Here is a 72,089-nt window from a genome sequence, read left to right as displayed (position 1 = left end):
GGCGCTGAGGCTTAAAACCACAGCGCCACCTGCGTCCCTCAAATTCCATTACAGCCAGTTAAATTTGGAGACCCTGTTTGTTTTTTTCCTTTCTTTTTTTAAAGGGGCACATGAATCAATAGCTGAGCTTCACCAGACTCCAGTGGGTGGAAATTTAAAGAGCAAGATTTAGGTCAGCTGTATAGGATGGGTTTTAATGGGTAGGGGAGGATATCTTAATTCCCTTTTATGCCTCCAGGCATCCACATGTATGAGTTAAGAAGAGTTTTAAAATCCCCTTCTTGACAGCCAACTGAAAGCATAGGAATTAGGCTGTAAAGCCTCCTTTTGAGCAAGTCCAGCTAACAAAGTAAACTGGTTTCCCCTTTTCTTACCCTGTTTAACAAAGAAATAGGTTGTTCTCATATGCCTTCAGCTTGACAGTGTGTACATCCATTCAAGGACAGATGGGAGTCTGTTCAACCGGGCATGTCTCAGTGCCAAGAAAAATGTGTGGCAGGTCCTTATCTGAGACACATTGTCTGTAGATGACACAGCCTTGACCACACACTCCGAGGAAGCTCTGCATAGACTCATTGGCCATTTTGCCCAAGCCAGCAGGGGGTTTTGCTTTATCATCCGCCTGACAAAGACCAGCATCCTAGGTCAGGGCATCGCCAGCACTCCACACATCAGCATTGGGGACCACACACTTGTGGTGGTAGACAATTTTGTCTACCTGGGTTTCACCATAACCAGTAATCTCTCCATTGACACTGAGCTGGACAAACGTGTTGGCAAGACAGCTAAGGCAATGGCTCACCTCTCCAAAAAGGTATGAGAGAATGTGATGCTAATGTCCAATACCAAGATGAAGGTATACCAGCCTTGCGTGCCAAGCATGCTGCTTTATATAGCAGTGTGTCGTGGGCAATTTACAACCATCAGGAGCGATGCCTCAATGCCTGCTGCATCAGGAAGATTTTGGGCATTACATGGCAGGACAGAGTCTCAAACAAAGATGTGCTGTCCTAAGCCCACATACCCAGCATGTTCACACTCCTGTCTCAGCTACATCTACACTTGACTGGTCATGTCCACAGAATAAAAGATGGTCGTATCCCCAAGGACGTGCTCTATGGAGAGCTGGCTTCAGGCCCCAGGCCCATTGGCAGACTAACTCTGCATTACAAAGACATCTGCAAATGTGATATGAAGGCTGAAAACATCAACCCCTCCATGTGGGAATCCCCTGCAGACAACCACAGTGCCTGGAGACAGACAGACAGGTCATTATCCATAGAAGTGACCAGAGGAGGAATGGCCGCTGGGAGGAGTGCAGAGAGGAGAAACGCCATGGTGCATATGCAGCAGCACAACCAGATTCCTTCATCTGCCCCAGCTGCAACAAAACATGTCTCTCCTGTATCAATCTCTACTCCACAGCAGGTGTTGTAACTCTCCAACAGTTTGACTCAAAGGCGCACTTCATCATTGTTTCCTGAGATAGACGAATGCCAACCAGGACTGCAGTTCTATCCCACTACCCTGGAAATTAGTGGCCACAAACTCAGTGAGGTTTACTTCTTAGTAAAAATGGATAGGATTATGTTGCAGCTACGGGGGGGGGGGGTGTTTCACCCTTCACATTCCATGGCTTGACACGTCTTGACACAATGGCATAGAAAATTTATTCCCATCATCAAATGACTGGGTCTCGGAGGTTTGAGTAGAAATAAATTCTGCCAATAAGAAACAAGACAGAAACTATTTGCCATTTTGTCTGGAGGATCATGCTTTTCAAAGCACCATATGTTTTTTCAAATTAATTTATGATTAATTTATGAGACAGTCATATAAATTACCTATGAACAGGCATTAACTCAGTTAACAGGAGATCTCCACATCTTAAGCAGATGATGCAAAAGAGCGGCTAAGCTTCTCTTAATGCAAGCTTCCCACCCCCACCCCCCAAACAAATTGGAGTGATATTTCCATAAGTAGAAAAGCTGTAATCTTTAAACGTTCTTTAAATTATATTCTGTGGCTTTGACTGTGTGTGGTGATGTAACTAGCTCTAAATAGCTTATTTAAGCATTTAATGTCATTTTTTTAGTTCTCACTCTTTATATATTTTTATTTCATTGTTCATTTTATGTGAACGAAACATTTTTGTCTAACAGTGTCATAAAAATGATGTAAAGATACAATTGCACATAACATGTGGTGCTTTTGAAAAGCATCCTCCAGGTTGCTGCGTAATATTTCAGCTGTGCGTTGATGACTAAGACCTAATAGTTGAAGCAGTCCAGTGGGGATACATCTGCCAGATATAAATATTTATGAAAGGAAAACGGGGAAGAAAGAATAAGGACCATTAATCATCTCTCATCATAAACCATTAGATGCTAGCGAGGCTCATTTGGAACCAGACACTGTCACACAACCCCACAACCAACAGTGTCATCTTATGCATGTCTCCTCCAAACTAAGTCCACTGAGTTCAATGAAGCTTACTCCCAGGGAAGCAGAATTAGGACTGGTCTAAAAATAAAAAAAAAGAGTAAGAAAATATTGTCCTCCAAGGACTAAGTTACAGTGTAATCCCATCCAATGCTATTGAATATCTGCCTCAAATAAGCAGGAGGTAAATCACTTTAAAAATTCCTATTTTTCTTTGCTAGCTGAGCTCTGGGATGAAAAGGAAGCATCTATGCAATACACAGGGACACAGGTGGCGCTGTGGGTTAAAGCCTCAGCACCTAGGACTTGCCGATCGAAAGGTCGGCGGTTCGAATCCCTGCGGCGGGGTGCGCTCCCGCTGCTCGGTCCCAGCGCCTGCCAACCTAGCAGTTCGAAAGCACCTCCGGGTGCAAGTAGATAAATAGGGACCGCTTACCAGCGGGAAGGTAAACGGCGTTTCCGTGTGCGGCTCTGGCTCGCCAGAGCAGCGATGTCACGCTGGCCACGTGACCCGGAAGTGTCTCCGGACAGCGCTGGCCCCTGGCCTCTTAAGTGAGATGGGCGCACAACCCCAGAGTCTGTCAAGACTGGCCCGTACGGGCAGGGGTACCTTTACCTTTACCTTTATGCAATACACAATTTAGTAAACCCTTAACACATAATAATAAAAGCTTGGATACTATACCTCATGCTTATAACTGTTAAAAACGAATAATACCCAGAGCCATTTGAAGAAGAGAAAACTGATTAATTAAGGCTATATTCAGATGTCACAATAAACTATGATTTAGCATGATAGAAATGAGACTTGGTGAGCCTCAGGCCACACTGCCTGCCCACATCCTCCTCTGGCAGTGCCATGTGGAGGCATCTGAAATCGTTTGCATCTGTTTTTGAATAACCACAGTTTGTTGTGTCATCTGAACTGTGGCTAATCTTAACTATGGTTTCTTTGAAAGAAGCCAGCTTCAAACCATAGTTTATGAAGCTGGCTTGTTTCAAGAAACCATAGTTCAAATTAGCCATAGTTTAGGGTTCAGACAAAATGTTTAACTGTGGTTAATCAAACACAAAGAAAGGCTGTTTATGGTTGCTCTCACAGTACGTACCTAGGGGAACATTTCTCTCAGTTGCAGTGAGAGCTAAGGTCCTTCACAGCAATGCAGTATTGACAGCACGGCTCATTAAAACAAGTGTTTCTTTGGTGAAGACTGATGATCATGCGTGTGATATGTTAGGCCAAGTTGGTATTAGTCAAACGAGATACCGCCTAAAGGGTGCTCATGTGTTTGTTTGTTTTTAAAGCCATCTCCTCTCCACAAAAATCTTCAGCATGAGCTTTCCTTTCCGTGTTTGTGTCACAAAGATCTCTGTCAGCTTCTGCTGAGAATTTTTCTCCCCTCAGTTGGGGATGCTGCTGCACTGCCAGACACAACACAACATCTTCCAACATTCCCGATAATGTGAGGCCCTTCTCCTGCCCACAATTACGTGCAGTTATCCTGCAGCCCACACTCTCTCTGGCGTACAAGCTTGAGGATAAATACTATTTGTGTTGCAAACCTGGAAAGCAGGAGGCCCACTAGTTATCAGGACATCTTCACATCTTTGGGAACAGCTTGCATTGCATGTGGCACCATAGATGGGGAGACAAGAGAGCTTATGGGAATCATATTATTGTGTACAGAATGGTACAGGAGGGATAAGGATCATAGCTGGCTGGGCTGTCTCATTTTGTGTGCTTCTATTCTTCTCCTTTTAAACCTGAGATAATAATGTTATATGACCAGGCACCATAAATACTGCATAGGATAAGAATTAGCTCTACGTCTCCCAGATGTTTCTACTCATAGTTGCCCAGCAAGTGTCCACTTACAATTATCTTTTTTAAAAAGTATTTTAAAAAGCACAAAACTCCAAATTTAGGGCAACTCTTTTCTTTGGACTGAGCTTTAAAGGTAGAATATATAAAAGGAGTCTGAACCAATATGATCAAGAGGAGAACATGATGCAGAAGCTAGCTCTCTTTTGACTCTGACTGCAATTTTCATCATCTGCAGGTCTGGTGCAAGTCAAAGGATTCCAGGTGGTGAGGGAATTCCGGGAGCTGTTAATCAGAGGTCTCAGCAATGCCTTTAGAGACTGCTATATTTATGGAGGGAGATTCATTCCAGTCATCCTGTATTTTTATATTCTCCTGGTTTTTCAACTCTGACTCACTGTGAGCTGTGAATTAGGAAGTCCTTTGTTCAAACCTCTCTTTTATTATAAAGTCACTAGGTGACTTTCGGCAAGCCACTTGCTTTCCCTTTGAAGCAGTAAGCGGCACAAAAGTGAAAAAGAATAAGGGCGATGATCTCGTATCTTGCCAAACTTGTCATAAAAGCAGAGAGAGATGTAGGAGAAGCTGATTCAGTCCAAATGGTGTGCTGCTTACCTGTCACATATGGGGTTGTATCCAGGGTTAGCACAGCTTGGAGTAGACCCATTCAAATTAATGAGCATGACTTACTTAAATTCATTAATTTCAGTGGACAGGGGGAGACTTACCGGTACCCAATTTGAAACTCCATTCAGCTTGGTCATGTGACTAACTCAGCAAAGGATATAATGACAAAAAGGGTGGTACAAGTATACCCCTATTTTAAAAGCTTATTTTCCCTCTGCCAGGCTTGGGATGGCCTGCTGCTGAACTGAGTTTGGAATAGGGGTAAATTTCACTGGTTTGATTTAAGGTAAAGGGACCCCTGACCATTAGGTCCAGTTGCGGACGTCTCTGGGGTTGCGGCGTACAGCTTCCGGGTTATGTGGCCAGCATGACTAAGCCGCTTCTGGCGAACCAGAGCAGCGCACAGAAACACAGTTTACCTTCGTGCTGGAGCGGTACCTATTTATCTGTTTGCACTTTGATGTGCTTTTGAACTGCTAGGTTGGCAGGAGCAGGGACCGAGCAACGGGAGCTCACCCTGTCACAGGGATTTGAACCGCTGACCTTCTGATGGGCAAGCCCTGGGCTCTGGGGTTTAACCCACAGTGCCGCCTGCATCCCTGGTTTCGCTGGTTTGATTTAGTCTGGCATAAATTACACTGGCTTCCCATAGTTTGGATTGCTCTACCCAATAACTTAATAGATTTCTCTCTCTCTCTCTCTCTCTCTCTCTCTCTCTCTCTCTCTCTCTCTCACACACACACACACACACACACAGTGTGAGAGATTACTGTTTTATCTCTTATTCGGAATTATTGGCAATCAAGCCAGAGTTCCTAAACAAATGTATTTGTGGAATGGTTCAACCATAAAAAGTGCATCCCTGAAATTGAACCACAAGAACTGTCACAGCTGTTCCCTTTGGAGGAACCAAACAAATCATGTGAATCAGGATCTAAAATGCAAACCTAGTTCCAAATTGACATTTTGCAGAGCTTTCAGATCTGTGCAAAATTCAAAGGTACTTTCAACATGCTGTTAGTGAAAATAGTGCAGAAATGCATTGGATGTAGCTCATTTAGTGCTGAATGGACAAAGCAATCCCAGGTCAAGGTGCGGCTCTTAAAACCATCCAAATAACAAGGGAATCTCTGAATGGATGCAAGGCAGCTTCATAATAAAAAAATCCTTTCCATTTTTATACGAACCGGAAAGGGGAAAACTCTATAAGCCTCTTTTGTTGAATGCCAAGTTCTGCAGCTCTGTGATATGTGTGACGTTCCAAAGCTTAGTTTCTAACCAGAGTTCAAAGCTAAATTATTAAGTCAGATTCACGGGGAGAGGCAAGAGCTTAGATGTACTGGCGCTGCGTTTCGGTGTAACCATTTAGTCCGTTAAACAGCCTAAAACACACCCTGTTAGCTCTTTATGTAGTTTTCTGCAGCTTGCTTTGCACTTTCATTTTCAAAACTCTGGGGTCTGAGAAAACCTCACTGGAGCAGTGGACACCAGCACCAACGCTTCCCAGAGCACAACTGGTTGTTTCATTAAATATGCCCTTATGGAGTATGGATTCAAAAACGGCTTGTGTCAGCAAGAATCTTGCCATTAACTCAGGGATGGCACATCCTGTTTCACTGTGTGAGGCAAAATGGGAATATGCTGCCCCAGTGAGAGCCACAAAGTGCCAGCAGTGGTGCCAGCTTGCTGAAATATTGTGAGATCTCATGTGCTCTGTGAGATCTCTCCAGAAACCAGTTCCACTGCTGTTTCTCCACATGGGCGCCACTTTTTGGGCTTCAGTGCAGGATTAAAGTTGGGTTTAAAGCAGAGTAAAACAGGGCAATCTGGCCATTGTCCAACAGAGAACTTCTATACTTTGAAAGGGATTTCAAGTCCCAGAAGGCACATGAGGTTTCCAATGGAACCTGATTTGCATGACAGGGGATAGCCTGGACCAAGATAAGCAGGAGGTCCAGGATCCAATCTTTGGCTTGTAGGAACAGGTGAGAAATTCAATTCAGTTTGTATTTAAAAATGAACCTACCTAATCCACACTTTATGAAACATTATATGAACTGAAACCCAGCCATTCCTTGAAATGTATACACAGTGGTACCTCGGGTTAAGAACTTTGCTTCAGGATGAGAACAGAAATTGTGCTCCAGTGGCGTGGCAGCAGCACAAGGCCCCATTAGCTAAAGTGGTGCTTCAGGTTAAGAACAGTTTCAGGTTAAGAACGGACCTTCGAAACGAATTAAGTACTTAACCAAAGGTACCACTGTATTTGTGAAAATAAAATACAAAAAATGAATCCTATTAGGCAAAACTGCATACATATCTGCATATCAGGAGAAATTAGCACTCCAATGCTGAGGAATATGCATGAGGACTTTTTTTTTTTTTTAAGTAGAAACTTATTTGGAAAATGAGCAACTGAGCAAATCCAAAACTGACAGATCTGCCCATTTCTACCTGGCAACTCTGGACAGGGCAAATCCCCTGCTTGAAACCTTGCAGAGATGCTGCTCCCAGATAGTATATATGACAAATATATGGTTATTGGTGGGGTACAAGGCATGTATGAGATTAGAAGCACTCCATCATGTTATAACAGAGAGCTTGAGACAAGTCTTGTGGGTAATAATACCTGGACAATGTCAAAACCATTTCAATAAACACTGGGTATGTAGCAGTGGCAATTTAGATTCAGCCACATTCCCTGCATTTATTTTCAGATATAGAAACAGGGAAGAATGGTTTATTTATTTTGATTTCCCTCCCACTTTGCCTAGTGGATTCCAGGTATCCTCTGATAATTCTTTGAGGTCAGAGGCTTGGCTGAGAGATAGTGACTGGGCCACAAAACAAAACAAACAAAACCCCTCTAGCTAAATACTTTTGGTGGAAGTCAAACTCCTAACAGGGAAACAAAAGGTGGTGGTGGTGATGATGATGGGTACTTTTTCATTTTGATTCAAAATGGAGGCCCATCCAGTCTCTTGTGAGAAGTCCCTGAAGATCCACCAATATAACCCATTTCATTATTAAAACAAAGCATTTTGTTGAGGCTTGTTTTTAAAAATTAACTTTGTGGATTCATGAGATTAAAGGATTATATGAGATCAATGGAAACTACATGGTGTGTTTCTAAGTAATTGTGGATTGTTTTGGAAACTTGAACCACTAATAATATTGAAATATTGAGGTCTCAGAGCAATAATTATGGATTTTTCAAGTAGAAAGATAAAAGTAAACAAGCTCCAGTCTGCCAAGACTTTACTGACATATTTGTCATTCCCAAATGAGGCGTTTTCCTTGGTGAAGGCTATAACGTGCCCTTTTCTAATTCAATGCTGACATATTGAGAAAGTTTTGAGAAATTCACCCTGTGCTCTATTAACTCTGTTACATAGAACAACACAAATGAAAATTTGTTTAGTGAGTATTCTTTACACAAAGAAACTGCAGTTAGCCTTCTTGTTAATGATCTCTATTCTGCCATTGCATGGTTCCATGGGGGAAATATTTAAAAAATAACTTTCCATATGATAATGTGAAGTGAAGTGCTTAATGATTTTGCTTCAGATTTACTTTCATAATCCAGAAAGCCTATAATGCACTTATCTCCAAAATCCTTGATTTCTTAGATTCATTGTTCACATAAATCATACAGAAAAGCCAGTATAGAGGAGCTAATTTTAGATATATCCCGTAGCTAGAAATGAGGGCTTTATTTGATCCTCTGAATGTTTTGAAATGCAAAAATTAAGCTTCATGATAATCTTTTAGGTTTGTTTTTTTTGTACAACTCTTCAGCATCATTCCCTCTAACAGAAAATTTAGGAGGCTGAGTGTTGACAAGATTAGGGCCACAGTGGGACCACTGAGAATCTTAGAGCAAGGCAGTGCTTTTTTCTAAAAAAATGTTTAGGGGTACTCTCATTTTCCTACTCAGATTGAAATATTGCCCCTCAATGAGGCCAAACTTAGATTCACAAAATGTTTAGGGGTATGCATACCCCTGCATCCCTCCCCCCGAAAAAAAGCAGTGGAGCAAGGTACAGTGGTACCTCGGCTTAAGTACCGTATTTTTCGCTCTATAAGACGCACCAGACCACAAGACGCATCTAGTTTTTGGAGGAGGAAAACAAGAAAAAAATATTCTGGATCTCAGAAGCCAGAACAAGAGGGATCGCTGCTCAGTGAAAGCAGCGATCCCTCTTGCTGTTCTGGCTTCTGGGATAGCTGCGTGGCTTGAATTCGCTCCATAAGACGCACACACATTTCCCCTTACTTTTTAGGAGGGAAAAAGTGAGTCTTATAGAGCAAAAAATACGGTACTTAATTCGTTCTGGAGGTCCATTCTTAACCTGAAACTGTTCTTAACCTGAAGCACCACTTTAGCTAATGGGGCCTCCTGCTGCTGCCACGCCGGCAGAGCATGATTTCTGTTCTCATCCTGAAGCAAAGTTCTTAACCCCAAGTCTAGGTTAGCGGAGTCTGTAACCTGAAGCATATGTAACCTGAAGCGTATGTAACCCGAGGTACCACTGTATTTGAAAGTGACTGAGTGGCAAAATCAAAACAGATTCCATTATCCGTTCCCAATTTTGGCTGCAACTCTAGTTACCACAAGATTTTTTGGCATGCCTAAAACCAGTTGGGCTTATTGCTTATGCCTAAGGAATTGCTTATAGTACATGATGCAGTTTTAAACAGGTCTGATCCTGTACAGTGTTTGCGTGGAAGTCTGTCTGAAGCCATTTTTAAGCTGCTCTGGGCTTCTGGGAGGAAAAATTTGTCCAATTATATGTGGTTGCTAGAACATATTGGGTTACTTATGAACACACATTTTAAAACATGGCACATTAATAAATAGTTGTATTTATTAAGTTTTTATACAAAATAGTCCCTCCCTATCCATAACTCATATCAAATATAACAAAATACAGGAACTGTTTTTTGTTGTTTTTTATCATGGAGAAAAATAGGATTGCTTGAAAGATGTCTTATCAGCAGTCATACTAGTAATTTGAAGACTTCTACATCTTCTTCAAAGGCTCCATGCCTCTCCTTTCTTCTCCCACATTTTTCTAAACTCTGACAAAGAATCAGCTGGTAAAGATGGCAATGAATAATGCATCTTTCATTCCTACAGACTGAAAGTTGCTCTTTAGTGGGCAATTACAAAACCTCTGTTACATACTGAATCTTTGTTATGCTGTTGGCCAGGATGGAGAATTGGTCAAGTTGTCCCTGTCTTCTTTCTGTAACAGGAGTGCTTGTAGAGGGAATTGTCAGTGGCAGCAACCAGAAATGATTGCTCATTAGATTAAGTACACTAGTTTTTCATCTGCAGTATATTATCCTCCATGCCTCAGTATGCAAATTCTACACTTTTTGCCCCTGAACTATTTGGTTGCAGAAAGACTTCTCTTCTCAGATTTTCTCAGCTTGAGTTTTTGTGGTAGAGAGAGAAGCTAAATCTCAAACCACATATTACCAACTTCTTATTTTAAACAGTGGTATGGGGGGGGGCGTATTTTGGGAGCTTGCCTTGATAATGACAAAATTCTTCTTTCCTTCAACAATTTGAGAGTCTGATTGATCATCTATAGGGTTGGCAGTTTTTTAAAAAAATGATAACTTTTTCATCTCCTTTATCTTCTGCCAGAGATGGTCAATTTCTTCAAGTTCAAGCAAAAGCTAGTTGAACATTTTTCCCATTTTTTTCAATGGCTCAACTTAATATGAATAACAGTTTCTTATTAAAATGTTTCAATATAAATTATTACTAGGCCGTGCAATGGTAAGAGTCCTTAAAACCATGCCTGTGGTTTCAATCCCAGTGGAGTCAGCACACCGAATAGCCATTCTCATTGTCCCTAGTTTCCGGTAAAGTTCCTTCACTTTCCATACCAAACATTTCCAGTGCATCTCTGCTGCTACAGAGTGCATTACCTGAGGCTTCTGGGCCGAGAAGCAATTTCCCATACGTTCTATAATATGGAAAGTAACCACTGTCGGAAGGTGATTGCCTCAGGTTTAAAATTTCATCAAAGAGAGAGAGGTCAGAATCACAGGACTCAATGATGGAGTCAGTTAATACTTGGTTTTCAGTGAACTGAAGACTCTCAGAACATTGGCTGGTATCCTCTGATGTTTCACAGTTTTCCTGAATAACCTGAAAACATAAAGGGGTGCGTGGTCAAAATTCATGGATTATGTGAACTAAGGACCAGTCCCTAATAACTGTGGACTACTTTGGGATGCTCTTTCAGAAATCTATGGGCCTCAGATCTGTGAAGTGTGAGTGTTGGAACCTCTCTGTCATTATTATTTATGTATCCCTAATGGGCATGAAAATATTGTAACAAATAAAAAAATTGACAAAAGAAGCAATAATTCTTCCAAAATAATAAACAGATAAGAGTATAGAGTTCCCAGGGAGTGGTTAGACAACCTCACACCTCTAAATTGCCAACTTGCATATTGGCTTTTCTCTTTGTAAAAAAGACTACAGGTGTTTTAATACACATAATTATATGTAATGTTTAGTTAGGCCCTAAATCTCATAGGTGAGCAGCGACAGAAATGATGTTCTGCCATCCATAAAGATAATAATAATAATAATAATAATAATAATAATAATAATAATAATTTATCATTTATACCCTGCCCATCTGGCTGGGTTTCCCCAGCCACTCTGGGCGGCACCCAATCGAATATGAAAAACACAGTACAGCATTAAACATTAAAAACTTCCCTAAAGAGCGCTGCCTTCAGGAATCTTTTAAAAGTAAGATATAAAGGAAATTATTGTATGATATTGGGTTCAGTGTAAGATTTGGCCTTTCTTGTACTTACAGGACCTTCAGATACTTCCTCAGTTTCACAGCTAATTTCACTCTTGATTTCCTCTGCATTGTTTGCCACACTCCCTTCGCTCTCTGCTCCACTGTGTATTTCACTGGGAAGATCTGAGCTGCCAAAGTATTCCTCATATGTTCTATAATATGGAAAATATCCCGTGGTGAGACTCACATCCTTTAGAGGCTCATCTTCATACTTAGGATTAAAGACACAGCCATCGCTTTGAACTACTTCTTCTGCGTTCTCATGGCTCAATTCTATATTTACCTGCAGAGGGATTTCTACAAGGTTTGAGTATGTCCTGTAATAAGGTATGAACTCATTACAGGGCGCCACATCACTTGAGAAGAACAAATCATTAAAAATGGTCCACTCGGTATTGAAATCCTCAGCACTATTCTCAACTGACTTGGAGGTTTCTTGACAGGAGAGAGTTGGTGCTCTTTCCTTTGTTTCTTTCAAACTTTCTTGGCTTTTCTAGAAAGAAAATGACAAAGGTTAATGTACTGAAAGGTCCACAATCATAATTTCATACATCAACGATCTATTATCTAATAACAATGATCACACCACTTGTAAGCAGAGATGTAAGAATGCATTGTTTTCCATTCCTCCCAGTAACCGTCTCATGCAACAGTGTTTCCACTCTGCTGCAGTTCGTTCTATGCTGAAACCAATATTACATCTCTGAACATTGTGAGGTGGGGAGAGCGCTATTGCTCAGTGCAGAGCATCTCCTTTGCATGCTAAAGGTCCCAGGTCCAATTCCTGGCATCTCTAGGTAGGGCTGGGTGAGAAACCTGCCTTAAACCCAGTGAGGCATCTTTTGCATGCTGCTGAGCAGAGAGCCAGGCAGGCATAGAGAGGATCCCTTGGAGGTTGCTATAGAGAGGGAGGGGCCTGACATAGAGGGCTAGGGAGTGAAAGGGGAGCCACAAGCCAGTCTGGACAACAGTGTCACTAAGACAGGGGCAACCTTTAGAAGTCTCTCTGTGTTCTTTGTTCTGCTTTCCTTCATAAAGAAACTAACTGTAAGTTAGCCAAGTGTTTCACTCTTTTTCTCTCATCTGTGAATGACGTGCTCTCCTTGTCGGCTCCCTGACATTGAAGGGCTAGGTCCTGGAGGGTGCCTGCACTTTTTTCACAGAATTAGAGGAGGCCATACCTCCTTTGACTGCAACCTTTTCTTTAACTTCCCAGTGTTCTTCCAGGGTGAAATCCCATTTTTCTGTTTCCTCATGAATCGGCAGCGTGCTTTGTGCTTATAATTCCTTTCATCCTGGGTTACTTTAGCCTCTGAGTTGTCCTCTTCCTTCATCGTGTGTAGCTTTAAGATGGAAATAAACAAAAAAGTCATCACGTGTGTGCTCCATGAATTTAGACACCAAAACCAGACGCTAATATCCATAAAATCACAGTTAGGATACACCCACTGAGACACCTTTACTATGAAACTAGCTAACTGCAAGTCCATGCAATGGGTAAGAGGTTGGCAGCACAAAGCCTCTTCTTCTAACAAAGGGAAGGAGTTGTGAGCGGGAGCCGGTTCCAGCGTTGGCAGGGGGGCATATTTGCCCCCCCTGCATCAGATATTCTGGCTGCCGCACCATGCCCTTCAGCCAGCCAATAGAGCTGGCTTGTGGGCGGGGTTTAGCTGCGTTTAAGCGGCCATAGCAGCGCTGTGCCCCTCATGCCACTTCCTGAATTCGACGGATCACCCTCCCTTTAGGTCACATCTATGCTTTTGACCTTGCTATGGAGTTTGGTTGGTTGCCTTGGTTGCCCAGGGGGCCTGGTAGGAATTTTATCCATTTGGCAAATTGGTACCAGCCTCTTGGTTTTTGCCTACCTCATAGCAAATCGTCACAACTTTTCAAGTATTGGTGGTTGGGCATTGGAATATGTGCGGTATGTCAGAAGGCAGGTTGTAGCCATCACCTGCCCCTCCCCTTGTTGGGTATTCCGTTAAAGGGATCCAGCAGTCGTGGATCCTGTCCAATGCCCTGCTGGTGGCTACGGCCATTACATGACCCCCGGTGACGCCAGGGGAAGCTTCCTGTTGTACCTGCATCATCAAGCTCCTCCCACTGGTTGTTAACCCTTGAATGACTCCCTGCTGAGCGGGGTGGAATCATGTATAGATTGTTTGATGCCTAAGCCAATACCACTCACATGCTGTAACCATTAACCTAAAATACTTGGGTCCTTGTGTTTTATTTATCACTTAGCGGGTGGTGGGTCCTTGACTCACAAAAGGAAAGACTGAAGGACAGCCTGGCATGACAAGGACCTTCTCGTTCCTCTGGTTTGCAATAATAGAAGTGTTGCAGCCCTAAGGGGATTCCAGGAGGGTTTCAATACACCTTTGCCCATAAGCAATGCAGAAAAGGGTTTTTTAAAATATATATATATATATATATATATATATATATATATATATATATATTACTTTTCCAACAATTTAAACACTACAAAAAAGAACAATACAATACAAAAACACTACATAACACTAACACATTAAACTAACAAAACAAAACAAAAACAGTTTAAAACACATCAAATAATTTCAATATCTTATCTTTCATTCACTTATTTCCGCAACCTCCTCACACCTCCCGTTTTGTATTCCACTTCTATTAATTGTTTCAGCAATTCCTTTCCATCTTCCTCTGTTTTCTATCCTATAATTATCTTAGCACATTCTAACCTTATTTTTTCCTTTAATACTCTATTAATCTATTTATACTTAATTCCTTATAACATTTCTACTAAAGCCATATAACTTCATTCCAACATTTTTCTAGCATTCATTAATTTTACAGTATTTCCATAAATAATCTTTAAACTTTTTCCAGTCTTCTTCCACGACTCTTCTCCCTGGTCTCGGATTCTGCCAGTCATTTCCACCAATTCCATATAGTCCATCAACTTCATCTGCCATTCTTCCCGGGTGGGTAAATCTTGTGTCTTCCAATACTTCGCGATGAGTATTCTTGCTGCTGTTGTTGCATACATAAAAAATATTCTATCCTTCTTTGGCACCAATTGGCCGACCATGCCCAGGAGAAAGGCCTCTGGTTTCTTCAGGAAGGTATATTTGAATACCTTTTTCATTTTGTTGTAAATCATCTCCCAGAATGTCTTAATCCTTGGGCATGTCCACCAAAGGTGAAAGAATGTACCTTCAATCTCATTACATTTCCAACATTTATTATCGGGCAAATGGTAAATTTTTGCAAGCTTGACTGGTGTCATGTACCACCTATAAATCATTTTCATTAAGTTTTCTCTTAGGGCATTACATGCCGTAAATTTCATACCTGTGGTCCATAACTGTTCCCAGTCAACCATCATTATGTTATGTCCAACATCTTGTGCCCATTTAATCAGATCAGATTTCACCATTTCATCCTGAGTGTTCCATTTCAACAGCAAGTTATACATTCTTGACAAATTCTTAATTTTTGAATCTAACAATTCTGTTTCCAATTTTGATTTTTCCACCTGGAAGCCAACTTTTTTGTCCAAATTGTATGCCTCCATTATTTGATAATAATGGAGCCAATCTCACACTTTATTTTTCTATTTTTCAAAACTCTGCAATTTTATTCTGTCTCCATCTTATTCCAAAATTTCCCAATATTTCGGCCACAGTTTTTTCTGTGCCTTCGCTTCCATTGGTGACAACCATCTTGGGGTTTTCTTTTCTAACAAATCCTTATATCTTATCCAAACATTAAACAATGCTTTTCTAACAATATGATTTTTAAAAGCTTTGTGTGCTTTTACCTTATCATACCACAAATAAGCATGCCAGCCAAAAGCATTATTGAAACCTTCTAGATCCAACACGTCAGTGTTTTCAAGAAGCAGCCATTCTCTCAGCCAGCAAAAAGCAGCTGATTCATAATACAGTTTAAGGTCTGGCAGGGCAAATCCACCTCTTTCTTTAGCATCAGTTAATATCTTAAATTTTATTCGAGGCTTCTTGCCCTGCCAAACAAATCTGGAAATATCTTTCTGCCACTTCTTGAAACAATCCATCTTATCCAAAATTTGCAATGTTTGAAACAAAAACAACATCCTTGGCAGCACATTCATTTTTATCACCGCAATTCGACCTAACAATGATAACTTCAAATTTGTCCATATTTCTAAATCCTTTTTCACTTCAATCCAACATTTTTCATAATTATCCTTAAATAAATTCACATTTTTGGCAGTCATATTAACCCCTAAATATTTCACTTTCTTAACCAATGTTAGTCCTGTCTCCTCCTGAAACTTCTCTCTCTCATTCACAGTTAAATTTTTCTCTAAAACCTTAGTTTTCATCTTGTTCAATTTAAAACCTGCTACCTGTCCAAATTCTTGAATCAGTTCCAATACCCTTTTAGTACTAGATTCTGGCTCCTGTAAAGTCAATACTAAGTCGTCAGCAAATGCTTTCAGTTTGTATTGTTTAGCTCCCACTTGTATACCTTTAACCTCTTGGTCCTTTCTAATCAATTGTGTTACTTTACATTCCTCAGCAACGGCTTTCTCCCTAGCTTCCTCCGCAGTCTGCCGTATCAAAGTAGATTCCTGAATCAATTTCTGGATGGTTTCTGTATTGTTATTCACCTTTTGTCCCAAATTATTTATACTGATAGTTGCAGCATCCACTTTCGCATTTGTCGCATCTGTTTTCTTATTAAGCTATTCCAGTGAATCATTTATCTTATTTAATGCAACCGCTAAGGCCTCTTCTGTCGACATTCCTCTTGGTTTTGAGTGTACTGGTACAGAAGCAGCCACAGAAGAAGCAGGGAGGCCTGGTGTTGAGCCTCTCCTGGGTTGCTGCAAAGTCCTCCCAGACCGTAATGTTTTTTCTGCAGTTGGCTGGTCTGTTTTTTCCTTTCCATTTGCCACAGCACTTAAAAGATTCAAGGTCAATCCCAGAGTCTCACAGTTTTTTATCTTGCAGCTGGAAATTCCCCTAGCCCAGCTCTTGTAAAGCAACCAGTTTCAGAGGCTTCCACTAGGGGGAAACAGTTTCTATTTATATTAATCAATAACGTCCTCTTTTAAACACAGTTCAAAGAATCCAAAGTTAGTTTCAGTTTTCAGTTACTTTTACTCCTTTTTAAAAGCAGCCGGAGACAGTAGAAACAATGTATTTCTCTTATTAGCTAGCTGTCAATGAATGTTCTATGCACTGTCAATGAACATTCCAAATACGTCAGTCCTGCTAGCAGCCCGTTTCCAGGGTCAGAGCGGCGGTATTTTAACTCTCTTCGCTCTCTCCTGCAGGCATATTCAGTCCACAACTCCCCCCCCTTCTCCTGCCTCCAAGGGGGGGGGGGTTAATGTTCTTTACAGATGGAAATTTAGTCTTTTACAATAGGCTTTCCAAGACTTCAGCTTGCAGCCTCATTGCTTCAGTCTATTTACAAAAGGGGAAGGCAGACTTCCTGTATTGAACCTCCCCGTTACGATACCAAATTAAACGTTTAAAAATCCAATTCTCCCGCCTCAGCTCTACTCACGGGTAGTTACTTTAGAATCAAATTGTGCACAGGAAAAAGTCAGCGCTCTCTGGCAACAGCTATGCGGCTTCGCTCCATGGAAAAAGCAAACGATTCGAAGCACCGCGCCTCTCACCCCACATCGCTCCGGACCCCCGAAACTGGGTTTCCCCGTGAGTAAGGGAGGCGCAAAAGGTGCCCACCGAATCCCATGCTCACAGGCTTCTCCCGCCTGTGATTTTTTGCGGGTCTCTGCCTTCGCCGTGGTGGCCAGACCCAAATTCCCACGGGGCAAATTCCTCCCGATCAAAGGAATTCCGCCATTACCGGAGGCACCAACCCGCAAGTCTCTGGGGTTTTAGTCCCTGGTGCTTTTCCGAGGATTTTGTGATGCTGCCCTTACCAGCACAACTGGAAAATCAGGGATGACTATTTTTATGATTATTTACTAAATACATCCATTGCTTTTTCTTGTCACAGGCAGCTCAAAGCGACTTTCCAATAGTGTGGGATATCAATAACTTGGTGCAACATTGTGTAACCTCTCAGAAAACAAATCAGAATAAATTATCAATAACAGTCAACATTGTACAACTTCCTGCAAACTTTGTGTAGGCATAACAGGGCAAAAACTCCATAAAAAGGTCACCTGGAAGCGCCCTGAGTCATTGGTCCAAATGCAACTAGTCAAAATCATGGCCAAATCCCTATTCTACTGGAACCCTGAGCTCACCAACTCAAACAGCTCTTTTTGCTTTGTACATTCAACCCATCTAATGGCAAATAATGGATATGTCTGTATTCTGAACCCCATAACATTATGGGGCTTCATTGAACCTTCTCACAAAGGCTTGCAAGTAAGCTCTCTGCAATATTTTAAAAAGTTTCTCCTATTTGTATTAATCTAGTTCAGCTGATTTGTCATCGTTCATATGCTGTATAAAAAGATAAAAACATTTCACTCCTTTAATTTCCCCAGAGCTGACACTGTTTTCTCATTTGTCTTGATCAGACCCATCACCCTTCAGCCAAGTTAGTGTGTAAAACAGAAGCCTTGGTTTTGTAACCTTTGTAAACATTGAATTCATTCCACGTTCCCATTTTTGTTGTTGCTGCTCTTCCCTTTTCTTACTCTGGGAGATGCACGCATGACTCAGCTCCGTCCCAACAGGATGTAGCACATTCCATCTTCCACCCACTCTTTGCATAATATGGTCCCATTTGGCATCATTCTCCCAAACAAGTTAAAAATGCACTTGTTTGTGCATACAGGCCTTTGGGGAAAGGGGACTGGGACTGTTATTTCCCTCCTGCTGTTCTGTATAGTTATACTGCTATCCTGATAGTATTTTTGTACAGCTGTTTAAAATGTTTAAACTGGATTGCTGGGCTAGATGGTCCTTTGGGCCCCTTCCAACTCTACAATTCTGATTCTATGTGTATGCCACTCTGGGTTCCTATGGTAGGAAGATGTTAGAATTCCTGCTCCATGATTGCAGTCATGGAATTTTTGTCTATCACATGATGGTATGTGTTTTGACTCCACAGAGTGGGAAGTGATGGAGACAGGATGTTTGTGTTACTGTGCTCCAGTGGGGTAAAAATATAAGGAATAAATATAGATGCCACATTATGTCATTATAGGGAATAGAAGGCCCATGCATAGCTTTTCATAGCCTTTCCTATGTCTGCTCAGTTAAGCAAACAGGAGGACGCAGCGATCAGTGGCTATGTTCTACCTCCAGCCCTGCCCCCGCCTGCTCTCCGCCCCATGGTGCTGGAGCATGAAGCTCCACTACTGACTGCATGCCTCTGAAAGCCCAATGCATGGGGACAGTGCAACTGTGTCTTTGTTGCTGTCCTCTCACAGACATCTGGTTGGCCACTGTGAGAACAAGACCCTGGACCAGATGGGCCATTGGTCTGATTCAGAAGGGTTCATATGTTACACTACCATATTCTGGAACTGCTGGGTGTACATATCCTAAAGCCGAGAGGAAGCACATAAATGTGTATGCAGTAGGCGGGGCCGGCCCAAGACATTTTGGCACCTGAGGCAGACCACAGAAGATGCCTCCCTCCTTACTGGGGAAGAATAGGTGAATATCTACATCAGGAAGAAGGGGAGAATAAAGATCTACATCTGCCTCTCCTGTGGCTCCTGCCACCTGAGATAGTTGCCTCACCTTGCCTCTTGAGTGGACCGGCCCTGGCAGTGTAGGTATGATCAGCAGTGGTAGACATTTCCACCACACTGTGCTGCTCCTGCCCTCCCAGTAAGCAGTAGCAACACAGGCAACAGGAGGTCAGGAGCTCCCTGCAGCTCACTACTGAGTCTGTTACAGTCAATTTCCCCCCCCCCCAAAGAAAACCCCCACTCCCATTGATTTGAATGGTAGAGATTTAAGCATGTGCTCAATGGTCTCACTGAAATCAATGATGCTTAAATGTGCTTTGTTTGAATTGTTTCTTGGTTGTGTCTGTGTGAGGCTGTATGATATAGAATATAGGAAACTGCCTTATATTGAATCAGATAATTGATTGATCTAGCTCAGGATTACCTGCACTGATTAGCACTGGCATAGCCACACTCCGGCCCTCCAGATGTTTTGGAACTACAATTCCCATCATCCCTAGCTAACAGGACCAGTGGTCAGGGATGATGGGAATTGTAGTCCCAAAATCTGGAGGGCCGGAGTTTGCCTATGCCTAGATTAGCAGCTTCTCCCCTGGGTTTCCAACAAGTTTATTTCCCAGCCCTGCTTTGAGATGCTGTGGATTGAACCTGCGACCTTTGGCATGTGTTCTGGAAGGATAAAAACAAAAGACCACACTGCTTGCATTTATGCATGAGAGTGATAAAAGCACCTCCATTGTCTTCTCTTCCTTTTCTAACAATTCCTAGCAGCTACACTGGATGCGATTCCTTTCCAGATGTAACAGTAACTGAAATACACCAACGCTCACACAGAAAGTCACATTTTTGTAAGGTCTATCTTTGATCTACTAGTGTTTGAAGATTTTTCATCCACACCAACTCCCAAGTGGGTTCTTCTCTTTCAAGCCAAAGACTGTTCTCCAAGAAATGTTTCTTTGAAGGCAACTTCAGGGCATCCTATAAAGACTTCACAGAGCAAAAGCCCACACATTTCAAAATAAGCTAGAATCATTGGAGAATGGAGAGGATAAAGACATTTTCTGAACTCAGGAAATTCTGGTTATATTGCTTCCTTTTTCTTTCTTTAGACTATTCCTAATTTTGTATCTCAAACATATGTCAATGAAGTGTGGGTGTGGGTGTAAGAGGAGTGTGTGAGAGATTTTCAAGGACTCATAGATATATTCAGCTTTCCCCTTTTCATAGCTTACCTTCTGTCAAACCACAGACCTATGAATAGTAGAAGGATTCAGTCATGACATCAAGACGGCAGTTTGTTCTCTCCTTTGGTGAGGTCATAAGTAAGGTTCCAAGAGGCTTCCAACAAGACCAGCTGCATGGAGATTGAGACGAAGATCAGAAGATTCCCCATTTTCCTTTCCTCACATTGTGTCTGACCATGCCATATTCCTTGATAATACCAAAAAGTGCTGCTAAGCTTCAGATATATACATTGTTCATCTTCTTTTGGACCCGATCCTTGTTGTATTTCTTCAAGAAACATTATTATACTGGAACTTTGAAATCTCTTGTTCTGGTGTATATTTCAAAATAAGTTAGGTACAAAGGTACAATATGGTGGCACATTGTGAGACCAATAATGCTGGGTGTTTGCTGAACTACCGATATACAACCTCTCATTTATTGTGCAAGTGTGGTGGTTCAGTATCTATGCCATACTATGCCTGAATTGGTTGGACAGAGAAAACATCCCTCTTCAGCAGTTTGGGCTATTGCAGCAAGTTACCCCTACTGGATCGCACACAAGGCCAAGCTTTTTAAAAATTGAAACTGGAATGGGGGCCTGTTTGGCATGCAGTGGAGAAACTTACCTAGTGTTGCCAGTACAGTGGTACCTCGGGTTAAGTACTTAATTCGTTCTGGAGGTCCGTTCTTAACCTGAAACTGTTCTTAACCTGAAGCACCACTTTAGCTAATGGGGCCTCCTGCTGCCGTTGCAACGCCAGAGCATGATTTCTGTTCTTATCCTGAAGCAAAGTTCTTAACCTGAAGCACTATTTCTGGGTTAGCGGAGTGTGTAACCTGAAGTGTATGTAACCTGAAGCATATGTAACCCAAGGTACCACTGTATATAGATAATTAAGATGGACTCAGATGGACTGGGTTCAATTTTTAGTGAAATATGAAGCTTTTTAGATTGCCTTCAGTAAGTCACTTATCTCCCTGCCTTTTCTACCTTACAGGGTTCTTGTGATGATGAACTGGGATATTTCATGCACCTGTAAATATAAATACAAGCACATTTTCAAACACTTGATTATTATTACTTCTTAATGTTCAGTCCATTCAGTTTACTGCTCCACCAAAAGCGGTTTTATCCATTGAGATTGTGAGTTACGCAAGATGGGGAGAGGCATTGCATAACATTTGTAGGCAAGACAAAAGAAACGTATGGTGGATCCCTTCAGATGTTTAGGTTCCATGTGTTACTGGAAGGCTCACTTTTTTCGGAAAAGTTTTCATGTGCATCAGTCCATTGGAAAACACATTAATACTTTAATATTAGCCTGGTCAATAGCACAATCTTAGGTTTTTGTTGTTTTTCTTAGTATAACTTCCAGATTTCTGTTTGGAAATACATTCCAAGCTATTCCATCTGTGTTCACAGCTGGCTAAATAATTCCAACTCCTTCTTGAATAGAACAGGGTGTTAGTTTGGGCTAAAACAACACAGCCCTCTTTAAACGTACAAAAAGTATATGATGAACTTCAAAGAGAACCACCAGGTACTGAACAAACTACTGAAGATCAAAACCTGGATGGAAACAGATTATTTCTGCGCAAGGAAACAAATGCTTGATTTCTGTTAGAAATCAAGCCATTATGACCAATGGTTAGGGAGGACAGGAGTTGTATCTGAACAACATCTGGAGGGACACAGATTCCCAATCCCTTATTTAGATCTTTAAACTACAAATTGATAAAAAGCAGGGAGGGGGGAATCCATCCTTTTATAGTTAAAACAAGCAAATCATCAGTTATTTATAAAAATGCATACTTGGCAGGAAGGGGAAAAATCTGTCACGGAAGAACGGAGAACCTACTGAAATATTTCAGGTGCCCTCTTGTTCCCTTTAAAACATGGTTGCCATTAATTCTGTTCTTTTTCAGGACAGAATAATGGGTGTAATCTCTCCCACTGACCAGCTGTGACGGCGCCTCTGGTTTAGACCCCTTCTTCAAAACAAAGGCTTCTATTATTATCATCTGATTTTAAAATATGGATGTAGGTTTGTATCTGATACACACAACCCAGGTCAAGTCATAACATCTGTTTTATTTTATTGGTTCTTGTACGAATCTTTCTTTGAAAGGAGATCATTAATTTTCTTCTACATGGAATCCATAAGTCAGGCTCCTCTCAACACAGAGAAATGAGGGAAGTATTTGTTCTTGTGTCTTCTGCAAGGTACACTTGTTCCCCCCTAAAATAGGCACTGTAACTGAAACATTTTGTGTGTGTGGAACAGGCCAGATAAAATGACTAATACTGTCTTTTACTACACATTTGCACACACATATCAATTCCAGTAGGACAAGGGGCAATTTACATCTCAGTTTTTTTATGAATCAGTAAACCCCATTCATTAAGTGTGTGTTTTCATGATAGAGGTGAATGCTGAGGCATATGTTATATATGAAAGCCAGTGTGGTGTAGTGGTTGAGTATTGGACTAGAATCCGGGAGACCAGAGTTCAAATCCCTAGTCTGCCATGAAGCTGGCCTTGGGCCAAACAATGCTTCTCAGGCTAACCTACCTCACAGGGATGTTGTGCGGACTAAATGTGGAGCTCACTATCTTGACCTCCTTTGAGAAGAAGTGGGATATAAATGCAATAAAGAAAACAAAACAATAAAATATGGCATAGGTACTAGAATCAACTGAAATTCAAATTGCTATGGTTAGTGCCAGAGAAGCAGAGCAACATCCAGGATGTTTTTAGAGCAAGACAGTGCAAGCATTGTGTGTTAGAATTCATGCAAGTCTTCAAGGACTTCAAGATCAGTAGGGATGGACTAACACAAGCCACAGCTTGTTATCCACAACAATGCTCCCCACCTGTGCATCTACCCTATGGGTAGAAATTATGATATTTATTAGATCTGGAGAAGCAAGATCATGGTGACCTTTTAAAGGAAGTACAAGTAGTTTAAAGTGAAAGTGAAAAGAGAGAAACCGCTGGAAAGCAGATGAGTAATAAGGTTGAAATGGAAAGTGGAAAATACCAAATAAGAAGCAGAAAGACTGTTATAGTTTTACCATAAACAATGTGAGAAATAGTAAGAGAATTAATATGTTTGTAATATCTGCAGAAAAACCAACACAATCGTATTAAATGAGTGTACTTAAATGAACAGAGATGAGAAACACATTAATTTAAGAGCACAAGAAGAGCCCATTCGGGTCAGATCAAAGGCCCATCTCATCCAGCAACTTATTCTCCTAGTGGCTAACCAAATGCCCAAGGGAAGGCTGCAAGCCGTGTTAAGTATAATTGGTTTAATTCACATTGATATGGGAATGGCTATGTGTATCAATGAAAGATTTAACATGGGGATTTCCCACAGAGCTATACTGAAGCCAAGAATAGGACTCGGAACTCTAACTCAGTTGATAATTAACTATTGTTGTTTTCTGTTAGCTAAGATGTGATGGTTTAGCCTTAGATCACATGAGAGGTATTGAATTGCAAAATTTGCCATCTTGGAAGGGCTGGAGTCTTTTTGTTCTCAGACTCTGCAAGAGTGAGGCTATAAATGAAGCTCTCCATGGAAACAGCTCTGGGCAAATGGAGGCTGCAAAGGGAGAGAGACCTCTGCTTATAGGAATGTTAGGAGTATTTTATTTTTTGTAAAGTGCTGAGCCTATGCCTTGGACTCGTATATGTCTCATGGAACTGTTTGGATGTATCATTTTGCTATGTTATGAAGAAAGTTCTTCCAGTAAAGTTTTGAACTATCTAATGGATCTAGACAATGCTTCATTTCAAACATAGCCAGTTTTTAATGCACCCAGTCACTTTGAACTGTGCAATATTAATATCTGCAATAAGCCAGACCTGAATGTAGCAGCACTATCCCAGATTGTGAATCCCAGCAGCTAATATTCAGAGCAATACTGACTCCAACACTGGAAGTAGTACATAGCCACCATAGCCTAGGAGCCATTGATAGCCTTAAACTCCATGCATTTGTCTAATCCTCTTTAAAGCCTTCCAAATTGGTGACCATCACTGCATATTATGGTAGTGGATTTTGTAGCTGAACAGTGGTCTGGATGAAGAAATGTTTCCTGTTGGACTGTCTTGAATCTCACACGATTCTGCTTTATTGGGTGACCCTGGGCTGGCATATTATGAGAGTGGGTGAAAGACTTCACTTGAGGATCAAATGGCCTTGGACCAGTTTATTCACAACCGATAGAAATTACAGCATGTCCATTTATTGCATTGGCTAATTGGGTTCAGATGGGCTAATTGGGTTCAGATGATACTTGTGAAGACCTGCTGATTTCAGGAAGCATCAATCTTGAGAAAGAGGATGCAGAGATCTATTAGCCTTCAGGTGAGTATTTGTGGGAAAGAGGTGAGGCATGGGTCATCCAAAAGAATGCTGGAAGAGCCCTATGGGACAATAAGAGAATCTTTGGTCTTAACGCTACAGTTAAATAATTCTCTAATGAGTAATGATTCCATTCTCCCTTGCAAACACATATATAATGAATTGGTGAAAGACAATGCAAAACCATTAGAATCTTTCAAAGCTCCCCTGGCAGAAATGAAAAGCAGACAGTGCAATGAATTAAAGTAATGAAACACTGAGCTTCCATTAAAAAATATTAGCACCACTAATATTTCATGACTTCTGGCAGGAAGTAATGAAGATGGCGCCTTTAGCACATCAAAGCAGTGTTGAGATCATGGTTTCGCCACCATCACATCTTAAACACACTGACAGAAGGTCAAGAAACCAGGTTCTCTGTGCAATCCACACACCGGTTTTCATGCAAAGTGATGCTAGTAAAATAGGTATACTTGACATGCAAGCCTCAGTATTGTATATATTCTGTATATGCTGCTGCTAGTAGCCTATGCATATACAGAAAATTTCAGTGTCCCTGTTATGAAAGCCATGTAGTCCCAGCTCATCATTAGGCAATTAGATTTTAGAACTTCAACTCTTTCATATAAGTGGGAACATCACATACATACGATTCAGGTGTCTTGTACAAGGCGTATATTTTTTGTTACAGGGACTTAAGGTACAGGCAGTACATGCTAACTACTTCAAATATTTCAAGAGAGTGCAGAAACCTTTCTTCAGTTTACACCTGGTTCTCACTATTACTTGGGAGGCGTGAATTAATCCAAGAAGTAATCAGTCATTCAATGAACTATACAAGATGAATGGTGATAGGGCTTTGTACACAACGTTGAGAATCAAGAATACCATACTGGACAACCCAGCTGGCTTTTTATGGAGAACTGCAGACTGACCCAGTAAATAAAATTCCAAAGTCTAACAGTGATGTGTGTGTATTTTGGACAACCCCTCCTTCAATCTATAAATCAAGATAGTCATAGATACTATTATATATTTCAGGCATGCTTAAACACAAATCATTCAACAGTTGAACTGTGTGTGAATTGTTATTGCAAAGTCAACATTGGTCATCATAAGCATTTCATTAATCCTCTGAGTTCTAAACATTAGATGGATTCTCTTTTGAAATGTTGCTTACAAGTGCTGCTGTGGTGTTTCATGCTACAGTGAATTCCAGAAATGTTTTCATTACTAGAGTCTGGTCTTTATCAATGGTTATATTGATTTAAATACAACAGCATTAGGACAAAGAATGGAATGCTAAACCTATTATAGGCTTTTGGGGTGGTTTGCAGCCATTTCAGTTTTTTTCTTGCAAGCATGCATATGTGTGGAATTTCCATAATGAGAGCTAAGATGGTTGTTGCCACAAAATAATAATGTGTCAAACAGACATGCATTTAACTGTGTTGTAGTGGTAGTTTCTTTGAACATACATTTGCTACATTCCAATACATTTGTTTTAAGAGCAGAGCATTCATTCTCAAAAAACTTCCACTACATGTAACCAAACAAGCAAAACATAACAGTGAATACTGTACTAAGCACTCTGGGAATGTGACCCTGGTTGTTATGAATCTCTTCAGTAGCAGACTACAAAATAAACAGATTTGAAATGAGCCTCTAGTGTTTGAATGCCTGTGACATGCTCAGAAGAACCTAATATGAAATAAGAAGGTATAGCATGTGAGTGCAATGAGGGAGTCTTTGTTGTGTGATGGGGTTTGCAAAGTTATTTTAAAAACTGGCCACAATTCTGTCTTGCATTCATTTAGCATACTTCAAGAAATCTGGAAGTAACTATGGAACTGCATTAAGTTTTAATTGGAACAGCTTAGGGAAAAAATGCATGTTTCGTGAAGCATGTGTTTTAAAATGGTGTGCTTAACACTGCCACTTTAGTTTAAAAGAGAAGCAGCTGATTGTCATGTGTTACTGGTTTGGAGAGACAACCAGTTAAGAGGAGCCACTCCTTTCTTCCATTGCCTGCTGTCTAGCAAGTCTCCTGAACCTCCTGGAAGTACCTCTGCCTTGCAGTTCTACCACATCCAGGAGGAGGAGGGGAAGAGGGAGGGTGAGGGTATGCAAACAAGACAACTTAATAATATAAGAAAGGCCTGCTGGATCAGGCCAATGGCCCATCCAGTCCAGTATTCTGTTCTCACTGTGCAAAAACCTCAAGCAGGGCCCAAGCACAAGAGCACTCTCTCCTTCTGTGGTTTCCACCAACTGGTAGAGCTGGTAGAAGAGCATAAAGAAAAGGCAGGAGAGAAAGTTAATGTAGCTTGCTTTCAGTGCAACACCAAAGGTTGGTCATGAAAGAAAAAGCCACCACATCCTTTCACTTGATTTCCCCTTCTAAATCAGAGGTGAGGAACCAGAGCAGCCCAAGGCCTGCCAGTCTCCCCCATTTGATCTGTGAGGCCATTTTGGCCAAGACAGACCTACTTGCCGTTGCAAGTACCATGTTGGGGTGCATGGTTTCAAACCATGTGGGGGTGAATATGGTTCACAAGATGTCATTGTGACATCAAATGATTGACAGGTGGAGGAACCCCACACCCTGCCACACTTGGCTGGCATGGGTTAGGGGATATAAGGATCCAGACCGTGGCTGGCTGAAACTAGTTTACCACTCCTGTTCTAAGATATGTAATGGTGAAGATTGGGCTCCAAGAACAAGGCAAAGCACTGTCTCTGTTTGCTCTCTTCGTTCCCTCTGGATGACCCAACTGGATCCAAGCCTCCCTTCATACCACCTAGAGAGCAAAGGTGAAGGAGCAAACAGAAGCAACAGCTGACCTGAACTCGGTATTCTCTGGCCACAATCTTCCACCTGGCTCAGAGATGAACTTGGGAGGGGGAGGAAGAATTGCCAGGAAGCCCTGCTCCCATTCAGGCCAGATGATGTGGCCTTACCAGATTCCTCCAGCTCAAGAACACCCCTCCAGATGGTGTAGAAACCAGAGGTTACAGAACTTTTTAGAGAGAGAGAACTGGGAGGCAGGCGGTGGCAGGGAGTGGGGCTAATAAGAGGTTCAGGCCAGCCAGCCTTCAGAAGGTTTCAGAAGGTTGGGCACGCTGTTGAGGCAACAGCTCCCACTGAGAGTCTCCTATTGAACAATGGTCACTGTGAGCTCTCCAAGGTACTGACACCATGACTTCTGCCCTTCTCCCTATCAGTGAGTGCCCTTGGGAGTCTAAGCTGAGAGGACAGCACAACCCCAATAAAATCAGCCTGAAGTCTATATTTTGCATCCTTTCCCCCAGAGTTCTGCTTGGTTTATTTTAAAAGGAAAACATAATGAAGAACAGGAGAAGCTGAAGAGTGGCAATTTGCTGCAACAATCTCCAACCTTCTCTCTCTCTCTCTCTCTCTCTCTCTCTCTCTCTCTCTCTCTTTCTCTCTCTCTCTCTCTCTCACACACACACACCCTTTTTGGTGGTGGTGGTGGTGGGGAGAAATGCAAAAAACTAAAACTAAACTGATGTCATGAAATGGCAGGGAGCAGGGAGAGAACCCCGACGAGGGGTGTAGCCAGAACTGGAAAACACTGGGAAAAGGAGAGGTTATTGGAGGCAGTATTCACGTCATTTTAATATATTTTTCTGGTATATTATATCTGGTACCAGTTTGGAACTCCCTCTGGAAGTGGGAAGCGAGATATGAATTTAATTTAATTGAACCACCGCCTTCTGTGTAATGTGCACAACGACTCTGAGTCCAGGCTAAGGAGATGTTATGCTAGGGCTGCTACCACTTGACCCTTTGCTTTGCAAGAGTGGCTAGGAACTTCTGTCACTGAACGGCACCTCACAACTTTCTATTTTAACTTAAAAGGCATTGCAAGAAGCGGTTTATATGATATATCCTTCAGATTTAATATAACATGTTCATTTCACCTCTTGAATACATAAACAAGGCCAAAGCCAAGGGCTTTGAGTACCTGACTCGCTCATTTGACTGATTTGTGGTTTTGAGAAGAGAGGCATTTTTTAAAATGGTAATACTTACGCATGAAAGAGAATTTTATTTGGTTCACGTTTTAAAGTGAGCTGATCCAATTCATATCTACCAGATTAATACTTGGGTTGAAACATAATTATCTATCAGATTTCACACTTCTCTGCAGTTTTCAGCTTAAAAAAACCATATGAAACTTTTGCCTCCTGATTTCATCATTATATCCAGCCACTGAGTCTGAACTTTGTATGGCCAGTATTCCTTTCATTGTAATTAGAGGCAGAAGGATGGAGTGAAAGAGAGGCAGATAAGAATATGGTACATCATATATCTTCTTGTGTTGCCAACCTTGAGATCCTGTTTTATTTCTACCTGTTACAGAATTACATGTTGCATCAAACCCAGTGGAAGAAAATCTAGTGGAAGGTAATCATTTTCAGGAGGCTTAGCAGTCTATAGAAAATAGAATCACAATGACAAGGAGGGGAATATGTGAGCTGTCAAGGAGTGTCAATCCTCAAGTCTTATCATGTATATATTTCTGACTTCACATAGCTAGAGATAGGGGTAGAGGGGATGAAAAAGAAAAAAAGTAACTGTGTAAAAACATATTACCTTCTGAAAATGACATGCAAAATTGAAAGAGATTTATAAACTGTTTGCAGGATTTAGGCTTGGAAAACACCTATTCTTGTCTGGTTGTAAATATTTCACAGACTTTCAAATTGTGTGAAACTTGATGCTTGTGAAATGTTATTCTTTCTTTAAACTGCCTGGGGAACATAATTGAAAGATAGTATTTTTTTAAAAAAGCTTATTTTTTTAAAAAAAGCTTATGCTGAATTATAAACAAGAAAATGTTCCCAGAAAGAGAGAGCACTGCAATTCTTCAGACAACTCTGAAATGATACAGCATGCATTTCTTATTTGTTTAATTCTATTTAATTTATCCATTCATTTATTTCCGCGTTTGTATGCCACTTTTCAAAAGCAAGCCCCATCCCAAGGTGGCTCACATCACAAATTTTGTCATGAACGTAATCATAACCTATGAAGCACTATCTGGAGTAAAATGGAAAGGGCTGAATTCAGTATCATGCAAGATCTCTGCCCAGGTGTGGTCAGTTTCCCTACTGTGGCTCTGGATGACACAACCTACAATGTTTGGCAGGTCCCCTTGATAATATGGAAAGGTTTATGGGAACAAAGCTGGGAGGGCTTGGGAGGAAGTGAAAGACCCACTGCCCAGGCAGACTTCTGCTTCTGAAATGTTGGATCCAGTCCTAAAACATCAAAAAATGTTACCTCAGCAGCACTTAAAAGAACACAAATGGTATAAAATATTACATATATTAGATTTAAGCAGTTGACAAAAGAGATTAAAATAGCAGCGCTTTGAATACAGTATACTAGGATATTAGTTAAAAGTGACTTCAAGCAGAAAAGCCTTCAAGGGATGTTTCAAAAACAACTGAATGGGAGCTATATGTCCCTGCCTACGGGGTGGCCACTAGAATAGCCCTGTCTGAAAGCAGTTGTCAAAATAACTTGACCCCAAACTGAAAGCTCTAAAGGTAACCACCAGCACTTTAAATTGAGCCCAGAAATGAAATGTCAACCAGCGTAGATTGGATGAGTGATATTTATTTATTTACAAATATTTCTATACCCCAAGGATTAAAAAACAACAGCCAAGTGATCATAATAAAATCATCAATAAAAGACGTTACTTACAGCAATATTACACCAACAAATCAGTAAGTCAGCTTAACATTCATCCCTCAGGGAATGCTTGTTTACCTGGGCTAACAAATATGCTAAAATCAATGTTTTCTGTGGAGTGCAGCTAGAAAGGTCCTACTGAGTAGCACTTGACCCCTGAGGAATTCCTCCAACGAGAGGTGATGGACTCTCCTCCCTTGGAGGTTTTTAAGCAGGGGTTGGATAGCCACCTGCCGGGTATAATCTAATCAAGATTCTTGCATTGCAGGGGATTGGACTAGATGACCCTTGGGATTCTCCTCCTGACTGTGAGGGTCTCAACCTGCCTCTTGGGGCACTGTGGTTCACAGGGGATTGGGGGTTGTTCTGTCTTGCTTCAGAGGTCAAGCCCCCTTTTTGCAAGGAGAGATCCTTGCCAGTCTTCACTGAAGGTCCCAGGTCCTCCTCAGCTGTTCTGGACTGCTCCTGTGTTTCTGGAGGGTGCTTGCTCATCTTCGGCCAGATCTTGCTCAGAAGGAGAGTCATCTGATGTGGACAGGAAACCCACAAGGCCACCATAAAGTAGATCACAAAGCTCCAGAGTTATGAAATAGCAGCCCACTTCAACTTAACTTGACACCTTTAGCAAAACAGAATGACCAGTCCTACTATCTTATGGTGGAAGCTAGACCTGAATTTTCTGGTTGGTTAAGGGCAAGGTTGCACTTAGAAGCCAACAGTTGCTTAATCTACTGGAGAGTAAAGAAGAGGAAGGAGAAGAAGCTTCCCATAATGCCAACAATATATTTGAAAGTTGTCTCCATTGTTCAAGGCTATGTACTAACCACAAAATCCAACTCTGGCCTCATAAAATCAATTGTGCTTTGCTGCTCAGCAGAACTGTATCAGCACTTGCTTCCATAGAAATCACAGCTATCGGATTTCATAGCTTTGCAAGCAGTCTCCAAAAGGAAAAATATTTATAAATATTTACACAGGTGTCCACTACAGGTATGTTGCATTCAAGGAAGGACGACAGGATGTAAAAGAAAATGGCACTTTTTCCAACACTGAACTCAAAAATATTGAGAGAGAGAGAGAGAGAGAGAGAGAGAGAGAGAGAGAGAGAGAGAGAAAGTAAGTGGGAAAGAGAAGACTATTTTCTTGTAGCTCACCTCTTCTGTTTGGTAAGTGGACTACAGGAAATAAGACTTCAAAGCAATTAACTGCACATCTGATGACATTTAGAGAAGAAAAGAAGAGAGGAGGATTTGCTTTTCTTAGACTTACAAATGGCATCTGTATTCATGACTGTCAATTTCCATTAAGAAAAAGGGGGTCCCCCCCTCAAGAAACATATGGACCAGAATTAAAAGGTAACTATGGTAACTGCAATTTAAAATAAGTATGCTTCAATATGACAAGCACTTGAATGTGATCATGCTCAACTAAAGTCCACTGACATAAGCTTCTTGGATGCTTTAATTTCTATTCCGTAAGCTCAATTTATGCCTTATACATTAGCTAAGGAGATACATACCATATTTTTTTGTGTATAAGATGCCCCCTATTTTGGGGGACCCCAGATTAAGAAAACACTCCTCAGCACTACCTGTGTATAAGATGAGCCCCAATTTTAAACCTAATGTTTTGGTAAAAAAAAACATAGTCTTATACATGGAAAAATACAGTAGATAGATAGATATAGAAATATAGATATATGGAACATTTTTCAGCTCAAGGGCTGCATTTGCTCATGGCTAACCTCCCTTGTGGATGGAGTGAGGAATGTGACTCTTATTATATAGTAGGCTACATTCCAGCCACAAAAAGCCACCATATATGTCTACATCTGGCATAGGCAAACTCCAGCCCTCCAGATGATTGGGACTACAGTTCCCATCATCATCCCATCATCCCTGACTACTGGTCCTATAGCTAGGGATGATGGGAATTGTAGTCCCAAACATCTGGAGGGCTGGAGTTTGCCTATGCCTGGTCTACACACTCACCTACATGCATCTCTCCACACACTAGCCAGGCAAGCAAGAGGCATTCTCCCAATTTATTCCAGTCAGGGTAAGGCACTCAAAGAGGGTTTAGATTGGGCTGCTGAGGGGGCTGGGTCTGTAGCTTAAGTCCATTCTCACTACTGATGTCTCAAAGGAGCTATATGAAGGGCAGCCTGCGAATGGGTGCATAGGGTGGGCTTTTCTGTGTCAGAGCAATGGGGGAGGACCTAAGGGAGTCAGTGGGTGGTAGACATATGCAAATGGTAGACAGAAAATGTAGTGTGCCTCAGCCTGTTAATTTTTAAGTGGCAGTTTCATAAAAGGGCTAAAACTGGGTGAAACTCCTGTTGTGTTGGATTTGGGGGGGGAAATAAATCTATTTTTTATTTTATTTTTAACAAACCAAAGTCTTCCTATCATTTAGGGCTTTCTGTCACATAGGAACAACCTGTTTTCAAACAGTGTAACATTTGGTTTTCCAAAATAAACCACTTCAAATGTCACTGGTCTTAATCATCTCAGAGATATTTTTGACTAACATTTACTTAAGAGGCACACATTGCAAGCTACAGCACATTCCTTGTGAAGAGAATGAAGATAGATATTGACATTCTTTTTATTTTCATGAGACATTAAAAAAGCACCCTTAAAATCTTTATAATACAAACAATCTCTAATGTTTGCAGACTTCTGTATTTTCATGGTACAATATTTTTCAATTAGGCAATTTTCTACTATATCTTCGTAGCCAAAGCATAGGGGGAAATAAACCAGTAACAGCTTCAGTGAGGGATTCTTATTCTTTCTCTTTCATTCCCCCTCTCTCTCATACACATCTCACATAGGAAAAAAAGTGCATCAATTAAATTTGCATTCTTTCCTGAATGCTGGTATTAATATTTGTCACAACATGCTCTTCAGTACATATTGAACAGGTGTAGGATTGATGGCACTTTTCTAATACATATCACTCAACAGAATGATAGTCGAAGGTAGACTCATATGGCTAGAATGTTGGCCTGCACCATAAATCAGATTTAAAAGTAATGGGAATTCGTGAAGCTCGAGGGCTGTTCCTCTTTCAATCACTTTGTCTACATTATAGCTTCTAGTATCGAACATTGATTGAGTTGTTGTGGTGTGTCAGTTTCATACACGAGTCTCTCCAAAGAAGGATAACAGACTGCAGAGAGGACTCAAATTCTAGTGCCAAAAGCAACATTACCATGACAACCAGGGGCAGCCTTTCTATCATGGAAGGCCGCCTGGGCCAGTACTGCCATTAGGCAAAGTGAGGCAGCCGTCTCAAGTGGCAAATTCTGAGGGCAGCAGTGGCAGCACTGCCACTTTAGCCATTCCTGTATGTTGAAAATTAGAGCTGCGGGTGCCGCAGAGCTCTCAATACACCTCCATGAGGCCCAGTAGGAATCATCCCCACTCACTTTTAGACACCGTCTGAAAACTGTATTATTCAGGCAGGCCTTTTGAACTTGAAATTCTTTGCCAACCAGCTTTTACTGTTGTGTCTGACATTCTTATCCTTTTTATTGGGTTCTTTAGGTTGCATATGCCTTGCAACGTTTTATGTGAAAGAGTGGTTTAGAAATATTTAAATAAATTAAATAGCCAGTGTGGTGTAGTGGTTAAGAGCGGTAGTCTCGTAATCTGGGGAACCGGGTTCGCGTCTCCGCTCCTCCACATGCAGCTGCTGGGTGACCTTGGGCCAGTCACACTTCTTTGAAGTCTCTCAGTCCCACTCACCTCACAGAGTGTTTGTTGTGGGGGAGGAAGGGAAAGGAGATTGTTAGCCGCTTTGAGACTCCTGAAGGGGAGTGAAAGGGGGGATATCAAATCCAAACTCTAAATTAGAATACATTTGAATGGGCTAATCTGCTTCTTCTTAACACCAGATTGGTGGTACTTCCTATGACTACTGCCCAATTGACGCTGACTCATGACAGGACCTTCTTGGTGGTGGTTCCCTGGTGGTGGAATGCCCTCCTTGGTGAGGTGTACCGCTCTCCCTCAGCCCAGTATATCTGAAGGAGCATCTCCACCCCCATTGTTCAGCCTGGACACTGAGGTCCAGCTCCGAGGGCCTTACAGGGTTAAACAGCTCAGAGTGTACGCCCTGCCTACATTTGGGAGGGGGGAGATTGTGTCATATCCGAGAGTCTCCAGCCTTTGTTCTTTCTCTCTACCTTCGCTTTTGAGGAGAGAGGACGTGTTTTCACAATGCTGTTCACTGTGATAGATAATGGATAGTCTGCTGTAAATAAAACTGCTTTTAGCTGCTAAGATCCTGAGTGGACTTTATTTAAGCACACTGAAGAAAGCACTGAAGAAGTTTTTGCAGCTTTCTCTTACCGCTGCTGAACTCTGCTGTTGCTCAGAGCCTTTGGAATGTGGCCTTTGAAGTCCAGAGGCCTGCCTGGTAGCTGCGCAGCCGAAGCGGGCTGGACGCCAAGGCTTATCTGAGCAATAAATTTTCTTCAGACCCTCACTGCAAGAAGTGAGGTTACAGGGAACCAGGCAGAGGGCCTTCTCGGTAGTGGCACCCACCCTGTGGAACACCCTCCCATCAAGGAAATAAACAACTACAGTGGTGCCTCGCAAGATGAAAAGAATCCGTTCTGCGAGTCTCTTCGTCTAGCGGTTTTTTCGTCTTGTGAAGCAAGCCCATTAGCGGCTTAGCGGATTAGCGCTATTAGCGGCTTAGCGGCTTTTAGCGGCTTTTAGCGGCTTAGCGGCTTAGCGGCTTAGCGGCTTAGTGGCTTAGAAAAAGGGGGGAGGGGAAAAAAGTTGGAAAAACTCGCAAGACATTTTCGTCTTGCGAAGCAAGCCCATAGGGAAATTCGTCTTGCGAAGCACCTCCAAAATGGAAAACCCTTTCGTCTAGCGGGTTTTTCGTCTTGCGAGGCATTCGTCTTGCGGGGCACCACTGTATCTGATTTTTAGAAGACATCTGAAGGCAGCCTAGTTTAGGGAAGTTTTTAATGTTTGATGTTTTATCGTGTTTTTTATATTCTGTTGGGAGCTACCCCGAATGGCTAGGGAAACCTAGCCAGATGGATGCGTTATAAGTAATACATTATTATTATTATTATTATTATTATTATTATTATTATTATGCTTCAGGAGAAATTCAAAAACATTTCCATATACCCAGGTTAAAATATACTGGCTACGGCAAAGGTGAAGGGTATGTGCGTGCTTTTAAATATTTTTAGAAGTTCTAAACATTTTTAAATGCTCCAGATGATTTTAAAATGTTTTTATTTGGTTTTAAATTGTGCTGCTTTAATGTGTTGATTTTGGGGGAAGGAAGGGATACAAAATTAATAAACAATAAGTAAATGAAATGTTTTCACACTCAGCAAAGCACCACCCTGCTACAAAACTGTTATTTCCGCTTTCTTCCCTGTGCTGTCAGCCTGTGATTTGACTTCCCTGAAATTGTTGCTATAAAACAATATGAAAGACTTGAGAGGGCTGTTCCTTGGTGTGAGGTCCATGGGGTTTTTTCACATCAGTATCATCAAATATATATCTAAAGCCAGAGTTCAAAACCTTTAAACCAAGATAAAATTACACATTTTGGAGCCATCGGTGCCAAGCCTACTGCTAATGTCTGAATAGTCTTCTGATGGCTCCCATCACTGCATAAAACTCTAGGCTTCCTGGTTTATTCTCTTCTATCTTCCCAATCCCCTTTTTCATTTCATGCCTCCTACCCATTTTATATTTACAGTTTTGATATATCCATCTCTTTCCCCCCTCACAGCAAAGTGCTTGTATTGTAACAATGCTGTGCCTGATACAAGAAGACTTTAGGTTAAAACTGACCACCCAAATGCTTGTATTCTACACTTTGATCTCAAATCCCAATGAACTGCTCTGTGTTTTGCTTTTCAGCATAAGCCATGTGATACAAAGGATGTAAAACCTGGCTGAAGAACAGAGGGTCTAGCAGTAACTAAACAAGAGAAAGGGCATGGAGATTTGTGGTAAACAGAGTTCTGTTGTTGTCAGTGAATGCCTTGTGGGACAGCCCTTGGATTGCTTTTATGCACTGAAACTTGGCTTCATCGTTCATGTTTTGATTTTTCTTCTTTACAGTATATATACAAAACCCAGTGCTCTTCCTATTCATCTTCTCACTTAACTAAAAATAAAAGAAGTCCTGGATATTTGTATCTGGATAATATGGAATATTTGATATAGTGAGGAGTAAACACACATGAAAACAAGCCCTTTTATTCTATTTATTTACTGTCTACATTGGTAAAGGACAGGGTGGTAGGAGTGCACTGCTCAGGTGACCTCCTTCCACCTGAGTCAGTGTGATACATATGCACCTGTGGAGCCAATCTGGTGATACACCCACCTCACTCCCACCTCATCCCTCTCTGTCCTGGTATACAGTAGTGACCCAGCTAGAGGTATAGTGGGGTGAGGGATGCAGCCCCACCATGCCACCTGCTACCTACTGGTCTGCTTTTGGCTCACCAGCAATACTGGACAGCACAATCCTATACATGTAGTCCAGTGTTTCCCAACCTTGGGTCTCCAGCTAGTTTTGGACTACAACTCCCATCATCCCTAGCTAGCAAGACCAGTGGTCAGGGATGATGGGAATTGTAGTCTGAAAACACCTGGAGACCCAAGGTTGGTTAAACACTGATGTATACTCAGTGGTAACCACAATTGAGTTCAATGCACTGGACATGAAGACATACTCTGGACATTTTATCTGACCTTCAGGCTCTAAGGTCAACTTGCATCTTTCACCTTCATACTGAAACTGGCCACAGTGCAAAACTGGGTGACAAATGAACCCAACTGCTGGTGCTAGCTAATCTTGCCATTGTTGCTTCAAAATCTTCAACCCAAAAGCCTGATACTGATTTGCAAGCATCGCCGTGAGATCTCCTATATTCTAATCATGAATGCTACAGTCCTGTTGCACAACAAATTATAATGGGGATCCTCTAATTTTATCCAGAGTGGCCAAATATTGGTGGTCAGGACCATATGGAGAAATACGTCTCTAAGGCAGCCAAATTAGCCCGAGGTGAGACCCAAAGAAACAGATTCTTGGGAAGCATATCAGAAGCATTTTTAAAGTGTTTTGTTTCCAAGTTTTACAAGAAAGGAGCACTCTCTTTCCTAGCAGCTACACTTACAATCTTCCAGCCCTTCTGTATGGAACAGATCTCAGGTGCACCAAAATTCTCATAGGAGCGGCAACCTACCTGTTCAAAGTTCACAGCCTTAAAGAGCCTTTCTGCTGCATGGTAACAAACTCCTTTGCAAGACCCTGTGGTGGTGATGACATAAATATATTTGCTAAATAACTTAATTAAAGCATTGATGTTTTGTGTGAACACAAAGAAATATATAGTCTACATCCAATATAAGTAGCGGTCTTGAGGGAAGACAAGATTCTTTGAGGGAGTCTCTGTTAGTGTTCCCCTTGTGGCTCAAGCACACAGCTTGATTCCATCAGGAGCTGTGCATTCAGTATTTTGGGTCCTATCCTGCGGAACTCCCTCCTGGCTGTGACCTCGCAGGTCCACTCCCTATCTGGTTTCTAGTGCTCAAGCAAGGCTCTTATTTCAGCAGGCATTTTAAGTTCTTCTGTTTTATGATTAATTTTAACCAATGTTGTTTACAATGTCTCTCTTGTACTTTTATTGTACATTGCTTAGAAGCTTTGCTGTTAAAGCTTCTAGGCTTTAACAAATAAATTGTTCAAGCTTCTAAATTTTAACAAATAAATTGTTGAAATACATCTTAATGAAATGAAATAAACACTTGGCAGGCTCTAAGACAGAGACTCCCAGGGTCTTTTGGGAGATGCATACTTTTGGCTTACGTCTTAAAGAAGCTACAGATGCAGGCAAAGCAATTAGTGACATTTGGGATGTGTAAAGCATGTCAATAACCAGGACAATAAATTAAAATAAAGCTTCTAATTTCTGGAAAATAAGAAACAGACTAGATTTCAGAAAGGAGGCTCTGAAATCTGAAATATCCCAATTAAAATCGCAAATAACAAAGGAAGCCTTTCTTGTTTTTTTCAGTTCTGGGCATACTATATTATTCCCATCTCAAATGCATCAGTAAGAGCTTCCAGATTTTTATTCTATTTAGCTGCTATATAATAATAAAAAAGAGCAGTTGAAATGAATAAAGTGCCTGATAGTTTTTTTTCCTGTTTTAGTTCTAGGAATATTACAAATACAGATATGCATCAGATTTGGGCAAACCCCAAAGGAATATTCAGGGCTTGTTCAAACTGAAGCAAGCACCTTGTACAAAAAGGAGAAACTCTGAAATGATTCAGGCTGCTTCAAAAATTTGAACATTGAAAAAACACTGCAGGCCGTGCGCAAAAAGTGGAACTGTTCTCACCAAGCTTGCCATAAAAGGAAAATGCCAAGGTGGAAAGAGAGTGTGGCAGAAGTCTTTTCTGACTGACAGGTATAGCTTCTAATCACAGGGAATGATTTTACCAGGGCCTTCCTCTCTCGCACTGTGAGTGGAGGTGAGGATCTTGAAGTAATATATGACCTTGTTAATGTCTGCACTGTGCTGCTGAATAGTTCTGCTAGTGGTGCTTGCTTAGAAAATGCTGGGTGTTCAGGTCCTTCACCTCTGCCACATGCTCATACATCTACATCCACTCCTGCCAAACTGTGGAATGGCTAGAAGATGCTATCTTGTCCTTCACAACAGGTAGCAAAATATTTTTTGCCAGCCTGACCTTTGGCAGATATAGACCCCATTACAACCTGTTCCTTACTAAGCCCCAGGTCTGACAGGACTAAACCTTGTATACGGGATACTGTTTTATTTGATGTTATATTGTTAACTGCCCTGGTTAACACTTTGGTAAGGAAAGGCAGAATATACGTTTAGCTAACTAACCGGATACAACCCTTTGTCTTTAAGAAAGTACAAGATAACTGATTTCCCCCGCAACTTATTGCAGTTTGTAGCTAAAGTGTCCAAACAGAAAGGCCTCCAACATTTGACAGCTGAAAAGGAGACACCGTTGTGCAGTTGTAACCACATTATTTTCTGAGCGTCCAGTCCATATCACCCACAGAAAGATACAATGCATCAGTCTCTTCTCCATTAGCTCCTCTCCATTGTACGTACTTTCTCTGCAACAAACTGTCTTTCAGCGAGTTAAGAACCTGCTTACGGTTTTGATTGAAGCTACACTGGAGAATTGCAATTGCATGACAATCCAATATAACATGGCCCTTCCCTGGATGCCCCTATCAAACAAAGTATGTTGGTGTTTCCTGGTTTCTCATTAAAAGAGCTCTCTTGGCCTTGGCAAACAGATACATCAGCAAAAAATTGATCAGGCCAGGACTGTGGCAGACATGAAGTGTACAACTGCAACTAACAGACTATCATACTACACATCCTAAGCCTCTTCATATGTAAGAAAACCCAGGCTGAAGGAATCTGTTGTGGTTCTATCTTGTTGCTAAACTTGTGAGTCAAATTTTCAGTTAGGCTTCTCTGAGTGCAACCAGAATTAACTGAGCTGTGCATCTAAGTGATCATATACTCAGGAACTGTTTGAGAAAACCTAAATACAGATTAGGCCATAGCTTGCACATTTTTGTGTGATTGCTGTTGCAATTGCAGTTGCGACATAGACTGTATGATGATTGGACTTACAGAATATAACTTCAGCATTCAGTGTGGAAATGTGCTGATTGCTACTTATTTGTTTATTTCCTTATTGAGTCTAATTTCATATGAAACATTTTCTGTTTCTCAAAAAAAAAAAGAAAAAAAGAAAAGAAAAAGAAAATGAAAACAAACCAGTGAGAAGAATTTTGGAAATGTTGTTTTCATAGCACTAAGTTTTATTTGGTTTCCTCTGCAAAGTGTTCTGGGGAAAATTTCCATGAAAAGAAAAGACCACACACACTATTTCCACACAACTGCATGATTACTCTTAACCAGAAACTTGGGGGATTTGTACAATTTTGAATGATGCTGAATCCTTCGTGCTTTGCCAAAATTGGGGGGGGGGGGGAAATCATGAACAAATGAAAATGTGTTTCATGGCAATAATGAATTGGCTAGTTCATATGGCCAGGGCAAGCAAAATTGGGTAGCTCTGCCCCCAAAGCACCCACTCTTCCCTATGACCCAACCCCTATGTCACACCTTAAATAAGCTCTTTATTTTTTATTTAAAGTTAGTTTTGTGCTTATTAATAAAATGTCCAGACTCTTGGAGTTGGAGGAGACTTTAGATCACTTACAAAGTGTCTTTATACACATATTGTGATCAACCCTTAGCTTTTCTTGGCTGCTAGTCATTGCCTTCTGTAAATTCAAAACATGGTTTCCTTTAAAACTTACTTATTAAAATTACCATAGATCCAGTATAGAAGTGATTAGCTGTAGAATTTTCAAAGCTGCCTAAAAGATACAATGTCATAATTCTCAAACTAGAATGTCAATATTAGAAGTTGCTAAAAATTTAGGTCAGGGGGAAAGTAGGTTGGCAACTATTTTGAACTTATAAAATACACTGCCTTCTCCCAAAAGCTTAGATTTTGTTCATATATATATATATATATATCCCCTTCGTGGATCACTGCCTTGCCGTGGCGAAGGGGCTTGAATAACTCAGAGAAGCTATGAACTATGCCGAGCAGGGCACCCAAGATGAACAGGTCATAGTGGAGAGTTTTGACCAAACGTGATCCACCTGGAGGAGGAACCGGCAAGCCACTCCAGTATCCCTGCCAAGAAAACTCCATGGACAAAGTCAACAGGCATATAAAAGTTATGACGCTGGAAGATGAGCCCCTTAGGTCAGAAGGTGTCCAACATGCTACTGGGGAAGAGCGGAGGACAAATACAAGTAGATCCAGAGCTGATGAAGCGGCTGGGCCAAAGCCGAAAGGACGCTCAGTTGCGGATATGCATGGAAGCGAAAGGAAAGTCCAATGCTGTAAAGAAAAATATTGCATAGGAACCTGGAATGTAAGATCCATGAACCTGGATAAGTTGGATGTGGTCAAAAATGAGATGGCAAGAATAAATATTGACATCCTGGGCATCAGTAAACTAAAATGGACGGGAATGGGTGAATTCAGTTCGGATGACCATCATATCTACTACTGTGGGCAAGAAACCCGTAAAAGAAATGGAGTGGCCCTCATAGTCAACAAAAGAGTGGCGAAAGCTGTACTGGGATGCACTCTCAAAAATGATAGAATGATCTCGATACGAATCCAAAGCAGACCTTTTAACATCACAGTAATCCAAGTTTATGCACCAACTATTGGTGCTGAAGAAACTGAAATTGACCAATTCTATGAAGACTTACAAGACCTTATAGAAGTGACACCAAAGAAGGATGTTCTTCTCATTATAGAGGATTGGAATGCTAAAGTAGGGAATCAAGAGATAAAAGGAACAACTGGCAAGTTTGGCCTTGGAGATCAAAACGAAGCAGGGCAAAGGCTAATAGAGTTCTGTCAAGAGAACAAGCTGGTCATCACAAACACGCTTTTCCAACAACACAAGAGACGACTCTACACATGGACATCACCAGATGGGCAACATTGAAATCAGATTGATTATATTCTCTGCAGCCAAAGATGGAGAAGCTCTATACAGTCAGCAAAAAGAAGACCTGGAGCTGACTGTGGCTCAGATCATCAGCTTCTTATAGCAAAATTCAAGCTTAAACTGAAGAAAGTAGGAAAAACCACTGGGCCGGTAAGATACAATCTAAACCAAATCCCTTATGAATACACAGTGGAAGTGAGGAACAGGTTTAAGGATTTAGATTTGCCGGACAGAGTGCCTGAAGAACTATGGGTGGAGGCTCGCAACATTATACAGGAGGCAGCAACTAAAACCATCCCAATGAAAAAGAAATGCAAGAAAGCAAAGTGGCTGTCCAACGAGGCCTTACAAATAGTGGGGGAGAGAAGGCAAGCAAAATGTGAGGGAGATAGTGAAAGATACAGGAAATTGAATGCAGATTTCCAAAGAATAGCAAGGAGAGACAAGAAGGCCTTCTTAAACGAGCAGTGCAAAGAAATAGAGGAAAACAACAGAATGGGAAGAACCAGAGATCTGTTCAAGAAAATCGGAAATATGAAAGAAACATTTCGTACAAAGATTACCATAATAAAGGACAAAAATGGTAAGGACCTAACAGAAGCAGAAGACATCAAGAAGAGGTGGCAAGAATACACAGAGGAATTATACCAGAAAGATATGGATGTCTCGTACACCCCAGGTAGTGTGGTTGCTGACCTTGAGCCAGACATCCTGGAGAGTGAAGCCAAATGGGCCTTAGAAAGCACTGCAAATAACAAGGCCAGTGGAAGTGATGGTATTCCAGCTGAACTATTTAAAATTTTAAAAGATGATGCTGTTAAGGTGCTACACTCAATATGCCAGCGTTTGGAAAACTCAGCAGTGGCCAGAGGACTGGAGAAGATCAGTCTACATCCCAATCCCAAAGAAGGGCAGTGCCAAAGAATGCTCCAACTACCGCACAATTGCACTCATTTCACACGTTGGCAAGGTTATGCTTAAAATTCTACAAGGAAGGCTCAAGCAGTATGTGGACCGAGAACTCCCAGAAGTGCAAGCTGGATTTAGAAGAGGCAGAGGAACCAGAGACCAAATTGCAAACATGCGCTGGATTATGGAGAAAGCTAGAGAGTTCCAGAAACACATCTACTTCTGCTTCATTGACTATGCAAAAGCCTTTGACTGTGTCGACCACAGCAAACTATGGCAAGTTCTTAAAGAAATGGGAGTGCCTGATCACCTCATCTGTCTCCTGAGAAATCTCTATGTGGGACAAGAAGCTACAGTTAGAACTGGTTATGGAACAACTGATTGGTTCAAAATTGGGAAAGGAGTACGACAAGGCTGTATATTGTCTCCCTGCTTATTTAACTTATATGCAGAATTCATCATGTGAAAGGCTGGGCTGGATGAATCCGAAGCCGGAATTAAGATTGCCGGAAGAAGTATCAACAACCTCAGATACGCAGATGACAGAACCTTGATGGCAGAAAGTGAGGAGGAATTAAAGAACCTTTTATTGAGGGTGAAAGAGGAGAGCGCAAAATATGGTCTGAAGCTCAACATCAAAAAAATGAAGATCATGGCCACTGGTCCCATCACCTCCTGGCAAATAGAAGGGGAAGAAATGGAGGCAGTAAGAGATTTTACTTTCTTGGGCTCCATGATCACTGCAGATGGTGACAGCAGTCACGAAATTAAAAGACACCTGCTTCTTGGGAGAAAAGCAATGACAAACCTAGACAGCATCTTAAAAAGTAGAGACATCACTTTGCCAACAAAGGTCCGTATAGTAAAAGCTATGGTTTTCCCAGTAGTGATGTATGGAAGTGAGAGCTGGACCATAAAGAAGGCTGATCGCCGAAGAATTGATGCTTTTGAATTATGGTGCTGGAGGAGACTCTTGAGAGTCCCATGGACTGCAAGAAGATCAAACCTATCCATTCTTAAGGAAATCAGCCCTGAGTGCTCACTGGAAGGACAGATCCTGAAGCTGAGGCTCCAATACTTTGGCCACCTCATGAGAAGAGAAGACTCCCTGGAAAAGACCCTGATGTTGGGAAAGATGGAGGGCACAAGGAGAAGGGGACGACAGAGAATGAGATGGTTGGACAGTGTTCTCGAAGCTAAAAACATGAGTCTGACCAAACTGCGGGAGGCAGTGGAGGACAGAAGTGCCTGGCGTGCTCTGGTCCATGGGGTCACGAAGAGTCGGACACGACTAAACGACTAAACAACAGCAAACAACAACAACAACATTATATATATATATATATATCTCCCCACCAATATTTAGGTTTCTTGCATCATATGAAACATATTCATACAGCTTTACAGAACCTTTCATGTATTTTCTACCTCCGGTGCTAATCCAAATCTTTTTTCCTTTAATTAAAATATTACCTCACAAGTGCCTTCAACCTCCGGTTCAAACTGTCAGACTCAATCCCAGCTCATTTTGATAGCAAAGTGCTCATTCGTTTGAATGACAACTTTAATTAACATGGCCAATCCACTGTAATTGCTATATTATTACCAAGATATCAACTTGTAGGATTATTTCAATATTTCATAATGAAGGACATTCTTCTTTAAAATGTTGCTAAGGAACATTCTGGGGCATGCAAGTTACTCGCTCCCCACCCTGTCTTTTTGGTTTTCAAAAAGCGACATTAGAGAAGGAAGTTATATCAAAATGTTGAATAGTTGGACTAATTTTCTGTGACTGCAGATGTCCGAGGGCCTCTTCCTTCCACAACAGCAGTGATATTTCAAAGCCTGGAACAATGAAGAAGACCAAGATGGGACAGATAAAACTTAGCACTTCTTCACACAGCACATAGTTAAACTATAAAACTCCCACATGAGGCAGCGATGACCACCAACCTAGATGGCTTTAAAAGGGGATTAGATAAATTCATGGATGAGAGAGCTATTGATGGCTACTAGCTGTAATGGCTATGCTGTTCCTCCATGGTTGGAGGTGGTATGCTTCTGAATACCTGTGGCTGGAAACTGAGAAGAGAGTGCTCTTGTTCTGGAATCCTGCTTGTTGGTTTCTCACAGTCATCTGGTTGGCCAGTGTGAGAACAGAATGATAGACTAGGTGGGCCATTGGCCTGATCCAGCAGGCTCATTTAATGTCCTTATGACTTTCCATGTAAGGGCATATCCCAGTTTGATGCTGCCCAAATGGTTTTGGCATTTAAAATATTAAGTGGGGTGGTATGGATAAGGGTTCTTGTGGTATCATGTGTGATGGGCAACCAGATTCCAAAGGGTGAAAGGGCATTTGATTGATCCCCTTTCCTTGCTTATGGTGATAATGGGGGGGGGGCACCCACTGTTTCTTTCTCTCCCCAGAAAGCTGCACAGTCCACTTTTTATCAGCCTATGGTCTAGGCTGACAATCAGCCACACAGAGGAAAAGATTGTCCTGAAAGCAATAGAAGAATCAAGGCCAACTTAAGCAGAACACATTAAACTGGATACTAATTGGAAAGGTAAGAATCTGGACCAGTGTCTATTCTGCAATATTATCCGATAGAAGTGATACCCAAAGCCTTCTCTGCTGTCCTGCTGGATACATATTACTTAGATATCAATGAATCTGTTTAGACAGATGCCATTTTCAGGCAACGGTTATGCTGTGAAGAGTTTTCGAATGAACTCTCCCTTTTAGAACTCTGGTGGCATACGGAGCGGGTAGCAGGAAGTCACCCCTTTGGCATTCTTGTGGTCAACCCATTGTGAAATGTTGTACTGGTCCACGGAATGGAAAACATGTTTTGTAAATATGAAGCACTTAGTAAATAGTGGTTGACCTTTACTTCATGATCTATTGCTGTTCCAAACAGAATATGTGACAATATTTCATAACGTCTTGTGCCTGTAGAGACACAGGGCCCAACCCACCTATCAGAAGAAAAGAAAACAGGCCAATGGCCTATCCAGTTCAGTATCCTGCTTTCTCAGTGGCCATCCAGACGCCTATGGAAAGCCCAGAAGCAGGGTCCTGATCACAACAGTGCTATCCTCACCGGTAAGTCCCAGAAACGGACATTCAGAGGAATAAGGCCTCCAACTGCAGAAGCAGAACTATGATGTCCAGTAGAACTTAGCGATCATGGCCAGTGTCTAAAGAATTTGTCCGATCCCTTTTTAAAGCCCTCCAAGTTGGTGGCCATCACTACATCTAGTAGGAGTTAATTCCAGAGTTTCACTATGCGCTGATGTGTGAAGAAAAACTTTATTTTACCTGGATGTTCACAAGTTCTGTGAGAGAGAGGGAGAAAGACTTTTCTCTATCCATATTCTCTATGCCATGCACTATGTTATAAACCGGTTATTCGCCTTTTCTCCACAATGAATGGAGAAAGATGGGTATTGTAGTCAAGCAGCATGGTGAGTGCAACCGGTTAGCCATGCCCACTCTAGAAAGCACTAATGCAGGGGTCAGCAAACTTTTTTTAGCAGGGGGCCAGTCCACTGTCCCTCGGACCTTGTGGGGGCCGGACTATATTGGGGAGGGGATGAATGAATTCCTATGACCCACAAATAACCCAGAGATGCATTTTAAATAAAAGGATGCATTCTACTCATGTAAAAACATGCTGATTCCTGGACCGTCCGCGGGCCAGAATGAGAAGGCGATCTGGCTCCCGGGCCTTAGTTTGTCTACCCATGCACTAATGTCTTAGGCAGCCACCAGCAGACAGCATTTAGTGGTAAGCCAGCAATGCTTGAAAGGAAATGATTGCATACTAATTATCCAAAGTTGCAAGATGTGAATCTTTGAAGCCTTTGCTCATAAGCTCTCATGCAACCCAACGAACAGGACTTGCCCCTAGATATAAGGCATTAGGGTGACTTCGGATGTTGTTCAGGTAGCACTAAAAAGTAAGTTTTTGTGGGCCTCCTACTTCACTCTTACCAAAGGAGACTGTCTATGCATTTGCAGCTTGTGTAGATCCCAGTGTAAGCTTCTCTTTTGACATTACAGTGGAGGAAAATATTGTACTTATAAAGGTGAAAAATAGTCCCACTGGCTTTGACCAAATGCCTTTCTCTGAGGTGCAGGGAGGTATCTGTAGTTGTGGAAATGGCAGGGTGTGTAGCAGCTCCTCTCAAATGCAGGCACTGGTTTAGACAGTCACTGCTTGTATGAAATTCCTGCTGGGCTACAGACTCCCATGGGTTTGATTTATTTGATCTTCAAAACTTATTAATTGGGGCACTAATGAGTCTTGTAAGTGGTACTCTTCAGAACTTTTGAGGAGGGGATTGCTTGCCTTTTTGCTCAGCAAAAATCAAGATTACCTCTCCCTCTTCCTCTTTTTCACATCCCTTAAAGACTTTCTCAAGTTCTTCATTTACCTTTGTTTGGAATTTTCCTGGATTGTATGGGCTCATACAAATTATTAATTGGAGGATTTCCTTCTAGCTGCAAATGACCTTTTAAAACCTGGCAGTCCTTTATTAGGTCCTCTTTCCTTTCTATTGTTTCTTCTGCAGTGAGCAACTTTAAAATCCAAGGAGCAGTTACTTAAGGCTTATTCCCATTTATGTTCCTAAAACTAATCTTCATGTCTAAAGTAGGCATCCTTCTGTTTCTCCTTCCAGAATCATTACTTAGGCTAATGACCTTGCAAGGTGATTGAATGCACTTTTTCTGTTAAAAGGTTCCTATGTGGACAGAGACCTCAAATGTACAGAGAACAGTTCTGAGTGATCCGAAGCCCAAAAAGCATAGTTACATGCTTAGGTGGGGGGCGGTCTTTTGCCAAGAGCAAAATTTGGACAAGGATTTGAACAAGGTTGTCCCTTGGTAAGCAGATTTTATTTACAGATAGAATGAGAAAACAAGGAAGAAAGGGGAAAGCGAAAGAGAGAGTTTGCGCCCCTGCAGTATCTGGGAAATCCTCAGAAAAGCAACAAAAGGACTCCTCTAATGGCCAATATGTAGCACCTTCCATGGTTTCAGTCTGTTACAGTATACTCTTTTAGGCATGGGAAGTCTAGTAGGAAGTTAAAACTTTGGTATTTTGCAGAATTTCTACCTGCTAAAGAGCAAAGATGCAACAAGAGCCCATTATCTGCAATTTCTGGAAACCACGGAAGACATTTTTGTTCCAACAAGATGTCTCAACTGGAGAAATAGGCCTCTGTCAAAGTCGTCCCCTTTGTATTGTTTTAAAATCCATCTTTTGTTATTGTTATCCATGGCTTTAAACTGTTTTTAGCTATTTCATTGTATTTTGTACATCACGGTGAGACATTTGTGGAAGGGGATTCCTAAGAACAATAAAATTTGATTAAGTAAATATAGAGGCTTCTTCAATAGTTTGTTGTTGTTTTTTGCCTGTTCTGTGCCATTGCCAGGGTTTATTAGTTTGTAAATGTCTAAAAGACACAGTGAGCTTGGAAACACAATAGAGTTTTACTGAGCATCAATTATCCATGGACATCTAACCAGGCTGCTTGAATTTAAGCCAGATGGGTGAGGGAAGAGGCCTTCACGTGATGAATTATTTGGTGAAGACACACTAAACTTTTGTCTCCTAAAAGTCATCAATGTTTCAGCAACAGTTTGGCGTACATACGAGGAGATATTAATCCCCTCATTAGCAAGAGACAGGCATTGTTTCCTTTTTGAACTTGATATGTCTGCATACAGAGCAAAAATCCCAACATAATTTATAGGAAAGCACAGCTGAGGAGCACCTGTTCTTACATTACTTGTTCTGCCCAATTAGTTGGGCGGGGAACAAAATCCACCACACCATTAGACATGAAATCTTAGAACGATGGAGCCATCAGGAAATCAGAAGTTTTGTGTTGGAATTTTAAAAAGAAATATAATGTTTAGGCTTCGAAGCAAATTCTGGTTATGCATATAAAACCCCTTACCTCTTCCATATTCATTTACAACTAGAATCCTAAAGTATGAATTTTCTCTAATTTATCTCTTGTTGGCTTTTGCTTTCCCTGTTGCCCCAGTACCAGAGCTGTTTTCTTATCTTTTAAGTTCTCCTGTAACTTAAATTTTAAAAGTATTTTAAAGCAGAGATTTTCCTGCATATAATTACCGTAATTTGCGTTACAGCAATAGGCAGAAGCTGCTTACTGGATGAGGCTATGCCAGGCTTCCTCAAACTTGGCCCTCCAGATGTTTTGAGACTACAGTTCCCATCATCCCTGACCACTGGTCCTGCTAGCTAGGGATCATGGGAGTTGTAGGCCAAAAACATCTGGAGGGCTGAGGTTGAGGAAGCCTGGGCTATGCTAATAGGTGAGTCAATGTTGCTTACTGGGAGTGAGAGGATCGAGGCAATGGGGAGGTTGGAGTGCCAGATTGGCTTCGCTGCTAGCACAACCGCATGTGAAAAATCATTTTAAACCACATGTAAAAAATCATTTTAAAAGTGTCATCATGCTAGACCCAACAGCATTAAAACTTACAATTAAAGCAAGAAAAATAAAGAATAGAACATGTAAAAACCACCTCATCCCTTCCCTTCCCCAGTTCTACCACTGTGTGTTTTAAAGCAACGTTGTCGTCGAGCATTTTTCTATTAATGAAACACTTCAAGAATTCTTATATGTTTCCCATTTGGAGTCATTGATATTTCTGTAGCCTTTATGTCAAATGAAGTGTCCAAATGTCCATGCATTGATTTTGCTGACCAAGCCCATTTTGTTTATTCTGTTTTAAAATTAAGTATCTCATGGGACTGTGTTCAATGAAGTCACCCCATTAATGCAAGGAGTTCTGCCTGTGCAATAGGACTTCCTTTCCCTGCGCACCTCCTAGATCTTCTGTGGGAGAAGCACAGAACAGATTTGGGGGGAACAGGAGCACATGGGAAGAGGAAAGGAGAGGATGTCCCATTGGACAGGCAGAAGCCCAGGATATTCAGCAAGGATCAGGAGGTACAGAGGGGTTGTGGAGCTGGCACCCTATCAACAGTGTTGTTGCCATATTGCAGCTGGGGGGGGGGGCAGCAGCCAGGTTGAGGGGTCACATTGTTGCAACATATAGTTTATTTACCTTGAGATTTTGAAATAAAAAACTGGTGTTGAGGATCATCAATTTAGAGTAGCAATGGCCCCTCACTTGCAGGAAATGTCTTACCCTGAATGCCTTACCACTGAGCCTCTTGGGTTTGCCAATTGGAAGGTCGACGGTTCGAATCCCTGTGTTGGAGTAAGCTCCCGTTGCTCTGTCCCAGCTCCTGCCAACCTAGCAGTTCGAAAGCACACCAGTGTGGGTAGATAAATAGGTACCACTGTGGCGGGAAGGTAAATGGCATTTCTGTACGCTCTGGTTTCCGTCACAGTGTTCTGTAGCACCAGAAATGTTTTAGTCATGCTGGCCACATGACCCGGAAAGCTGTCTGTGGGCAAATGCAGGCTTCCTCAGCCTGAAAAGTGAGTTGAGCACCGCAACTCCATAGTCACCTTTGACTGGACTTAACCGTCCAGGGGTCCTTTATCTTTTTACCTTAACTCTGAATTTAGAACTTGAAATTTGTTTGTTTGTTATTAATCAGCATCATGTATATGCTGCCCCCAAAACACCTTTCAATAAATGTAGATGTTGGACTTCCTTTCTAGACATTGTAAGACAGAACTGTGGTTGAGTTCCTGCAAAAGATAGCTTGGGCACAGCTGCCACAATCGTCACCAGAGGTTGTCAGCCTATGAAATCTCAGTTTGCTCTCCCCTTCAAAAATTATAGCAAAGAAAAGCAAAAGCCAATGTGGTGTTGGAGCAGTAGCAGTAGCAGTAGCAGTAGCAGTAGCAGCAGTAGCAGCAGCAGCAGCAGCAGCAGCAGCAGCAGTAGTAGTAGTAGTAGTAGTTGTTGTTGTTGTTGTTGTTGCTGCTGCTGCTGCTGCTGCTGCTGTTGCTGCTGCTGCTGCTGCTGTTTTATTTATACCCTGCCCATCTGGCTGGGTTTCCTCAGTCACTCTGGGGAGTGTTCAAATGAGACATGGGAGACCAGGGTTCAAATCTCCACTCAGCCATTAAGCTCACTGGGTAAGTCACTTGGGGCAGTCACTATTTCTTAGCTTAACCTACTTCACAGGCTGATGTGATGATAAAATGGGTAGGGGGAGAACTATGTATGCCTTCTTGAACTCCATAGGAAAAAGGGTGATATTAATGTTATAAGCAAACAAATAAACAATATTCAGAAGCACTGTGCGTGTTCCTGCTTCAACAGAGAGCTTTTAGATTTTGACACAAGATAAACTATTCCAAAATATTAAAATTCGCAAGTCAGCCACTGGGCTCAGTTTTATTTAGAAGCATATTTGTCTTTGCATACGCCACCTTTAATTGTCAAGAACTGCCAAAATATTTTTGAAAGGCAATGGGGAAATGCTCCATCATTTCATGCAAGATAAATAGCTTGACTAGAGGAATGCAAAACTGTTATTTGTGAACATGCTTCAAGTTGTACAATCTCTCTAATAAAACGGTGAGGGGTTGTTTTTTTAAAACACACTTCATAAATCAAGTTAACATGGACCAAAAAAAAAAAAGTTATCAGGATAATATATCAGACATGACTTCAAAACAGAGTCACCTCAGTGTAAAATAAAGACTCAAGTAGGAGCATGTGCATCTGTGAATTATTTGGATTCTTTACCTGCATTAATCACAACATGAGACACACAGCTCAAGGCAGAGCATATCCTACAACAGCTAGGGTAGCACAGTAGGTTTTTTCCACATGCCCTCCATCCTTCCTGGAAGTACCTTTGATGAAGAAAATCAAAAGAGAGAGCTAGCTATTATTCATAATTTTTAGGGGAAAGAATGATTGGGGGAAAGCAGGCCACCAGAGCAGTCTAACCCTGCTGCTCACTCCTTGCTCCCAAAGCCAAAATGTGGAGGAGAATGATGACCCATGCAAAGTACAGCCCTGTTTATTTGCTTCAACATCCCTCCCCAAAATCACTGTGCATTTGGAAAATAATTCACTGTGGTTAAAGGGCTGCCCTTAGTCTGCTTGGTTTCCTTCCTCAGAAAAGGAGGGAGATACTGTATGTTTTACTTTTCTGGGGGGTGGGCAAGGCAAAGTTGCTGCTCAGAAGGCAGGAAGCTCCTTTATCTGCCTCCACATGCCTTGTTAATGGGGCCAGCCCAAGACATTTTGCCACCCAAAGCAAACAAGAAAATGGCACTCCCAACCTGGTATTCAGAAGCAGAGCCAGCCTTGGAAGTTTTCTTGCCGTAGGATCAGAGGAGGAGCGGGCTACTGCTTGCTAGATTCTCCCTGCCACAGCTGCCTCCAGCATATGCTGCCTGAGGCAGTCGTCTTGCTCAGCATAATGGTAGGACCGGCCCTGAATGGCACAAACTGATTTGGGGAAATAAGAATCTGCCTCAAATCACCTCAGTTTTCACCTCGTTATTCAGTGTACACAGAATCTATGCACATCCCTAATATATGTATCAGTCTCTAAACAGAAATGTCCATTACATGCAAATTCTATCTATATTATGATGAGAAACCACTTAGTGACTGTTTTGCTGGCATGCCTATACACTCACTACATAGCTTTCATTCATACAGAGTCATGCACACATAGAGTGAGGGATACCAGTAAAACGTAGAATATTTTTCTCAGATAGCTGAGGCACATCCACATGTGCTACAAACCTAGAGAAGAATTCAGCACAACGTTGAGGAGATTGCTCTGCCAGCACAAGTATTTCTGCTTCCTTAAAGAACATTCTCCCTTCTGCTCCCCTGCAAGCTGCTCTGGGGGTTCTCCCCAACTCCAACCCCACCAAGCTAATTTGGGTGGGGCTGGGGGGCAGACAGGGGAGGAGAGTGAGGAAACCCCATGGCATTGATGGAAGTCCTCGCCTGCACTTCTGCTAGCTGGACTGGTTAGTTGAATACAGCCCTTAATTTTCATATCACCCAACATCTGCTGCACTGCTACATTTTAAACTCTCTAAAGTTAAACATGTAAGTAAGGCCCAACCTGCTATGCTCAATAGCTCTTTTTGCAGCCTGTTTTGAATGCAATGTTTCTTTCCTACTGCAACAGTGTCAAGGATTGCCATTTCCTGAAGGTTCACACACACACAAACACACACAAATGGTTGGAAGAGCTTTCGCACACAGTTCTGGACTTTTCTTTTATATCAAACTCTTGCTTGTACCAGGCAATCTGGGATTAATCAAGCCTTAGAATAATAGCAGCACTTAAAGTTTATTACAGCTTAAAGCAGAGAGCATCTGAGCCAACAAGAATGTGGTCTTAATCATCGTGGTTTGAATTTACAGTTTAAGTAACATAAATTTCCCTCCTTGCCACTGGGGCTCTCCTTAGGTCACCATTTTTCCAGTGTGTTACACACTCACATACACAACCCACCTCCAAACGCCGAAAGGCTTTCAAATTGCAGCGTTGGAATTCTGAGGTCAAACAAGAAAGCTGCAGTATCGCAAGGCTTCCCCCTGAATTAGAAGCCCAGTCATTTCTGCATTGGGAAGACCTGAACATGACCACAAATGCAATAGTGGAATTCAGCTTGGATCCTACAAATCTGGGCATGTCAGAGAGAAAGGAATTCATTCCCAGATTCTGGGGAAAGAGGCACCACACCAGCTGTGGTGTTTCTCTCCTCTCTCAGTAAAACGCTCAAAAGCACATCAATACGCAGATGTTCCAGTTATATCAGGGTAGCCTCCATTCCCCGAAGCCCTTTCCCTGCTTAAATAAATGTCTTTGTTTTGCCTTTAGATGAGGGGTGGGAGAATTGGGGGGAAAAGTTATTGCTGCTATAAGGCTCTTTTTACTGCTCTCCAGTTTCATCCACTGAGGGTGTGTGTGTGAATGAGAATAAAACAAAATTTAAGTACAAATATATAATAATGTAGAGCACACGGGTGGCACTGTGGTCTAAACCACAGAGCCTAGGGCTTGTCGATCAGAATGTCAGTGGTTCGAATCCCCATGGCAGGATGAGCTCCTGTTGCTCGGTCCCTGCTCCTGCCAACCTAGCAGTTCAAAAGCACGTCAAAAAAGTGCAAGTAGATAAATAGGTACCGCTCCAGTAGGAAGGTAAATGGCGTTTCCGTGTGCTGCTCTGGTTCGCCAGAAGCAGCTTAGTCATGCTGGCCACATGCTGACCTGGAAGCTGTCTGCGGATGAACGCCGGCTCCCTCAGCCTATAGAGTGAGATGAGTGCACAACCCCAGAGTCGTCTGCGACTGGACCTAATGGTCATGGGTACCTTTACCTTTACCTTTACCTTTATATAATAATGTAAAAGCTACAGATTAAATAAAAAAGCACACAACACTGAGCAGGATTAAAACTGCTCAGGAAAATATGAAGGTCTTTCCTTGGCACAGAAAGAAATGGTGAAGCAAGTGTCCAGCAACTGTCTCTGGGGACAGCATGCCACAAGTTGGGCACCACCACTGAGAATGCCCTGTCTCTGGTGGCCACCAGCCTTACCTCACCTCAGCGGCAGGGGTGGGGGGACCTGCAAAAGGCTTTTTTCATCAGATATCTCTGTGTTCAAGGAGATCTTTATGATGATGATTGACCTTTTAAGCACCGTGGTCCTAAGCTGCAAATAACGTTTGAAGTCAAAAGCAGCACTTTGAACTGGGTTCAGAAATGGACTGGGTATCGGTGCAGTTGGCATAGCACAGGTGAAATATGATCACGGCACCCAGGCCCAGTTAGCAATCTGGCAGCTGCATTTTGTGCTTACTGCAGTTTCCAGAGCACCCAAAGACAGCCACATATACAGTGGACCGCAGTAGTAGCCTCTGGGAGGTTTTTAAAGTATGGTGAAATGAGGCCAGAGTTGCCATTCTTAATCTGCTTCCCATGTCTCAGATATTTAGCCCCCAGAAAGAGATACCTCTTAACTCTGTCATATATTCCTGCACAAGCATACACAGTGTGCACCGATTCACTCCTCTGCACTGCATCAGGATGTATTCAGATAGTAAATGTTGCTGAATAAATGTTGTTGAGTTACAGCTGTTGCATAACAAGAACAGTCCAAGTTGATTCTGAGATTCAATCCTATAACCCTTTCTGGGAGTAAGTTCCATTGAACTCATCGTGGCTTACTTCTGTGTAAACATGTAAAGAATTGCCTTGTAAACAGAAAAATTGAATGCAACATACTAAAAAAAACCTTGCTTTACCAATGTGAGTTGCGGGTGGGAGCTCAATTAGCGTTATCCTTGGTGAGAGAATAATTTTTTGCAAATGAACAAGTGTCCGTATTTTTAACATCGTGCTCCATATTTTCCTAGCAGTTGTAGCATACTAGAATCTGGAGCAGTCGGACCCATGTTTTACTTAGGACTCAAGTGTTCTCTTTCTCTCCCTCTCTCCCTCTCGCTGTGTCACACACACACACACAGCCATGAAAGATTCCGGTGGGCCTCAGTCTGGACTTGCTTGAAACACACTAAAGCTGTTGGAATAAAACCATATCCTGCTTACACCACTCCTCTGACTTTTTTTGGGTCCCTGAAGCATCTTACAATGGGGGAGGGGGAACAAACTGTGCAACTTGAAAACAATATGTGGCTGGAAGATTTTAAGGCGTCAATAGTGTGCAAACTACTTGGCATCAGGGGCACTTTGGAGTGGCCAGGGACTACTAAAGTGGTAGACAAGGAAGGGGCACTAGGGATGCTCCAGAAAGGAGGCTTCCCCAGGGAGCTGTAGATGGTAAGCAGTGTTCAACATATGCTGAAATCTTCCTGATGTCTTCCTCTGTCCTGGTGATTAACCAGCATAAGGGTTAGGTTACATCTATGCTCTATGTCTCATGTCGGTCTGTGTCTTGGGGTTGCCCAGCTGTTTGGATGTCTGTACACATACAATGAAGCTGTGGCCTTAGCATAGCATTCTTTGCTCCTCCTTCATCACAATTCTTGGCCTGGGTGGAAAAAATCTATCTCCTGTGAGTTTGTGCCCTGCAATCAGATTGTATCCTGTTTGTCAATCTACCAAGCTATACATAATCTTTGTATTTGCATTCTAGGACTTTGTGACCTTTGTTCAGTTCTACTCGAGACATTTGTGGAAAGAGATTGCAAGGATTATAAGCTTTGTTGTTGTTGTTTTTAACAGACTCTCTTAATGTTATGTTAAGTTCTACAGAACTAAGTACTATTGAAGATTACACTGGTCAACAACAAATTTGTTGTCTGCATTTTTTCAGTTGATTTAGGACAAATCTGATGCACTGAATCCAAAAATCACATTGGTTTTGCTCAATCAGGTCAAGTTTTTGAGTTATGGCCACATGTCTTTTTTATGTTTTTGTTCACATGTAAAATGGTAAAATGCCATGTCGAATAATTGTTTTGATTGGAAATGATTATTTTAATGGCAAGAAGTATTCAGGTCCGATAGTTCTGGGTGATTATGTCGAAAAGGGATCAGTTTGAAGTCATGAAACCTCGAAATCTTCCATAAATTGGTGCAGCAAAGCATAAAGTTGGGGGATCAAAACTAAGTTAATGGGGCAGCCGCCTCACGAAGTATCCTGATCTTCAATCAGCACATCGTCCTGTAGCTCATTGTGATGAAATTCCAGTGCTTATTTTCGGAGAACTTCCTGACATTAGTGACGAAGATGCCTCCAGTGTTGAAGGACATGAAGAAGAAGTGGTTCTTGAAGATGATGCTCCACATCCATTTTCCCAAAAGGAGTTGAGTGATCTAGTTCACGACCTCAGCTTGTCAAAGGACTCTGCCAAACTGTTGGCATCCAGATTGAAGGAAAAAAACCTCCTCTCTGACAGTGCTCACATCAACTTCTTCCGCAACAGGCATCAAGAGTACCTCCATTTTTTCTCAGAAGAGAAGGACTTGGTGTACTGTGCAGATATTGCGCAGCTTCTGCTCAAGTTTGGAGTGCCACAGTATGAACCCAAAGATTGGAGACTCTTCATTGACAGCAGCAAGCGATCACTGAAATGTGTTCTGCTACACAACGGCAGCCGGTTTGCCTCTATACCCCTGGCTCACTCAAGTACACTGAAGGAGAACTATGAAGCGGTGAAGTATGTGCTGGAGAAAATTGGTTATGATCAGCATAAGTGGTTTATTTATGTTGACCTGAAGATGGTGAACTTTTTGTTGGGACAACAGTCTGGCTTCACCAAGTACCCATGTTTTCTGTGCATGTGGGATAGTAGGGACCGTGCTCAGCATTACACGAAGAAGGACTGGCCTGTGCGGGAGGAATTGGTGCCTTGCAAAGAAAGGAACGTCATCAACGACCCTCTGGTGGACAGAGACAGAATACTCTTCCCACCGCTGCATGTCAAGCTCGGCTTAATCAAGCAGTTCACCAAGGCTCTGGAAAAGGATGGTGACTGCTTCACTTACTTGTGCCAGGCTTGTCCAGGATTGACCATGGAGAAGTTGAAAGCTGGCATCTTTGACGGTCCTCAGATCCGTCAGCTCATCAGAGATCCAGAGTTCGGAAACTCAATGAACGAAGTGGAACTGGAAGCGTGGAAGGCATTTGTTCTGGTAGTGAAGAACTTCCTTGGCAACAATAAGGCCAGAAACTACGCAGAACTTGTCAACAACATGCTGACTGAGCATTCCTGGAGTTCCAGGAAATGGAAGTTCAAGCCCTGAAGTTTGAAAAATGGTGAAGCAACATGCAATTTACATGTACTTACCTTTATCAATGCCCACCATTCAGTTTACAGTAAACCTGACCTGATGGAGAGAAACGGATGCCATTTCCTGATTCAGCAGTGCAAAAATACCCTAAATCAGTTGTAGAAATCTAGACAACATTCAAAAAGTAAAAAATTGTTGCCCAGTGTTATTGCTGTATAACAAGGACTCACCCCCAAGTCTCATATTACAGACGAATATACCAAATGTTTGGTCAACTCTCATGACAGTAAATCACCTCAGGACTTCACAGTTTGACCAACATTAAATAATAATACAGCTTAATTATTTTTCATTATAATATTTCATATATATAAATTATTAGGGCCTTCTCGGTAGTGGTGCCCTCCCTGTGGAACACACTCCCTTCAGATGTCAAAGAGATAAAGAACTGCACAACTTTTAGAAGACATCTGAAGGCAGCTCTGTATCAGGAAATTTTTAATGTTTGATATTTTATTATGTTTTTATATGCGCTGTAAGCTGCCCAGAGTGGCTGGAGAAACCCAGTCAGATAGGAGAGGTATAAAATAATAATTGTAATTGTAATTGTAATTAAATAAATCATTAAAGCTGCAATCTACAGTTGCCTGGGAGTAAGACCTATTGAACTAAGTCCCACTGAAGTTAAGAGGTCTTTGCTTTAGTGTAGGAATGTACTGTAATAATTTAGGCTTCATCAGCATGGTGCGGGGTGAAGCCCTAACTGCTAAATATGAAAGTTAAAATATTGCAGAAGGTGACGGGAGGGAAAGGATTGGCAGCAAGTAAGAGTAACTTTAGCTCGAGCTTTGCATTAATTTTTTCAGGCACCATGACTAATTATTTTAATAAAAACAAGCATGGTATTTTGCCAGGGGACGTTAAGTCTTTCAAAGACTACCAGGGGAAAACTCAGAGGACTTATTAGAAAAATGTTGTAAACAGATGTATTTTAACATCTGTAAGATCCTCACGCTCTGCAAGACATTAATAACTTACATTTTTTAAAAAACCTTGTTGGCTTTGTCTTAAGTTATATTAGGGAATGCTGCCACTTTTTGAATTTTTTGAAGCTGTTAAAAGCATAAAGCCTTTGTTTGGGAAAGGGAAATTACCCTTTTATAGTGTGTGTACACACTCACACACACACACCTGGAACTAAGGCCCAATTAACTCACTGAAGCTTACTTCTGAGAATTGCTTTATATTTTGAATATTTTGAATAGGATCAATCCTATGAGACATCTTCTCTAAAAAAAGAAAAGTCTTCAGTAGGTGTTCAGATCCTTGTATACTCACTGCCTGTCTAATGTCCACAGAGAAGGAATTGAACAGGGCCAAAGCACTGTTATTAAGGATTATTAAATTTCTACCCAGCCTTACTTCTATTGGAGCCCAGGTCAGCAAACAGCAAAGTCATAAATACAATACAATTTAAAATAAAACACATGAAATCATATTTAAAAAATTAAGAGCATCAAAAAACATTTAAGAAAATTCAGGTACATACACAGCTAATAAATTGCAAGGTTTTCAGAACAGTCTCCTTTGGCCATCCAATGCCTGGGTGAACAAAAATGATTCCTCCTGAATTTTAATAATGAGGGAGACAAACAGGGAGGTCTTTCCACAAACAGGGAGTCACCAACCAGAAATTTTTGTCATGGGTCAACACTAAGCAGGCTTCACCAGTGGTGGCACCACTTATTGGGCCTCTGTGATTAGAGACACTTGATATTGATAGACTTAGATCTCACAGCCATTTAGGGTTTCACATGCTTAATGCTAATACATACATTGCATTGAACCTGGTAGCTGATTGGCAGCCAGTGCCATGTTTTCAGGTCCAGTGACACATGGTCCCCTGGGCTGCCCTACACACTCTCTCTCTCCCTCTCTCTCTCCCTCTCTCTCTCCATATAATGTGACTGCCTCAGGCAGTAGGTGCTTGGGGACCTCAAGCTATAGCAAGATGCTGGCAGACAGAGCACTGTGTGCCATGAGGCTGTGCCTATTAAGCTAGCCAATTGCCCTTGGGTGTGGTGGAGGATGTTGTCCCATCACCAATGTACAAGCAAGACTCAATTGTCAGTCCATTCAGCTGCTGTATGTGGGATGCTGGGACAGGCGCCATCTTGCCCTTTGCGTCAGGCAGCAAAATGCCTTGGGCTCACCCTGCTTGTTTTCCTGACCTTTTTAACCACAGAGCCAAAATATGGCAGCATAAAGTTGCTTTGCTTGTTGGCCAAGAAAATATGGGCCTGATGATGGTGGCGAAGATGTTGCAATCATTCCAAAGGTCAGGCTTGCAACAGTCTGGAATCTTGAGTTATTCATCCCAGCACTCCAAAGACTAATTACGGTAACTTTATTGAAATGGGAATGGTTTTACAAGCCATTTCCACTTGAGCAATTGTGCAATGATTACACTACCATGAGCAAAGGAGAAAGGACCTCTTGGATGCATTAAGAGTTTGATTCTCTAATGGATTAGTGTTTTCAGGCTTGAAGTCCAAGCTTTGTACTCAGATTCCCGTTTTTACTTCATCCTAGAGCGAGTCAGCCCTGCAGCTGTACTCTGAACTTTCCCAACCCCAATTAGGAAAAATAAAAACGAAATGAACAGCTGAGGTTTCAAAGCAACCTGACTTCAAACGATTTGGTGTCTCCCCACCCCCAGCCCTTCTCAAATTAGAAAAACAGACAACCCAACCCAAAAACATGGTGCCCTAGCTAGGCTTGAAATGATTGGGGCATAGGCTCCTTATAAAGCTGAAAGATATCAGGCAAAATCTGTTAACTGTTCCATCTGTTTGCCTCTCTACTATTTCCCAAGATCTTTCCCAGCCCATATTTAGATTAGTCCGTTCTCAATATTCAAATTAAATGGTTTTTCAGCAGTTTTGTTCAAGACATCTTGCTCTTTAATGATAGGGAGAGTGCTGGAGATGTCCAAAATAAGGATGAGAAGCTCCTTCCCACCTGGCTCATTGCAGTCAAAATTTGATGGCTGTCATATCTCCTCTCAGTCTCCTCTTTACCAAGCTAAATGTACCCAGCTCCCTCAATCATTCCCCATAAGGCTTGGTTTGCAGACCCTTGATCATCATGGTCACCCTCCTATTCTCACATTCCTGCTTGTCCATATCCTTCTAAAATTGTGGTGCTCAGAACTGGGCACAGCACTCCTGACCTTGTATAAAAAAAATGATTTATCAAAGACTGAGAATTTGACTAGAGAAGGAAGTGAAATAATAAAATGCAACTTTCCAGACAGGAGTTGTGGTCCAACAATTGGAAATACTCTTGGACAGAGATGGGATACAAATAAAAAATTATTATTATTTAAAACTGAATCTACCAAATTGGCAATTTGTGGACTGAAATACAGCTATCTTTCCAATTTTGCTCTTATTCAAATACTGTGGTGCAGTTTTTTGAGCAAACAATTTTTTTGGGGGGGAATACATAAGGGGAGATTGTGCATAAAAATAAATCAATTTGTGAAAATAACATACCAAAAATAGATTGTATTAAGGAAAATCCTGCAGTAACAAGTCTCAAGGTCTATAAAAAAACAGTACATTTCCTGGAAGGCCAGGAAAGGTACTGTTTTGTTCCTATAGAGCAGGCATGCCCCAAACTCAGCCCTCCAGATGTTTTGGGACTACAACTCCCATCATCCCTAGCTAACAGGACCAGTGGTCAGGGATGATGGGAATTGTAGTCCCAAAACATCTGGAGGGCTGAGTTTGGGGGTGCCTGCTATAGAGACATGCACATGCCCTTCAGCCATGCTTCTAAGGCAGTTTCAGAACAAAATACATACACTGAGAACAAAATGCGTTAACAAAAATTAAACAGTATCTATTCCTATTGACACCTCCCCTTCCTTGGACCTAACAAGCTTCTCCTGGCAAGATGTCAGTTTCCTTTTAAATCACTTGAATAATGTGAAATTGGAAAGGCTTCTGTTTACTGGTCCAGGTTTGATGAAACAAAAGCAAGATGAGGCACAAATGGGTTGGGCACGATCAGTTCTTTGACTGTAAGGTGATAGAAGAACACTAACACCTCACACTCTTAATCTGATAACTGATCTTGCCCCACTTAATGCCTCATCTTGCTTTTCATTAAACAGGGGCCAAAAAACAGCTTTCCCCCTTCTTGTGGAAACTTCCTTTTGTCAGACGGAGCATGAAATAAAAGAAGATCAAGTGATGTCAAACATTTTCCAGCCTTGCTTCTTGTCTTAGGCCACAAAGTTCAAAAAGAAACTAGCATAATTCATGAACGCTTTATATGTCAAATGCCAGATAGACTCAATGCATTATTTTGAAACAAACCATGATGTTCCCCTGCCTTTTAAAAATGGTTATTATTTTAAATTTTCCAGGGGAAAAGAAAGAAGTTAAAGCTTTGTGCGCATATTACATCTTCAGTATCCTGGGTTTCCTTTCAACAGAGGGACTTTGGAAACAGACAGACCTTTGAAGCTTTGTTTTCCCAGGGCTGAGATATCCTGAGGCGCAGAGGCTGACTGACTCAGGGTTTAGAGAAGAACAGGGAAGTGTCAAAGTCCTCAATAAATGGCCACCGTGTTCTTCCATAACAAAAATCAGTTTTAAAGTCCTGTACCATTTTATTTTCTGTCAACACTAACTACACCAGCTTTTCCTGTACTATATTAGGCCAGTGGACATATATCCCTTGTGATAACAAATGAGCAAATATTTTGATAGGAAGCCATTTTGTAGTTGCGATTTAAAGTGTGGCTAACATTTCTAATATTTGCTAATAAAGCCCAAGTCTAGGATACATAATATTTCTCTCTCTCTCTCTCTCTCTCTCTCTCTCTCTCTCTCACACACACACACACACACACAATTTGATTCATTTATATCCCACTTTTCTTCCAAGTAGCTCAGGGTAGTACACATGATTTCCCCGCATCTCCATTTTCTTTCACATCAACCTATGAGGGAGGTTACTGTATTTTTCTGTGTATAAGACAAGGTTTTTTATTATAAAGAATTGTTAAAAATCGGGGGTCGTCTAATACACGGATACTGCAGGGGGGGACATGCGATTGGTGGCAACCACGAGCAGCAGATTGTAATTGGCGATTGGGCGGGTGATTGATGGCTGCAGCAAGGCCTGCTGGTGATTGGCGGCTGCTGCAGCAAGAGGGTGGGTGATTGGCAGCTGCTGGCGGCAAGCAGGCAGACAATTGGTGGCTTCATTGAGGCGGGTGAGTGATTGTCGGCAATCCTCCCCAAGAGGGGTCGTCTTATACATGGGGCCGTGTTATACATGGGAAAATAGTATATGAGAGAGAAAAAGAGAGAGAGAGAGACTGGCCCAAAGGGACAAGTTCTTCATTATTGTGGTTAACTAGCTTTTATTTAAATACCTTTATTTATGTGTCAATTGTGTTATGGCCCTAATACCTTGAAGAGTCAAAACAGCTAATGCTGAAGCTGAGGTCTGTTTCTAAACTGCTCTTCCACTCTAAGCTTCCATCCTGAAGGTGTGAAGTCTGGAAAGGACAGTTTGTTTCTCTTGACTCATGAACCCAAAGGGAGAAAACTACAGGTTCGCCAGGTGATGGTAGTGATGGGCATATATGTCTGTATTTGGTTTCTCTCAGTTTCTCATTTTTTCAAATCTTGAGTTCAGTTCTCCACACATGCATATCAGGTTGTGATTTTAAAAACCAAATCAAACCAAACCACAAATCCTCTTGAAAATTACATTATTCCACTGCACATTCCACCTTAGTAGATGCATTTCGGAATCCCCTACTTGACTGCATTTCAAGATTCAGAGAAGTGTGAAGGGTTTCCTAAAGTCTGTACTTGAAGATCTTCTAGAAATAACAGTTAAAGAAAACCCCCAAGAGCTGCTTCTTTTTTCAAAGACTCTAGGTTTAAAGTTTTTTTAATTATTGGGTAAGATCCAATGCTAGTCGTATTCCGAGTAGACTCTTTACTGTTAATAAGCATGACTGACTTAAGTTCCTTAATTTCAATGGGTCCTCTCTCAGTGGAACTTAGCAGGTTACAACCAGCTATAGTGCATGATTGCTATGTGGATGTTTAATTATGCTAAGTCCCATAGAAGTCAGAGCATATTTTTAAACGTGATTGGTTGGGGCTTCTGATCTTGTGTAGGTAGAGCAAAAATGTGTGTGTTCATCACAATGTAATGGTGTCCATGTGGGGTCTATGCTGTTTCCTATATGGACATGAGAAAGCATGTCGGAACATTTTCGGAGAATTGGTGTGATTCAGTGTTGCTCATCTGTTCTACATTTTATGACTGTATAATTTTGTGATGATAACATAGCTTTTTTGGGACACCATGAAACTTATACTTTTAATGAGCTGTCAGCTTAGAAATATTCTTCTGTACTCTGGTTTCTCTTCAGATTGTAGAAATCTTTCTCCTTTTTAAAGAAATATTATTCTAAATAAATAGCACTTTTAGTTACCAAAATTAAACTTAATAATGGGAACCACTTGCCCCCTGTGAAAACAGGACATCTCCTCTTAATTAATTGCCAACAAAGGACATAGAATATACTAGAATCCTTGTGGTTTTCCATCCCAACTGCCCTCCACAAGTCCTTGCCTCGAATGGATCTGTTCTCAGAGGCTGAATGCCTGGTTCCTATTAAACTAATTCCAGCAGCTTACTGCTCAGAAAATTAAAGTACAACTTTATAGCTTGTCTGCACAATTAGTTTATTACAAAGTCATGGGATATGGACATAAATTACGTTATACCCAGTATATGTGGCTTTTCAAAGGAGAAGTATGGATTTTCTAATTGTATCAGTTTCTAGCAAATTCAACCTGCTGGAGAAATTGTTCCTGAATCAACTCCTTGTCCTACAAAATGTCACAGACCAACTTCAATTTTTAAAACCAGGAAGAGCCCTGAACATTCGCTCTGAGGTTTAAAGGAATTTATTTGAACTGGCATTACAAAGAAGTTAGGGCTGTAGTAATAGGATTGTAGTCACAGGAAAATGAAGCACATGATTCTTGTCACATATGGTGCAATATATCAGCCTGTCTTGGCCCCTCAGCTTGTCTGCTTCATGTGTAATTTTGAAACAAAAGATCAGAAAACCCTATTAATCCATGAGAAAATCCTATGAATCTCCTTAGTTCTTTAATATCTTACTGCCGTGAATCATTACCAACAAGGCTCCCTGACTACCTTGATAAATGATCCTATACTTTGCAAGAATAATAAACTCGCCAAAGCAGCTCAATTTTTTGTGTCGTGAGCGATCGCAAAAACTAAACAATGAATGAGCACTCAAGATTAATAAAACAATCCTTATGCACTTCTATCCAGAGGTTAGCCCCACTGAGCTCAATGCAATTATTTTCCCAGGAAATTGTTACAGGGCTGCAACCTAAACCTTTCTTTGGATTAAACATGCAGACACCCTATTGTAGGGGTAACTAACCGGGTGTCCTCCAGATGTTTTGGACTCCAACTTCCATCAGCCCCAAGCAGCATGGTCAAAGCCCAGGGATTGTGGGAGCTGTAGTCTTTAACATCGGTTGGATATCTCTAAGTTGAAGACTGCTCAGAAAGTCCGCTATAATCACATTTAATTTCAAAAGAGTGAACTTAACTTATTTAGGGGGGGTGGAGAGTCAGGTTATGTTAAAAGGAAGCTGAAATGGTCATAACCCATAAAAATGATGATGACAAACCATTATAACAGATGGTTTGCAAAAACATATTGGAAAAGGAAAATTACTGAGCAGCTCAAAGGTTTAATACAGCGTTGCTAAAGAAGTTAATAAAAGTCAAGAAGGCTTCTTTTTTAAAATGTGGAAGTCTCCCAAATGAGAACAAAAATGAGCCCTAACTCGATCATTGCAAAGGTACGGTAAGTTGATAAGGCTAGCTGGAAATATCAAATGAAAAGAGCTTGAGAAGTGCATTACTCGTACTTTTAAAACCAGCAATAAAGAATGATGGCTGTGATGTAAATATATCAAAAACAGCCAAAGATCCAGAGAAACGTTTGGGTTTTTAAACAAAGGAGGTATAACAATTATGAAAGGAGAAAAGGGAGGAGAATTTGAATGACCTTTTTATCTTGGTCCGCCCTACCAAGGATGCTAGAGAGATACCCACCCCAGAACTGCTCTTTCTAGGGATAGCATCTGAAGAACTAAATCTCCAGAGATGGCAAGAGATGAAATTCTTGGACCAAACGACAAAATGAAAGAAATTAACTGGTTGCGGAGTGTGGGTGACATATATCTGAAAGGTCTTAAAATTTCAAATGTCACACACACACTCCTCACGCTGAAATCAGTCTCTATACCAGAAGGTTGGAAGGTAACCAAAATAATCTCAATTTTAAAAGGGAGGGGAGCCAGGAAATTTCAGGGCCACCTGCCTGATATATATCCTGTGTAAATTGATAGAATTTAGTACTATATTGTATAGATAAATGTTATCTGTAGAGGCATGTGGACTCAAATTTTGTCGCACTCCGTGGATGAAAGCCTGGGTCTGACAAAAACATGGGGGAGCAGTGGTGACGCAAGTTTGCAAGGCGGGGCGAGTTGCCACTGTCTGCCAGGGCTCTTTCCAGCTGGTGGCGGCCATTTTTATTTCCCCACACACACCTTGGAATAGCATTGCTCTGATGAGGACTTCTGGGAAAGTATGTCAAATTCCAGAGTGCTGATGAATTCCGACATTTTCCAATTGCTTCACACTGGAATCCTCTTCTACCTTTGAAAGTCCACCTCCCACCCCAAGGATGCTGACTTTTAAGATCCACTACAGAATATCCAGGGAGACTCATTCCCCACCCGCCGCAGCCCCAGTGAGTTCTGAGAGCTATGCTTTTTTTTAAAAAAAATATTTTCTAAGGAAGTCTGCAACTGCATAGGAAAATTATACCCCTTTTGCAAAAGAGCTGCAGGAAGTGAAGTGCTCTCAGCTGTGCATCCATCCCTTTTTCTACTGGGAGTATAAACAACATTAAACAGTTTCCATCAGTTTATTTTTTGCATCAGCTGTCCCCCCCACCCCACCCTCAGGAAAAAAAGAAATGAAATCCAGTCCTCAAATTCTTTGGAAAAGGCAGAAACTGAAAGAGTGCTCATTCTTCTCTCTCTTTTTCTTTCTTTCTTTCTAGGAGCATTTTCAGACCATTGACTCCAGGCCAAAACCCCTGTAGGGGTAGTAGAGGCATCATTCATTAAAAACATGTGCAGAGCTCTGATAGATTGTGTCAAGGAATGCTTACTCTAACCAACTTTGACATTTAACAAAGAGCCTTTGACCCCCTGCTATAAATATTTAGACATTAAAATAGTCACAGAATCTGTGTATCGAGCTTTAGGATGCTCAAAAGAGTGAAAGGGTTTTCCATTCCTTGCCTGTCGGTGCAACACACTCGCTTGAGTCTGAACATTCAGTCCCGAGTCTGTTCTTAATTATAGGAACTGTCAAATGCGGCTAGCTCTGGAAGGGACAGATTTGTCAGCAGGGATGGGGAACCTGTGACCCGCCAGATGTTGCAGGACTACAATTGCCACCACCCCTGAATACCTTAAGCCAGACACCTCCAAGCTCGGCTCTGCAGATGTTTTGGGACTACAACTCCCATCACCCCTAGCTAACAGGACCAGTGGTCAGGGATGATGGGAACTGTAGTCCCAAAACATCTGGAGGGCTGATTTGGGGGGGTGCCTGCCTTAAGCTATGCTGGGTGCAGATGATGGGAGGGTTTGATTCTAGCATTGGTACAGAATATCTGTGGGAGGGACAATGCAATATGCCTGAAAAGGGGGTCCCAGCCTTAATAATCCATTGCAACACTAAAGGTCTTCTTAGCATGGAGATCTTTCACAATGAATTAAAATGTGCTGGAAACTTAACTCCTCATACTATTCAAAATCTACTATTGTTAAGAAAGGTAAAGGTAAAGGACCCCTGGATGGTTAAGTCCAGTCAAAGTCGACTATAGGGTTGCAGCACTCATCACGCTTCATGCCGAGGGAGCCAGCATTTGTCCACAGACAGCTTTCCAGGTCATGTGGGCCAGTATGACTAAACTGCTTCTGGTGCAATGGAACACTGTGACAGAAGCCACAGCACACAGAAATGCCATTTACCTTCCCGCCGCAGCAGTACCTATTCATCTATTTGCACTGGTGTGGTTTGAACTGCTAGGTTGGCAGAAAGTGGGACAGAGCAATGGGAGCTCACCCTCTCGCAGAGATTTGAACCTCCAACCTTCTGATAAGAAAGCCCAAGAGGCTCAGTGGTTTAGACCACAGCGCCCCCCCCCCCCGTGTCCCTACTATTGTGTAAACTCAGTGCTCACCTGTTTTTCAGAGATGCCATGTTTTCAGCAGTAAATTGCCTGCAAAAAAATAAAAATCAAGGTGCACATTATTACCATTCATATTAGAATTAATGAGGACTGGGCTGGATAATCAAGCTACAACTACTGGCCTTTCTGAGCAATAATAACTCAGTAGGATTTGAAGATGCAGGACATGCCAGTGTATGTCTGATCTGGGGTATAGAATGTAATTGGCTCTACCCCTAGACCCAACATTTTACTTCTGCCTCTTCCCTCGGGCCCATTACCATTGTGCCCTGACTCTGCTTTTTGAACTTTGGGGTTCTAGTAAAAATCAAAACTTGAAAACCTGCTGTCTGTGCAGCCTTGCCCTACATTTATATTGTTGGTGGTTCCTGCGGGTAAGCTTATATCCATTCAATCCTCCAAATGCTATGAGTAATAAGTGTTCTCGAAGGGGAAATGATCACGGAGTTTTTTGCGAGCTTCCTGCAAAATACAATTACAGTGATGGAGTAATTCGGTAACCCACTGCTTAATCCAGAAAGAATGAGATCTGATAGAGTCATGCTCTGCGGTTGTTAATGCAAGAGTTGTATCAACAACTCCAGGGCTGCCTGCTTTATTTATTAAAAAGGAATCTGGAGATAGGAACAATTATGGCAGATTAACCTTGGCGTGACTCCAATAGGAAAGAAATATCACCAGGGCCAAACTTTGCTCCAAATATAATATCTCTCTTACCGTTCCTGGGGTTCTGTTTGTTATGTTTGGATGATTGAGCTGTAGTTAATTACAGGAACATGATGCCAATATTTCATGCCAACTAGGCTTCTCATGATCTCGTGCTTCGCTATAGGGAAGGTGGGGGAAGAAATCCTTTTGCCTCGATGAAGTTTCAGCAGAACTCTCTTTGATCTAATGGAACTGTTTATTTCCCACTGGCTTCCCTTTGTTTCTTTCTGTTTGGGACAATTAATGGCGTGAAATCTGAATTTTATTTATAGTGGTGGGTTCCTCTTATCTCCTCCCCACTTCAAAACCATGTTTGACTTCCATGACAAAACAGCCGTGTGTCTTACTTCCAAATTCTTTATGAAATTGCTGCTCCTCTGGCAATATATTTGTCTTCTTGATTCAACTAGATTTACCAAATTGTAAGCCTCAAGGCAGGGGGTGTCTTTTGGTTGTTGGTTTTTTAACTCATTTGTAAACAACCCCAGGAATATTTTTTTGGCTGAGTCACGGGGTAAGAAAAAATGCTTTAAACAATTAAATAAATTGTAGACACATTCTGAATTACTTTTACTAGGGGGGAAGTCCTGGTAAGCACAATGAGACTTGTTTCTGTGTAAACATGCGTAGCATTGTGCTGTTAATGTTTTTAAAGGTTTGTGTTTTGGCTGTCCCACTGTCCATTTGGATAAATGAATGAGGTTATACTGCGCTCAGTCAGTTAGAGGCTGGAAGAAATCAGAGGAAAGGAAAGGACAGCTTTCCTGAGTCAGTCAACATCTCTCATCGTAAGTAAAAGGAAATGAGGGAGTTCCTGGATTCATTTAAATAGAGGATCAACTGGTCTGCAAGGAAAAAAAAAACATTCTGCTTTCTAGTCTGTTTATTTGGTTGCTTTTTCAAGTTTTCTAAGGTAGCAGGCATCACCACCACATCTTGCAGCAATGAATTCCATGAGTTAATTACTGTAAGCCTCTTGTGAATAAATGCTTCTTCTTTTCTTGACTCTACTTCCAGTCTTTCAGTGAATGACTTCAAGTTCCAATATTCTGAGAGAGAGAGAGAGAGAGAGAGAGAGAGAGAGAGAGAGAGACGAAGTAAATAATTTGTCCCTGTCCATTTCAGTGTCCATAAACTCTTTTTATTTGAAATGGCTCCCAATTTAAAATGAAATACTAAGAATTAAAATTGTCTTTTAAAAACCTGATACCAAAAAGAAAAACCCACAAACCTCTGCCTGCAACAACATCAAAACCATTTTTAGAGAAAAAAAATCTAAAAATCAGCAGACTAAAAAGTACATCAAACTAAACTGAAATAAAGATCAGCAATTCTGTCAACTTTCTTTGAAATGCTCTTTTAAAGGCAGGTTCAATGAGGTATGAAGCAGAATGCAATAATGTGGCCATTTGCTTCTCTGTTTTGGTGACACTAGTGAAAAGGCCCCACTCTATGTGTTAACAGTCAGTTATCATATCTCTCTTTTCAGAAGTATAGGGCAACCTGAGAAAATCTTACAAATATCTCAAAGAGTGGATTGAGAGAGGATACTCTCACTTTCTCCAAATGTCAGACTATGAGGTCATCCAGTGAACTTTTATTAAACCACAGGTTGACATTCACTGACACTTAGATGCATAATTATTATACTCTTAAACAACTTTGCTAGCTCTGGTTTCGCTCCTTATTAAAAATTAACTTGACAGACAGCATGGCCTTTGCTAAGTCTGCCTTCATTTGAGGTGTTTGGTGGTTCCATAGATTTATTTCCTCAAATCAGGTCAGGAAGTGCTAGCTAGAAAGCTGGATCATTTTACCTTTCACAATATACATGGAGTTTTCCTCTTCTGCAGGCTTTAAGGAAAACTTGAAGAGTTTAAATCTTATAGGAGTGAATTCTAGGACATTCTGCTGGGAACACAGTTGTACCTGAGATTAAGAATTTAATTCATTCTGGAGGTCTGTTCTTAACCTGAAACTGTTCTTAACCTGAGGTACCACTTTAGCTGATGGGGCCTCCCACTGCCACTGCGCTGCCACTGTGCGATTTCTGTTCTCATCCTGAAGCAAAGTTCTTAACCCAAGGTACTATTTCTGGGTTAATGGAGTCTGTAACCTGAAGCATCTGTAAGCTGAAGCATCTGTAACCCGAGGTACCACTGTAGTCATTGAACCCCTCCATGTGTTGGTTGAACTCCACCTCCCATCAGCCCTAAGCAGACTGGACAATGTTCTGGGATGGTGGGAAATGTAGTCCAACAGTATCCAGAGGTCCACAGATTCCCTATTTGAGGTGAGTGGGTGCACAGAAGGTAGAGTTTTCACATGCTGGGTAAAGCCTGCCCCATTGAAAGTGCTGCCTATCACACAACTGTCAAAGGCACATCAGCCATGCCAGAAATCAAAGTGGCAACACAACCTATAAATGATCTTGAGCCATTGTTAGCTGGGTGCCTCAATGCTGGTAAGATAAAGCTTGTTAACTGTTCCTGAAACACTTTCAAACCCCATCTATGCAAATGTTTTCTCCCAACATCTTAGCAACTGCTAGTAATTTTCTTTTCAGCTGACTTTAATTTTCAGTAGAATTCCTTCTCAACCCGCAAACAAGAATAGCTACTCCAAAAATTTTGCTGTGTATTATTGATTGTTCCTTTTTTAAAATAATAATTTGCTGCTTAATTTTTTTTTCCTGGTAAATGGGCACATGCGGGTCTTCACATACTCCATGCGTCTCATTGCCAGTCACGGTTCATACAAAGTGCTTCAAATCCACAAGAGAAGAACACTGACCCCTGGTCTGTTTCTGGAGAAGGAAGGAAGGAAGGAAGGAAGGAAGGAAGGAAGGAAGGAATCAGCAGATCTTTCCTGTCCCTAAAAAAACAGACCTTTTTAGCATGGTGGTCAGAATTTAACTTGAGGGATTAGTAACAGCAAAAACACAGCACAAACTTTCACTGGGAATGAAGAAATGTTGCTCTGACTGTCCAATTCCA

The 72,089-nt window shown here is 41.5% G+C and overlaps 1 protein-coding gene and 1 long non-coding RNA gene across 3 annotated transcripts; both read right to left on the bottom strand.

Moving 5' to 3' along the window:
• Positions 1-9,738: 9,738 nt before the first annotated feature.
• LOC307211496 (uncharacterized protein) lies at positions 9,739-20,705 on the bottom strand. Of its 2 annotated transcripts, none has more exons than XM_079968156.1 (4): positions 20,623-20,705; positions 12,912-13,073; positions 11,741-12,223; positions 9,739-11,057 (listed from the first exon to the last, which is right to left on the bottom strand). In XM_079968156.1, exons 2-4 carry the CDS (start codon positions 13,062-13,064, stop codon positions 10,728-10,730), a joined length of 966 nt encoding a protein of 321 aa, XP_079824282.1. In that variant the 5' UTR covers positions 13,065-13,073; positions 20,623-20,705; the 3' UTR covers positions 9,739-10,727. The 2 variants fall into 2 exon arrangements, with proteins under 2 accessions (XP_079824282.1, XP_079824281.1); XM_079968155.1 differs by lacking the exon at positions 20,623-20,705 and adding an exon at positions 20,122-20,453.
• Positions 20,706-44,974: 24,269 nt separating this feature from the next.
• LOC307211527 lies at positions 44,975-69,652 on the bottom strand. The gene is made up of 3 exons (XR_013836507.1): positions 69,103-69,652; positions 68,377-68,415; positions 44,975-45,090 (listed from the first exon to the last, which is right to left on the bottom strand). It is a non-coding gene; the product is annotated as an uncharacterized lncRNA (long non-coding RNA).
• Positions 69,653-72,089: the final 2,437 nt, after the last annotated feature.

The sequence above is a fragment of the Podarcis cretensis genome (genome assembly GCF_951804945.1).
Source record: "Podarcis cretensis genome assembly, chromosome: 2".
Lineage (NCBI taxonomy): Eukaryota > Metazoa > Chordata > Lepidosauria > Squamata > Lacertidae > Podarcis > Podarcis cretensis.
The sequence above is the reverse complement of the archived record's forward strand: the minus strand, read 5'-3'. Positions and strand labels throughout refer to the sequence as shown.

Coding starts and splice junctions, on each gene's coding strand:
- LOC307211496 (XM_079968155.1), bottom strand. Junction 12,224..12,911: donor AAAGGTTGCAGTCAAAGGAG/GTATGGCCTCCT, acceptor TTTTCTTTCTAG/AAAAGCCAAGAAAGTTTGAA. Junction 11,058..11,740: donor AGGAAGTATCTGAAGGTCCT/GTAAGTACAAGA, acceptor TTATGTTTTCAG/GTTATTCAGGAAAACTGTGA.